The 72,089-nt window shown below is 25.6% G+C and overlaps 1 protein-coding gene, 1 non-coding gene and 1 pseudogene across 3 annotated transcripts; all 3 read right to left on the bottom strand.

Annotated features, from left to right (window-relative positions):
• Positions 1–15,103: 15,103 nt before the first annotated feature.
• Positions 15,104–57,573, bottom strand: LOC145837936 (sperm flagellar protein 2-like). Of its 2 annotated transcripts, XM_082945430.1 has the most exons (40): positions 57,518–57,573; positions 56,298–56,393; positions 55,682–55,845; positions 53,852–53,926; positions 53,289–53,405; positions 51,934–52,040; positions 50,835–50,979; positions 49,728–49,855; positions 49,136–49,289; positions 48,736–48,819; positions 48,342–48,446; positions 47,650–47,837; positions 46,047–46,200; positions 45,431–45,532; positions 41,500–41,677; positions 32,420–32,499; positions 31,699–31,907; positions 31,214–31,341; positions 30,644–30,784; positions 29,826–29,962; positions 29,347–29,489; positions 28,848–28,925; positions 28,322–28,564; positions 27,852–28,008; positions 27,381–27,518; positions 26,907–27,102; positions 25,215–25,401; positions 22,626–22,717; positions 22,178–22,379; positions 21,652–21,838; positions 20,622–20,754; positions 20,312–20,430; positions 19,550–19,735; positions 19,085–19,213; positions 18,712–18,788; positions 18,323–18,446; positions 17,685–17,738; positions 17,091–17,291; positions 16,403–16,528; positions 15,104–15,304 (listed from the first exon to the last, which is right to left on the bottom strand). In XM_082945430.1, the coding sequence occupies exons 2-40, from the start codon at positions 56,353–56,355 to the stop codon at positions 15,230–15,232; spliced, it is 5,301 nt and encodes a 1,766-aa protein (XP_082801556.1). In that variant the 5' UTR covers positions 56,356–56,393; positions 57,518–57,573; the 3' UTR covers positions 15,104–15,229. The 2 variants fall into 2 exon arrangements, with proteins under 2 accessions (XP_082801556.1, XP_082801557.1); XM_082945431.1 differs by lacking the exons at positions 53,852–53,926; positions 55,682–55,845; positions 56,298–56,393; positions 57,518–57,573 and having other exon boundaries at positions 51,934–52,038; positions 53,289–53,316.
• Trnat-ugu (transfer RNA threonine (anticodon UGU)) lies at positions 33,354–33,425 on the bottom strand. The gene has a single exon. It is a non-coding gene; the product is annotated as a tRNA-Thr (tRNA).
• A 314-nt stretch (positions 57,574–57,887) lies between the features above and the next one.
• Positions 57,888–58,549, bottom strand: LOC145838233 (ubiquitin-ribosomal protein eL40 fusion protein pseudogene; annotated as a pseudogene).
• Positions 58,550–72,089: the final 13,540 nt, after the last annotated feature.

Below are 72,089 nucleotides of genomic sequence, written 5' to 3'. Positions count from 1 at the left end.
TGAAATTTTTTTTACTACTTTTGGTAAACAGAACTGTTACAACAAATAGCACATATGTATAATTGATTCAGTTTAGTATTTTTAACCGTGTTTTAAACAAAATTTAATTTGCTAATTAAGTATTTTTAAGATGAATATAAAGTTTTTATTTGCTTTATATATATATTTTTGTTTCAAGTACTATGTAAAAAGTGTTACAAAGTATTTGCAAAATGAACTTTTAAATAGTTTTAAACTTATATTAAACTTTTATTTATAAGTATAACTATATACTATAAATGATGTGTTTGAAAGCTCAAATATTCTTCTACCTACTTACTTTTATTTTCATTTACAACAGCTATAACTATTTATCAGATCTATTTCTTATAAGCGATGTTTTTAGGTATAAACTAACATTCCATAAAAAAACATATTTCGATAGTCACTTAAAATATTTTACAGTTGAAACGATGAAGACAATAAAGAGATTATACTTAGCCAAGTAATAATTTGAAAATGCAAATTAAAAAAAAAAGTTACTGCTCTTTTACTTTTAGTTAAACATTTAGTTGAAACTAAAGCTTTAGCTAACACTGTTAAGAAACTCAAATTATGTGGAAATTTAAAAGTAATTTATTTATACCGTATACCTGTTAATTTGAGTAGTTTTTTTCAGATTATAAAAATTAGCTGTTTGTTGAATAGTTATTTACGTTTGATTTTTAAAATATTACATATGATCTTACTAAAAGCTATTTAGTGAAAGAGTATCTATGAAGTCATTGAAATTATATACAGATTGAAGAAAACTGTTCAAATATACTTATGTAAATATTAAATACACCTCATCTGGTTTGTATTAGTAGAGTTAAAACATAACTAAGTATTTAATTTTGTTCAATAGCTTAAGTAAAAAGTAATCGGCAAATAGTTAAAAACTAAGTAGATCAGATATTATAGTTTTGGCTAAATGTTAGAATAACTAGTTAAGTTGTTAATTAAAAATTAAAACATATCAAAAAAGTTGTTAAAAAACTACAACTACCTGATAGTAAAAGAAGATAGTTTTCGAGAAAAGTAAAAAAAAGGTGTTTTAACAAAACAAAATAAGGCATAACATACAGCAACGCGTACTATAAGCTTTCACAGTGTGTAAGCTTTGATTTAGGTATTTTTAGCTTGAAGTATTTTCGACAAACTATACAAAATTTTGTACAAAGAAAAAAAATCATTAATTAACAAATCTTTATGAGTTTTGACTTTGTCTTTTAACTAAATACTTTTTAACTAATTTTTTTGTAACAACTTTTGTGTTGTTAATATACAAAATTGTTAAAGGCAATTACTACCTACTTTTACATTTATATATCTTTGATGAATAGTACAGCAATATTATGTTTAAACTTATATAATAAGATATTAAAATTTGTGAAATATTGAGTTGTTGTTTTAGAATGGTACTTTTTGTGTTATAAAATTTCTTTTATTTTTTGATAAAACTGTTTTGATTATATAGTATAAATTTTGAAATTTTACAAAAAAAAAAACTTTTCTAAAGTTATGGAATAAAAAGTTGGTTTCGTGTTTTTTAAATTGTACAAAAAGATAGGTTCTACAATTCCAAATTGTTGAGACTTGAAAAATTTTCAATGCAAACAAGATTTATAGTGTTAAAGAAAATATTTTTAAAATTAAAAAACAAAAACTATATTGTGCAAAACCCTTTAAAGTATCAAACTTTATGTTTACTTTAAGTTTTTTTTTATGTACAAGGTTTTAAAACAATCAACATAGTTAACTAGTAGTTTTATAAAAACTTACTATAGTTTTTTTTTGTTTGCTTAATCTATTTTGTTGTTGCATAACGAATAATATTATATTTATGCAAACGAAGTGGTAAATAGAAATATATTGAAAATCACAAACATAACAGCAAAAAGTTTATATTTCTGTAAATTACAGCGATTACCATTTTATGTTAGTAAAAAGTGAGCAATTTCTTTTTTTTGTTCTCAATTTGAATTGTAAATAGTAGAAGAAGCATAGCAAGCATTAGTAATTTGTTTTGAGTTTATTTTAACTAGAGTTTATTTAGTTTGTTGTTTACTGTAATTATTAGTAACATAAACTTTAAATCTGCTTAAGGCACACTCGAAAATTATAATACAAATGTCAACAACTTTTTTTTAAACTATTTCTAAGTTAACATACATTTTTTTCACATAAGAATTTAAGTTCAAAAGGATATTAATGCTGTGTTTTGTAACACTTTATAATATGTGATAATGTAAATGCAACAAAGTTTTAAAGTTTTTGATTTTAAGTATTTGTTACTGTAAATATAGAAAAAAAAAACTTAAATGTATCGGATTAAAACGTAAATGTGTTTCTACAAATAGCATATAAAATACAAATTTAAAATAAAATGTCTTAAATACTTTATGGAAAGGTGCTTTAAAGTATCATAATAAAAATATAAAGGCTATTTATGTAAAAAGAACGATTTAAAACAGACTAATAAAAGTTTTAGCGATATGGAGCCATATTTTAAACAAAACAAAATTAGTCAATTTGAAAATTCAGGTAACTATTTGTTAAACATTGCATATGCTAAAAATGTTAAAGAAAGCTTTTATTTAAATAAGTAATTTAATAAATTCTTTGTAACAATTTATTCATAAACTTTCTCGTTTGGTAACAAGCAACACAAATTATTTGGAATAAAATTTTTAGCTAATTTTTTCAACTTTAAAAAACTCTAAAAAAGAAATTTAAAATCGTTTAAATGAAATCAAGAAAACAAAACTTAATATATTAGATCTAAAGAAGTTTGCATGTATATACTTGGGTAGTTTTTATGTATCAAACAATTATACTTACTATCTTATACACACTTCACATAAATTGTTTAACTTACTTCCATTTTGTTTGCACAATCTCATCTAAAATGTTTGATACGTTTGGTCAAAATCAATTTTTTTAAGCATTTTGTTGGACATTTCTTTTCATTAAATTGGATGTTTAAGCATCTTTAAATACTTTCAGATAAACTTATTTACGTAAACCTTATACCTTAAAAATATAAACCATTTGTTGTTGTATTTTTTTGGTAAACAATTTAAGTTCGATAAAATAAGCAATATTATGTTTATGTAGTTGGAAGAATCTGTTAGTTGTATGTTGTTTTATAATAATCCTTTATTGAATAAAATATATTATTTAAGTAATTTATTTAGTTAATTTAAAATATACCAATTACAAATCTTTAATCATCGTATGTACGCATTTTTTAAGGTAGTAAAAAGGTCTGCGTATTCAAAACAACTTATATATAATGTTTTAAAAGTCTTAACTGTTTAAAAGTTTAGTATAATTAAAATATATACGACAGTGTATACTTGTTATGAGTTAATATAAAGCTTAACATCGATATGTAAACTTTTTTTGCTTTACTTTATCAATTAATCAAATAAATAACTATAAAAAACCGAACTAAATTAGAACTGGTTTAAACATCTAAATTTTTTTTTATAGTTTTAAATAATAGGAGCTGTTAAATGAATTAAATTGTTTATTGAATTATAGTCAATTTAAAGTAAATTGTGATTGAGTTTTTAAATACATTTAAATGCTTATTCCTAAGCAGATACGTCATACGCATGGTACGAATTTCTGAAAAGATTCAAAAGAATTAACAATGCAGCATTTACCAACATGACTTCGTACAAAACTTCGTACAATTCAAATAATTTTGTTTTACCAAATACAATTCATACAAGTAGGTTATTTTTTCTACTAATTGTTTTAGTCCATATAACAACAACTTTTCTAGTTTATAAAAGCTTTGAAAAAAATTACCTACTTTATATTTTATTCAAACAAACAGGTGTAACAAAGAATGAAAACTCGATTAATTTACCAACTTCAAGTGTTAATCAAAGTATTGATATTGAAACAGATGGTAACTATCTTATAGGTAATTTGTATATATGTTTAAAATGTTATAAATTATTTTAGCTATTTTATTAAAAAATCAAGATTATCTCAAATTTAAGTTGATTTTAGTTGATGGAATTTCGAAAGTAAAAACAAATGTTGAAGAAAAAACAAGTTCAACTGTTTGTAAGTCTTCTGCTGACACGCAAATAAGTGGTTCGTTGTTTAATCGTACAAATTAAAATATTAATATATACCATACCAAAGCGTTAAGGCAATAAAAACTTTTTTATACTTTTATTAGAAAAAAAAAACTTAGCTTAGGTTAATTTTCAGTTTTTGTGTCATTTTTTTGTTTTAAACTACAGCTTTAAACGGTTACAGTTTACTTACAGCTAAAAGTAAACTCTGATTTTTGGTTAGTGAAGCTAAAACAAGCAATAAAAAGTTCTAACAATTTTTAGTTTAAACATTTATGATTTAATTACTCGCTTAAACATTTATAACAGACTGATAGCTTTTACGTTGACAAATAGTTATAAAAAAAGATCAAGCAAAAGTAATTCTTTTTAAGGCTAAACATAATTTATTCAGAATAACTAACATTGAAATTAAAATATTTTAAATATAAGTACAATATTTAAATCGTTTTTTTCTTGTTTTCTTAACAACTTTAAATTTTCAACTAGTTTTACTAAAAGATCTAAAAAAAACAAATAAGAGCTCATTTTTTCTACATTGACTAAAAAGATTTTTGTAGTTAAAACACAAATTAAATTTAGAATAAACCATCTTAAGTCCTTGAGTAACTAATAGTTAGGAAAAGTAAATGAGAATAGAATTGACTGATTTTATAAATATGCTTAACCAAAGTACTTTACTAAAACCATTAAGTGATCACTTGGAAAACCTCTACTTGTTACATGTAAGCTTTTAAGCTACTTTAGTACATTTAGTTTTAACCTTTGCAAATTTACTGTTGAAATCTGAATTTTTTGAAAAAAAAGAACTAAACCTTAAATACTCCAATAAACTTTTATTTTTTAACAACAACTTAATAACAGAAAAAATATGCCCTATATGTGGAGTTGAATTACAAGAAAGTGATGTTGAAAAACATTTTAAAATAGAACTGGAAAAACTTAATAAAGCTGGGTTATTATCTTTCTGTTTTAAATTAGTTTAGACAAAAAATAATATTGTAATACATTTATATAATTTGTATAATAAATTCAAACCACGGATATCTTTTAACGTCTTGTCAAGGACAAATCATTTGTTTAATACATTCAACTATTTAGAATTTAAGCTAATAGTTTGTGATCCTAGCGAAGCAAGTTCGCTGTAATATTTAATAAAAATAACTTGTACAGTACTTTTTCTTTATTGAATGAATACATTCTTCTCTGTTTTAAACAAGTTAATACAGTTCCATGGTGTTCTGCATATTTTTTTATCAATTAGTATATATTTTTCAAACTAAATTAATTTATAAAATAAATAATTACATTTCAAAAAACTTTTGCATAGTTTATCATAAAATTTTCTTTATTACTGCAAAGTCGCATGATAATTGTTCGCTAAATTTTAGTAACTGTTTAAGTTTTTAATAAATACATTTCAATATAATTTTATAAAAAAAAGCACAAAAATGAAAGTAAACTGCTTTTAAACAGTTTACGAAATACTATGAATTTAATTTTGTTTAAGTAGACGAATTTTGTTTTCAAAAACTTTCATATGAAATGTTATTTAATAAACAATTAAAGCAAAAATTTCATTATATGCAGAGTAACAGAAAATTATTTAACTAATAACTTCGAAGAAGAAAAATGCAACTACGAACAATTATCAAAAGTTAGTTTTTTGTTTCTACATAACAAACTACAAAACTTCACATCGTATAAAAACATTAAGTATTGTTACAGGACTTAATTAGTTTAATAGTTTTAAACTTTAACAAATTTTAACTTAACTTTGATTTATATATAAATAATTAATGACAAAACTTATCAAACGTTATAAAAATGTTACTTAAGTTTTAAAGCTGCTTTTGCAAACAATACTACGATAACTGTATTATAAGAAAAAAATAAAATTTTACTTTTAAAATACTTATTATTTAAAAACACTAAGTATTAATTAAATGTTTGAAATCAAGCAAATATAGAAACTATGAGTTTAATAATAACATCTTGACGTCCTGAACAAGACGTTAAAAGGTATCTGTGGTGTACGACTCGATAACCGAAAGGTTCTTCGTGCACCAGGTCCTAGGACCAAATGTATTTAGCTTTTTTTGTTTTTCGTTCTTAAGGAGCAATAACTAGTTTGTTTATAAATAAGTTAAGATTTATTTTTAGGTTGTTTTGGTATTAAATCAATGTTAAAAACTAAACTAAGTAACAAAAAAAAAACAGGAAAAGGGTTTAAAAATAAATTATGATCGAAAAGAACTAATATCAAACTCACTTATCAGAAACAAGGTTAATAGAATTAAAACATTGGCAAGCTATAACAAAACATAAGTATACTATAGTGGACTTAGAATGAAGTTATCAATTGTAATGTTGTCATATTTTTTTTTGTAATATTGAATTAAGCTTGTTTTAATGATCAATTAGTTTTTTAAATTTAATGCAAATAAGTGCTTAGAATTTATATCAGTTTACTTACGCTAAGTTAAACTAGATTAAGAAAGTTTTGAATTGCTAACCAGTAAAGGAGGCTACATTCAGTTAATTTGCCGTCACAATTTTCATGTTTTATCTTCATTTTGTGTTTACTTTCCATCAACATGCTACCTGACTTTTACGATTTCCTTCTTATCAGCTCATGTCTGTTGAAATATTGTAAATGTGTCTTGAGTACATAAAACTACTCAATATTCACACACTATTAGTACTTCGGTTGGTAATTACAAAACTGCTATTAAAACTAGTTTGAAGAATGTTATTTACGAAGATTTTCAATAACAATTTTAAAGTTTTATTGAGGTGTTTCAAATAAATTGTTAAACTGACTTTAGAGGTATATTATAAAACTTTTTTTTTATAAATAATAATAAACTTTTAAACTTTGAAAGATGATAAAAAATTTTTGCTTTTAAACTTTTTGTTTTGTTAAGTAACATATTTTATTAATCGAAACTAGTTATTGATTACGAAAATTGTATATTTGCAATTAAATAAAATTGGAAAACATATGACAAGATGTAAATTAGCCGGGTAACAAGTAATTCACGCAGAGCTTTAAATATTTTATTCGCGTGTTTAAATTACAAATATTTTTGTCTATTTATAGATTTTTCTTGAAAATTTATAAATTAGTGATAACAGTTTGATTTGCGGACACGACTAATTTAATTTCTTGAAAAGTATAGTTACTATAAAGTTAAAAATAAGTTATTGTAAAAACTTACAAACTGTTCGTAAAAAAAAGAAGTTTTTAAATTTTTTTGTTTTTATATTTAAATCAGTTTTTACTTTTATGTGAACTTATAGCAAAACTGGAATGTAACATATGTAAATAGTATTTTTAAATTGTGATAAATGAAAGATCGTCTTAATAAGCTGTAGCGCTTGACCTTTTATTTGTATTCAAACTAGTTTGAATTACACATATGCTTTTGATGTTATGTGAATCTTTTTTTAATAAACTAAAAGTGTTAATACTGTTATGTGCATCTGCTTTAACAAACAAACTAAACATTTTAAAGTTTAAAACCGTGACGAGTCACAAAACTTTATATTTTGTTTTCAAATATGATATTTCCAAACACAGTTATTATTATATAACATAAAATGAATACGTATTTCACTATCATAATGTACTAAAAAGTTAAGAAAGATGTCAACAAACCTATAAAATAAAATATTTTATGATACATAATTGTTATTATTTATACAACTATTAAAAAAAATAATAAATGTATAAGTTATTTTAAATTACTACTTATAGAACATAAAGTTGCTGTTAATTGTTTTTGTAATAGATTGGAGTAAAATTAAATAAGTAAAACTTAACTACTTGTTATCATATGTATTATGCTGTTTATGAATATATGTGTTGATAACTAACATAACCAAATATATTTTTGACGATTTTTTTTCAAATGTTCAGATTATTTCTAAGCTAAACAACGTTTTAACCCAAACAACTCAGTACTTTTATAGTTGATACACTCTTTTAATTAATTATAACGATCAAAATATCAAATCTTAATTTCTACTTAAATAATGTTGTTTGCTGTGTAATACGTTTTTTGATTGTTTTAAACTACAGTAAACTTTAGTTTATAAACTGTAGAAAACGTCCTAAAAATATTTGTTTTTGCAAAAGTTCATAACCCTAAGACAAGGCTATAAAGATTTAAACAAAATTTTTGTAACATCAATTTTATATATTTTAAACAAAGTAGGATTATGTTTATTCAAAGTCGTAGTACTGTCACTTTTAGCATTTAAATTTTATATTATTTTTTAACTTAGATTAGTTACCTGAACTTAAACTTTTTTAAATTATCTTACATAATTCAAAACTATCGTAAAATATATGGTTAAAAATATAAATTATATATTTCTAAGATTTGACTATGAAAATATCTCAATTCTTTGAATAGATAAAAACTTTAGAAGAATAACTTTGAGTAATGGTTTTGTTTTTTAATGAAAATAAAAATATTTTACATATTTTAAACATCTGCTTATAATTTTTTTTAAGTTGAATGTTATTAATAAATATACATGGTTTAAATTTTTATGCAAGTAAAAAATATCAATATAAGTACTTACAATATGACGTACTTCAAATTGAATTATTTGTTTGTGTTACGTTCGGTAAAGTACAACTGTTAGTGCATTTAAGGTAATTTATCATTTTCGTAAAATCAAATAAATCTGTTAAACCGTGTCAGTTCAAAAATATTTGATAAAAATAACAAAACGGTTTGAAGAAAGTATTGTTTCAGTTTTGAATTAAGTAATCGATTGTTTTATTTTTTTCAACTCATCTCAAATTGCCGTTAAAACTTTTCATAAGTTGTTTATCGATTTAATGAAATAGTGAAAAGTTGTCACTTACGTAAGAGATCAGTTTAATAATAAAATTTCAGCAAAAGTTTTAGTTCTTAAGTGGTTTGTAGCTCCTTTTAAACCTATCTACGTAGAAGTTAATAGTTTGTTAAACCTAATATAAGTAAACTATTCAAAAAGTTTAAAAATATAACTCTAATAATGCTAAAGTTATTTGTTAGTTTTTTAAAAACAGTATTGGTATCTAATTATTATAATTTTATAATCTAAAACTAAATTCAATTTAATTTCGTTATTAGCCGAGTTAATAATTAAATATTCATAAACTTGTTAATTTTTTTTATGAATATATGAGGACAGTAAGACATCATTGCAAAAACTACATTTAATTGACCTTAAAAATGAGAAAAAACATTATACTGTCTGTTTTGTACTTTAAAGTTCAGGAACAAAAAATAAAAAAGTTAATTTTGCTAATTTAAATTTCTGCGAGTATATTTAAAACAAAAAACTTAATTGCGCTTATAATCAATTAAGTTTCTGAATTAAGTTAAATTATATTATAGTTATAGTTTGATTTGATTGAATATTCAGTATTCTTAGGCTAGAGTTTTCGTGTCTTTTAAAACAGTACTTTTGACTAAAATTATATTAATCGTTTGTTGTTTTTCAGGTTGCATATGGGCTTACTTATTTAGTTTTTGTGAAATATACTTCCAATGATCTTTATCAAAAAAACTCTTGCTTAACAGTGTATACTCAAAAAGTGTTTAAAATAATTATTTAAAAACACCATGTAATAAAGTTTGTTTGTATTTGACTTAAATAAAGTTAAATTTAAAAAATAACGTTGAGGCAAGTATAAGAAAGTAAATTTTAAAATACTACATTTTATAAGAAAAAATTGAAAACTTTCCACATTCGTTTTTTTAACATACAATAGTTTTTTTTTTTAAAGTCCCTATAACAGATAACAAAGTATCAAACAGTTTTAATAAAGTAAACGTTAATAAATTTTACTTGCTTAATAAATTTTATTTTGTGAAATCTAGAATAAAGTATACTTTTTGAAAGGCTAGGAGTCTAATATGCACAAAGGGATTTTTTTGCACGAAGGGTCAAATATGCACGAAGACATTTTTGCACGGCGTCAATTTTGCACAATGTGTCACTTTTGCTCGAAAACACTTTTGCCGGGGTTAGAAAATGTTTAATTTCTTTTTTTTTAATTTTATACTGTTTATTTTTTTATTTATTAATTTTTATTATTTTTAATTTATTTTTTCATTATCACTGTTACCCCTAACCCTCGGTCGGTAAGTTTTTTTTTTTTGGTTTATGATTTTATTTTTCTAAATTTTAATAAATTTTTTTTTTTACTTTCACTGTTACCCCTAACCCTTACCCTCAGTCAGTAACTTTTTTTTAGTATACCAAATTTTTTTTATATTACATTTATTATTTTTATTTTTTTACCATCACTTTTACCCCTAACCCTTACCCTTGGTCGGTAATTTTTTTCTTTTTTTTTTATTTACAACTTAATTTTTATTGTTTTTTTATATTTTATGGTTTTTATTTTTTGATTAATAATTTTTATTAGGTATATTTATAATTTTTCACATTTTTTGTTTTTATATAAATTTTGTTCTACCCTTCGTAAAAAGTGTCTTCTTGTAAAAAAGTCTTTGTGCAAAAGTGTCCCTTCGTACATATTTGTCCCTTCGTGCAAAAAGTTCTTCGTTGATTTTTGACTTGTTCCCCTTTAAAAAAAATCTTGACAAAGATGTTTAATAATGCAATTGTTGCTTTATAAAAACGCACATATAAAAAAACATTTGTCGAAAAGAAATATCTTAGAAAACAATTATAATTTTTGCAGTTTTATACTTCGTTAACGACTTTTTTGTTGGGTTGAATATTTTCAAAATTAAAAGAAATTTTTATGATTAAATAAGAATTTTAAGAATCTTGTTTACTGATTAGACTCTAAATAAATTAGCCAATAACAAAAAAAAAAAAAACAGGTAAAACAAATTTAATAACAACCTCATTAAAATATTTCTTCTTTTGTTTGTTTTAAACCAAAAGTGTACAAAAAACTTTTAAGTATTTTTCAAACTCTTAAGGTACTGAACAAAGTGAGAAAAAACCGCCAAGAACGTTTGAATGCAAAAGTAGGAAGTTATTTGAGATTTGGAGCAGCGAAATTTAACGATGTTAGTCTAGAAGTGAACAAAAACGCGTTAGCGGGAAAAAGTTTTGTCAATTTAGATGTTGAAGACCAATTTAGACTTAATGAAAATTTTTCTTCATTTATTTACCCAAAAAGTGCTTATCATTTGGTAAGATAATTTTCATATTAGTATAATGAATACTTTATTATTTGAATTATAAATTCTTCGTAGAATACTAACTTAAAAATATTTTCTACAATAAGGTTGCGGAATTTTAGAATTATTGAACTAAACATTACTAGAGAACTTGGTATTTTATAAAATCAAAGTTTTTTGTAAAACAAAGAATGATGAGTTTTTCTAAAAATTAAAGTCTAAATTTAAAGAACATTATTTAGAAGTTTGATTTTAACTTGTTAATAATGTTTTTTACTACATTCAGATTTGAATACAATTATCTCCTTCACATTAACAACTTTTTAATAACTTTTATTTTAAATTTATATTAGTAAATTCACTAGTTTATTTAAAATTATCCTTTTAAGATATAAAACTTGAATTTTTCAAGTAAATTATTTAGAATATTGCAAATTTTAAATTTTTATAAAGTAAAAAGTTATACTTTGCTTAGTTTCAGCAATACATTTTGGATTTTGTTATGTCTATTTTACTAAAAACAAATTTAATTGGACTTAAATTAAAAATACTGATTTTTATGAAAATGATTAATTTAAGATTTTAGTAAATCTTAAATTAAATTGAAACCAAAAACTGTGTTTCATGCTTTCATTTTAGAGCGTAATTGGTATAAAAATGTTTTTAGCGCGTTTAAAATTTGCAAATACTTCTCTTCAGAGATTAAATTTTTAAAAGCTTTTTAATCAGTTTTGCGTTAGTGACATATTATAAGATGTACATTGGAAAATTTAATTAATTTTTGAATTTCCACTCTAAGATTTTTTTTAAATTTTTTTACTTACTAGGATTATTTTTCAGCCCAGCAAGTTTAGTGGAAATCTGTTATAAGTTACAACAACAATTAAAATAGAAGCAAAACCATATTTTTGTTAAAACGTGATTTTTTTATATCAAACATTTTTCAAATGATTTAATTAAGAAATTAAAACACATAACTACAAAAAAAAAAACAGTACAAATGTTGCTTTTAATATTTGCCTTTATTTGTTTTTAGACTGATTAACTTTACAATAATAAATGTTTTAGCTCTTTAGCAATTACTGCTTAAAAATGTTTTAGTTATATATTAATAATTCATTTGTTTGTGTAAAAATAAACTTTGCATATAAAACATTTTTGATGAATATGTAAACAACTATTATTCAAACAACCAAATAGTAAATCAGATTTTTTGTAAGAATCTAAGTGCTTTAAAATCAAGTTTAAATAAAAACTGTCAAAGTACTACTCATGTTAGTCTTTATATAAATAACACAATTCATACTAAAACAACTATTGGGTGACTGCTTAATATCGTATTAAGTAGACTTGAAATGTAATTAACAACTAAATCTTTAAAACATGTTAACCATAGTTAAACAGAAATTTTGTAACTACAATAAGTGTTATTATAAATAGTTGTAAACATAATTTGTTTAGAAGTACTAAAAGTTAATATAAAAATAGACTAGTTTAATTTTTTTTATATAAATATAACTTTAAGTAAAACCAATTTTTTATTTTGTATGTGATGTGTATTTTCGTTAATAAAGGTCTTATACTAAATAACATTTACTTTTATTGTGTGGTGAACTTAAAAGAAAACATTAAAAAAAACTATTTTAAAGGTTAAATTAAGATAATAAAAATAGTTTAAACAAAATAGTTTACAACTGATCTGACTTCGACAGCCAAAAACTATTCAGTATGAACTGATATTAAGTATGTACAATATAACAAAATTTTATTGTCTAATTTATAACCAAACAGACAGGTTTTCAAAATTAAATTAGCGAGATATTTATTTTGCGTAAACTAACGTTGAAAAAATAATCATGTATAAATGGGTAGGTGTCAGAAAAGCACAGCGTCACTTTAGTACGGGGTGACACTTTAGCACGGGGTGACACTTTAGCACGGAGTGTCACTTTACCACGGGGCGACACTTTAGCACGGGTTGACACTTTAGCAAGGAGTGTCACTTTAGCACGGGGTGACACTTTAACACGGAGCGTAACTTTATCACTGATTGATTCTTTTGCACAAAATGATTTTTAAGCACGGAGTGACACTTAAGCGCCATCGATAGTTTTAAGTAATACAATTAAATACGTGTAAAACTTGTATTTGATAAAACGTTTAAAATTAAATTTATATAACCAGCATGCTGTTGATTATGCAATTTAGGCACTTTAAAGTGTGATTTCAAGAAAGATTGTGTCTTCAAAAACTATTTTAATAAAAATATTATCTAAGTAAGGAGTAAATTGTAAGACAAAGTTTGGCAGTCTTTTCGAATTTTATATGTTGCATAGTTTATTTTTATATTTTTCAACATAACATATAAGCATAAACATTTGTGTCATTCCATGCTAAAATGACGCCGTGCGAAAGTGTCACTCCGTGCTAAAGTGTCACCCCGTGCTAAAGTGACTTCGTGCTAAATTGTCACTCCGTGCTAAAGTGTCACCCCGTGCTAAAGTGACTCCGTGCTATATTGTCACTCCGTGCTAAAGTGTCACCCCGTGCTAAAGTGTCATCCGTGCTAAAATGTTACCCGTGCTAAAGTGTCACCCCGTGCTAAAGTGTCACACCGTGCTAAAGTGTCACCCGTGCTTTTCTGACCCGTTCCCATATAAATATGCTGAAACATTATAATACTATATAAACATTATAAAAGTTATACAAGCTTAAAACTTTGAATAACTTATTTGAGATTATCTTATTGTATTGTTAGAATAAAAACTTTAATTTTTTTAGGCTTAAATACCTTTCTTATTTAGGACTGTGTACAAAAACAGTTAACACTAATAAAAAAATCAACTTATAATGTTTATAAGCTTAATATATTATAAAATTTATGACTTTTGTAATTTTTTTACACTTTAAAGGTATTCTAGATATCAATTTAACAATCTTATTTATTATAAATTATTTTCAATTAAGTACTAAATTTTAAACTTTATCACAAAAAAATACAACTAACATATGCATTTTATCAAAACAAAAATATAGATTTTGTTACCTAAACCATTCCTAAAACTAAAGCCTTCAACTTATCCAATAAAGTTAATTTATCACAAGCTTTTATAGTTTTCAAATAGTTTAAACTGTTTTTATAAAAAAAGACGACAGTTAACGTTTGCACAGTTTTTTTTTATTAAACAAACACACAGTGCTTTATACAGAGATTTAAAAATAATAAATTTATAAATATTTTTGTCAACATTTCTGCGTGGAGTATCGTCACAGTCGACCAGTAAGTTGAAAATTATACAAAAAAAAGTTATCTTTAAACAAATAATAAACATTTTCATAAAAACAAACACGAAACAACAATAACTTTTAACGGACTAAAATATTGCGTAAAACATTTAAAATTGTATATTTAATAGACCTTACTATACTGTTTTCGTACAATTTTGATAAAAAAATATATCAAGTTTTATTTAAATTAAAGTTTTTGAAGAGTTTTTACAAGTATTGCTAATATATTGATTAGAATAATAAAGATAGCTTTTATAGAGCGTTAGGAGTTAAACTAAAAAATATATAACAGTTGATTTTTGGTAAACTAAATAAAATTAGTTATGTTTTCAACAGCATGTTAAACACTTTAAAGTAAGTTAAAAAAGATATTTAAATTAAGTTTTTATACAAAAATAATGTTTACCTTCGATTTTGAAGTAGCAAGCATATTTTATAAACGTTTTTAAACTTTGAATTTTAAACAAAAACTTTATTTGGTGAGTTATTTTAATCTTTTTAGACTAATTAAGATTTAAAATACTTATTTTCGTATATTTTTACTGATTAATTAAATTGCAAACATGTGAATGTAACACACTTAAATTAAAAACAAAAGCTAACATGAATAAGTTCATATAACAATAACAATACAAATTATTATTTAAAAATAAAGATTTAACCCTGCAAGTTGGTCGAAGGACTCGGACTTCCACAAGAATAGCTTCTATCCTGAAGCAATTCTTTCAGGTCCTAAAAAAGTTATTTTTGTTAAAACAATAACTTTTAAAACAGGTTTTATGAGAAATTTTATAAAAATAACAATTTTTGATTCGAAAACAAAATTGTCTATCACAAATACAATTGGAAAAAGTTCTAAAAGCTGTTTTGTAAATGTAAATAATTTTTATTCGTATGTTTTACGTAAATCTGTATAAATCAGGGTCTCCAAACTTTTTTTCAAAAGACCCCCTTTAAAGAAATTGAAAAATCCATATCCCACTTCGACATATTTATTCAAAAAACTTCCATTAAAAACTTTTAAGACCTTTTTTTGCTTTTCATCATCAACTCCAGAATATCTACTGTAAGTTTCAAATTATGGCCTTGTGGCCCCCTCTTTTAAAGCTTATAGCCCCTCTAAATTTCCTGAAACTTTTCCAAAACATCTAGTATAAGTTTCAAAACTACCATTAAGAACGCCTAAGACCTTTTTTTTGCTTTTCATCACTAACTCCAGAATATCTAGTGCAAGTTTAAAATTATGGCCTTGTGGCCCCCTCTTTTACAGCTTATAGCCACCTAAATTTTCTGAAACTTTTCCAAAATATCAAGTATAAGTTTCAAAACTACCATTAAGAACGCCTAAGACCTTTTTTTTGCTCTTCACCATCAAATCCAGAATATCTAGTGCAAGTTTAAAATTATGGCCTTGTGGCTCCCCCTTTTACGGCTTTTGGCCCCCTAAATTTTTAAAATTTTTCTATGATACCTAGTATAAGTTTCAAAACTACAATTTGAAAAGCCTAAGACCTTTAACTTTGCTCTTCATTATCAACTCCAGAATATCTAGTGTAAGTTTCAAATTATGACCTCATGGCTCCCCAGTGGTCCCTTTACTGCTCATGGCCCCAAGGGGGGCCACTTGGCCGACTTTGGGAAACCCTAGTTGTATTAGCACTAGAAAACAAAACTGAAGTTTATATATAAATAAGCTTCAATAACACATATTTTATTTATTAAAATGACTTATACAAACATACTTTCAACAAATTAAAAACATGTGAAAGTAAAGTTATTATAATAAAATTCCGATTCAAACAGTTCTACAGTAGAGATTATTTTAAATACCTTATACATGAATCTAGTTGATTTGAGAAGAGCGTCTTGCATAACAACGTGTTTCAGTATTGTCTGAAGTTGAAGTTTTTCTCCATACATGCTTCCCAGTTCGTTGTATATCACCATTATTTTATCCTGAACATTAATTTAAGTTTACAGTTTAAAGCCTATGCTTTTATTTTACGATGCACCTAAAAAATTTTTTTATTAAATATCAATCTTACTTTATTTCTACATCTTTTAAGATGAATTCAATAGAAACAAACTACACTTAAAATTATGATATTAAGATATTTTAGAACCAAGGTAGACAAAAACTGCAGAAATATCTTTATATTAATGAAATGTAATAAAAGCAAGTATGTGCAGGGATGATTTGTATGCAGGTAGTCTGCGTTTTTTAAGTAAAATTTAGACAGTTTGTGATAATTTGAAAAACAAAACATAGTAACTTTCTAGACCATTATTTAGTTCAAAATAACATTTTACTTGTATGACACTAAAGGTCAATACTTTTTAAAATTATATCATTAAGTTTATTGTAGCTTTATATTTATCTTTAATACAATACAAATAATTAGCAACTTATAATACATTGAAAGAATAAACGAAAATACTTTTGTATTAAAGTAAACAAAAACTGCAAAATACAGTTTAAATTTTATAGTTAACACAAAAAGTACAAACAACAAATAACCATGGAATAGGGATCGAGTGAAGTCTGATGTTTGGCGAACCGATTCAACTTGTCCTCACAATCGGCCGGCGATTTTGTCAACTGGTGCTCCGTGGAGTGGAGAACTGTCCACAGTTGAAATGTCGACACGAGGTTGTGAGGCGTCACTTCAACTTTCAGCTTGTCGAATTTCATTCCCACTTTTGACAATTCTTCTATTTCCTACAAGTTTATATGATATCATTAAGTTGGAAAATTGTAGCGTTGTATGTTTGCTTTGACTAATACTTTATTTTAGCTTAAATTAAAATAAATTAAAAACATTTTTTTTAGCATTTAGAATTAATCCTAAAATTTGAACACTTAAAAAATGTTTAGTAGTCTTGTTGGAAGATGAAACAACTTTTAACTTAATTAATACATCATTTGAATAAAATCGAATAAAACAAAACACTATTTATAATTACAATCCTACAAATTTCGAACATTTCTTTAAATAAAATGTTAACACAAACAAAGGTTGAGAAACCCCAGATGTTCTTTATATGAAACAACTTATCATAACTTACCTACCTTTGTTTTTTCAAGAAAATAATTTTTACAACAAAAACTAACCAGTTCATTAGAAACAGATTCTTGGTCAACATTTTTTTCGTTTTCAACCACCGTCTTAAAGAAACAATTTTGTTAATATTTTGTAATAATAAAAGAAATAGGTTAGATGACAATATTCTACAATATATATATATATATATACCACAGATGTTCTTGTGCTAAAACTTTATTTCAACTAACGGCGTTTCACTGCTCTCAAATAAATATAAGAACAGATCTACGGAGTCTCAAAAAGCTCGAAGAATAAGAACATCTGTGGTATATATTACGATAAGCTTAGCTTATCAGGATCTCTAGGATTTAACGCCTTTTAACGTTACATCTTATATATATATATATATATATATATAAATCATATAAGTTGTATTTTGCGTAAAAAATAGAAAAGCAGTTTATTTACGAAAGGTGTTATTCATTAAGTAAATTTTTTCATTAACAAATAACACATAAAAATGTAGTAAAATAGATAATATATTTAAAACAAATGCTATTAGCAAAAACATTAAAATAAACAGTTTTTTGACTGATTAGTTAAATCTAACGTATTAAACTTAACTAAATAAACCGTAGAAACTAATTAAAACATCAATTTTTAAATTGTAGGTGAATGTAGTAATGTATACATTTTTTATACATACTTGAGAATTCTCATTAGTTAATTTGACTTGTGATTTGTTTTTCTTGGAATTAGTGTTTTCATCCAAATTGTTTTGAATCACAGTGACTTTAGGCATTAACTGACCAGTAACTATTGACAATGCACTAAAAAATTAAAGTATAATTTTTAAAAAGTTAAATAACATTACAAAAAAGAAATGTCAATAACATAAGGACAAAACGTAAATTATGAGAAAATTTATTTGAAAAAAATGCTGGTTAGACTAGTCAAGTTTATATACATCTCTAAATTAAAAAATCTAAATATCTCGGTTTAAAAGAAGTTAAGATAAATAAGCCTAAACAACTGAGACTACTATGTAAAATACCAAATATTTCATACTTTCTACTTGCACCAGCAATAACTAACTTTAAGAAACCAGTGATAGGATTGCAGTCCATAGCGAAATACAAAAGCATGTTTGTATAGTTAAGTCGTGGAGGTGTCTGTAAATTAGTATTAATATAGACCATACACTACAACTACTAGTTTGTACTAACTATAAGTATTTGTTTTATTAAAAAAAAAAGTTTACATAACGAAGTAAAATATTTTTTTTATATTTTAACTTTCAGAAATAAAATATTGCTTCAATCAAATAGAGTAAAGTTTAAAATAGTAACTATGAAAACATAAAAAAAGTGTAAAGTTTAAAACCAGGATATATATTTTTTTTATTTTAGCAAATAATTTTTTACAACAGTATACTATCACGGAAGAAAATACAAAAACCAAAACAGACTTGATCGTGGTCTGCGAACAACTTAAATATGAATTTCTTCAAATTGAAATTTCTCTTGTAAGGAAACGATAAAGTTGTGTCAGAAGGAGAAGGAGGTCTGTTCGTGTCGCAAGCGAACCACCAGTTAATCTGTAAACATGTTTGTGTGAATTTAATTCTAGTACAATCTAGCTCAAAAAATATTGTTTTATCAAAACAGCTGGTTCTTATTTTATTCTTGACTAGTTGTCGCCATCAATTATAACTGAAATTGTTGCATTGATAAAAATGTTCGAAAAATAGTTTATCTTTTAATTTTCAAATTTTTATATTATGATAACATTTTAGCTGTCAAATTTAGTTAAAAAAATAGGTTTTAAAATATCAATATATCAAATAAAACATTAGGTAAGTTAGTTTATTTAGTTGTAAAATAATTAACATCATAAGCAACCATGTCCTAAAAACTAAAAAAGAAATATTCACTTTTTCGAACTGTTCTTCCAGAATCCAGCTTTTTCCCGCCACGTCAATCTGCTGCAATGATTGCCGCAATTCGAGCAAATCCTGCAAGTTCGCCTTGGGCCAATCAGAGCAGGCGAGGAGAAATTTGCGCCAATCGACGTCCACCGTTTGCTCGTCGCGCGCCATGCATCTGCATATTTCGTCCAACTGAAAATACATTCAAATAAATAATGTTACTTCAACTTTTTGATAAAACAGTGTAAACCAATAAACAAACAAAAAAATTAAACAAGCAATAATCTTTGTAGCAGGGTTGCCAAAGGTTTTTGAGAAATTTATTCTAGGTTTTTTTAGATAAAAGTTTTTGGGTCTATTTTTAGTGTAAAATTAAATGTAAAGCAAAAACTGTCTTTATTAGTATAACAGCATTTAAAAGATACTGTTAAGCTACTTTAAATGTAATTAAAAAAAAATAGTGATACTAAAACTTTTTGTTCTTATGATAACTTTTTTGTGTCAAATGGAAATTTTGTTTATTACATGTAAAAACTGTTCAAAATTCCAGGTTTTTCAAGTTTTTTCCCAAAATTTCTTTAATTCCAGGTTATTCAGGGTTCCAGGTTTTTTGGCAACCTTGTTGTTGATACCTAAAAGTTAAAGTTAAACTTAACTGATTTAAAAAATTATTTGAATGATTTTTTAGTTATTATTACTTTTTGTAAATTTCAAACAACATAAACAAAAGTAAGTTAGCATTATTTAGAAAAGCAGTTTATAACGTACAATATTTGTGTTAATGTCCTGCAAACAATCAGGGAGTAGTTGATTTTCGTAAGAAGCCTGTGAAGATTGAAACAACTGCCTGAAACTTGACACCGAAATAATCCCGCATGGTGAAACTTCTACACATTTATTACTTTAATTATTTTTCAATATACTCTTTACTAGCTTATAGCTTATTTAAACCGTTTACTTTTGAAATTTTAGTAAATTCATACAATAAAATATTTAAAAAGTTTGTACAGTTATGTTTATTGAACAATATAGCATAAAGTTTTTGTGAACTTTTATTAAAAAGAAAAAATAACTTTACCGTAAAACCAGTGGAAGAGTTGATTGAGTTGCTCGATTGTAAGTTGATTATTTTCCACAATTTCCACCGGCGGGGGTCGCACTATATCATCTAATTTCGGTAAAACTTTCACATCACTATTTGTAAAGTAGCTCTAAATAATAAAAACATATGCTTCAGCCTCGTAACTATTTCAAACTTAAATTGTGTTTTTAAAATCAGTGCTTTTGAACTAAACTAGGTTATTAAAATAGCTTGTATGTTTTACCTTCTTTCGAATATATTATTACTATTATATTGTTTTTTGTGCAATGTTGGACTCAGACATCGAAACCTGAGCCACTAAAACAGGACACACAAGAAGAAATAGTGAAAAATAAAGTAAAAAAAATCATTTTTAATAATTTAAAATAAAAAAATTAACATAAACAAAATTAAATTAAATTTTTAGAGAACTTAATAAAAAATCTTAAACTTATTTGATAAAAATTAGAAGCAATAACTTAGTACATACAAAAAAAAGTTCATAGTAAAAATATAATTATAAAAACTTATAACTGAATGGACGACTTTCTAGCAGCATTGCTTATAATACATAACACATTCGTACAAAACTAATAAAAGTAAATTAAAAAAACAAATTTTTATGTAACATTTAACTGGTTAATATCTCGGTTTATGTTAAGTATACATCTATAATACAAAATATTTAATACAAGCGTTAAATTTAATTTTTAAGTAACTATTTGAAAACTTAGTTTGAACGTTACATAGAAAACAACTAATAATTTATATGTACAACATACACATTTAACTTATTAAGATTTCATATTTTAATTTAAAAAACAATGTTTTTCCCTGTACTGCTTTTCAGTTTCAACTCAGACCTTTATTGAAATAACAACAACACAACCAATATCAAACTACTGACATCAAATTTGGGTGATGTGAAAATACAAAATGCTAAACATAACTTAGTTATTATAATTAAGTTAATCTACTTACTTGAAAACTTAATAAACAACAACAAGTTTACATATAAAAATCTAACATCAACTTCCAATCTGAGCTCATGGTCAACGGGCTGCGCGTTTTCAATGTAGTTTCTGATCTGATCGCTCATCTGCTCGATGGCCGACATCTCGGCGTTGAAGTACTCTCCGATCCACGCCTGCATCAGTTCGAACGTCTGTTCCCCCTGACCCTTCAGATACGCCAGCATGCCCCTGCCCTTTTCACTGTAAAAAAAAAACTTAATTATGGAATTTAATTGAATCTTATTACTGCTACATGCATAAAACTGCTTTTTAATATGTTCTGTTTCACAACTTTAAAAATCTACCATTTTAACTATTAAATTACATTATGTATTTATAGCAACAACAAATAATCATACAAAGTATTTATTTTCGGTGAACTTTTAAACTAACTTGTTTAACCCTTTTGCTTTTGTTTTTAATTTTAGTTTTTTCTGGAAAATTTAGAATTATAAAGAAGCTCAGTACAAATTTCAATAGCTAGCACTACAACGCTTATTGATTACATAATAAAAATCAAAACTATTACTGAATTCCCACCTGATCAGCTGGATTCGGTGCTTCACCCTGTTCTCCTCCATCTTCAACCCGAAGTAATATTCCTCCTTCATTTTCAGCTTCCTCATCTTCTTAGCTTCCTCTATCGGATCCATCTCAACCGGCTGGCTGTCCTCAATCTCAGACTTCTTCCTCTTCTTGTCTTTCTTCGACAACTTTGCCGAGTTTTTTCCACCTTTTTTGCCTAAAAAATAAATTTGTTAGTTAAATTTAAATGCTAAAAAAATTAGATTACTAAAATAACTGAAAAATAAAAAGAATGAAACAAACTCGTTAAAAATATACAATAACAACAGTTTGCTAAGTGTTTGCTTTATTCAACTAATGTACGTTTCTATGTGCTAAACTAATAACACAGTTCAACATTTTTTAAGAAGCTTTCTTAGTACATTAATTTAGTGTGAATTTTTTTAAATACGAATTTTAATACCTTTTTCCACTCCAGCAAAGTTCAATTCATTTTCTTTGTTTTCAAAAGATTCTTTTTCATTTCGGAAAGTTTGCACTAGTTGAGAAGTTAAACTGAAAAATAAATAAAAACGATTGAAAACTGATATTACAGTGTTAAAAAGTATGTTTAAAAGTAAAGCTTTGTAATAATATAAGCACATTTTTATACTGCTTTTAAGTTATAACATTATAAAAAGTTAAAAAAAACTTATTAGTTTCTGCACACTTTATTCAGAAGTTAAAAAAATGATTTTCTTTTAAACCTACTTATTTTTGAACTAGTAATCACACTATATTGCCAACTTTTGAACAAAAACGTTTTTTGTTTGAAATAATTGAAAGTTAAAATAAAACTTTACACGCTAAGTTCAACTAAAAAGTTTAAAACGATATAAGAAAAATTTCAAACTATGCAAATTATATATGTTAACTAAATAACAATACTTAAAAAAATTACTTCACTATAACAAATAATATACTGTTTAAAGTAAAATCTAACATCATTTGATATATAACAAAATAGAAATTGGAAACATATAACAACCCTTATTATATTTAAAGAGCACTTATAAAATGTTTGGACCAAAACAACTCTGAAAGTTTTGGCACAAACACTAAAACAGTTTTTATTTATATGCAAGCAAAAATCAAAAGTTTAAATTAACTGTTATTGTAATTTAAATATTGTTACTTTAAACTACTATTAAACTTTAACACAACTTACTTCTCGCGAGCAGACAAGTCTCAGAGATCATTTTAAAAGTTATTATAATATATAAATAACAAACACTGTATCATACATTATCTTATTCAAACTATATAAATAATAAAATAATTCAATTAACTTGCAAGCGAAGAGGCAAGTCTCACTAATCACTTTGTCTTATATAATTTTAAGTTTAGTGTAATGTTTTGATAAATTAACGACTACACTATTAAGAAATTATCACCAACTTGCAAGCTAGCAGGCAAGTCTCACTGATCATCTTATCTTCCACGTCTTATTATATTAAAACATTAAAAACTTAAAATAAATATTTATCACCAACTTGCAAGCTAGCAGGCAAGTCTCACTGATCATCTTATCTTCCAAGTCTTATTATATTAAAACATTAAAAACTTAAAATAAATATTTATCACCAACTTGCAAGCTAGCAGGCAAGTCTCACTGATCATCTTATCTTCCACGTCTTATTATATTAAAAAATTAACAACTTAAAATAAATATTTATCACCAACTTGCAAGCTAGCAGGCAAGTCTCACTGATCATCTTGTCTTCCACGTCTTATTATATTAAAACATTAAAAACTTAAAATTAATATTTATCACCAACTTGCAAGCTAGCAGGCAAGTCTCACTGACCATCTTATCTTCCACGTCTTATTATATTAAAACATTAAAAACTTAAAATTAATATTTATCACCAACTTGCAAGCTAGCAGGCAAGTCTCACTGACCATCTTATCTTCCACGTCTTATTATATTAAAACATTAAAAACTTAAAATAAATATTTATCACCAACTTGCAAGCTAGCAGGCAAGTCTCACTGACCATCTTATCTTCCACGTCTTATTATATTAAAACATTAAAAACTTAAAATTAATATTTATCACCAACTTGCAAGCTAGCAGGCAAGTCTCACTGACCATCTTATCTTCCACGTCTTATTATATTAAAACATTAAAAACTTAAAATTAATATTTATCACCAACTTGCAAGCTAGCAGGCAAGTCTCACTGATCATCTTATCTTCAACGTCTTATTATATCAAAACATTAAAAACTTAAAATAAATATTTATCACCAACTTGCAAGCTAGCAGGCAAGTCTCACTGACCATCTTATCTTCCACGTCTTATTATATTAAAACATTAAAAACTTAAAATTAATATTTATCACCAACTTGCAAGCTAGCAGGCAAGTCTCACTGATCATCTTATCTTCCACGTCTTATTATATTAAAACATTAAAAACTTAAAATAAATATTTATCACCAACTTGCAAGCTAGCAGGCAAGTCTCACTGATCATCTTATCTTCAACGTCTTATTATATTAAAACATTAAAAACTTAAAAAAAATATTTATCACCAACTTGCAAGCTAGCAGGCAAGTCTCACTGATCATCTTATCTTCCACGTCTTATTATATTAAAATATTAAAAACTTAAAATAAATATTTATCACCAACTTGCAAGCTAGCAGGCAAGTCTCACTGATCATATTATCTTTCACGTCTTATTATATTAAAACATTAAAAACTTAAAATAAATATTTATAACCAACTTGCAAGCTAGCAGGCAAGTCTCACTGATCATCTTGTCTTCCACGTCTTATTATATTAAAACATTAAAAACTTGAAATAAATATTTATCACCAACTTGCAAGCAAGCAGGCAAGTCTCACTGATCATATTATCTTCCACGTCTTATTATATTAAAATATTAAAAACTTAAAATAAATGTTTATCACCAACTTGCAAGCTAGCAGGCAAGTCTCACTGATCATATTATCTTTCACGTCTTATTATATTAAAACATTAAAAACTTAAAATAAATGTTTATCACCAACTTGCAAGCTAGCAGGCAAGTCTCACTGATCATCTTGTCTTCCACGTCCTTCTCCGCCTTGCTCACCACGCTCACCGTCTTCTGCTTCTGATCGTACATCTGGTGGTTGATCACCTGACCGGGCTCGACCAGGGGAATTTTCGTGCGGCTGTTCGACTCCACGCACGCTTCGAACGTGTCCATCTCGCCTTTTTCAATTGAAACTAGTTTTGATAGTTTGTATATTAGAGATTTTATCTAAGCAATACAAAACACGTGCTACAAGAGAACAGTGATTGAAAAAAAAAGTTGTGTTGTGAAAGATCATCAATTAAAATGTCATCTGTAACGAAAAATACCGTCTAATACTAACTTTTCAATTGGACTATGTTGTGTTTTTGTTTCTCTACGGCCATCAAAAACTTCAACCCATTTGAAATATTTAAATTTATACCTGAACAATGATGATTGATACATACAACACCAGACTCAGCCAAAAACTTTGCGTATTTTAGATTATCAAATCTTATTTTAATTAATTTTTTTAGCCTAACAATACAGCAATCAAACACACAAAACACATTACAGTAGACTACCGCTTAAGTACGCACTTTTTTTGGTACGCACCCCGCCTTAAGTACGCACTTATCTAGAAAGACAAAATCGAGAATCCATTCTCATTTCAGCATTGAAAATCCTAAATAGTTCCCTCATATTATCACGGGAGACATATGTTGGCTTTGGTGGTGCAACTAAACCTTTATCCTTAGACTTGTTCCATAGAGTCATTTTCTGACGCTTTCCATCCATTATTCTAAATTTCTCTAAATTTTTCTTAAATTTCTGAATTTTGTTTTATTAAAAAACTTTCAGAATATCTGCAAAAGAAAGTCTAATTTTAATGTGACATAATATAAAACTAGTTAACCACAAAAACTAGTTACAAATTTTATAAAGTCAAAATAAATAAGAAACAATAACAACAAAAAACTAAAGTTAAAAAAATTAATGAGCATATTCACTATCAACTATAAACAATAAATGTTTCTACTGATATAAACTTTCTTACAAAAACAGTCCTGAAAATTTTTATTTCAAAAAAAAAATCGAACACTTTTTAGCTAATGGAAAACTATAATAAATGTATTACTTTCTAAATTAAATGTTTAATAAAAATCTCAGCTATAAAAAACAAAACTAGGTTTATTCTAAACCGAAACAATTTAGCAAATAACAGAAAAATATATCATTGACTGACATTTTATATCATTGATTGACATTGACTTTCTATATTATATGTATGTATTGATTACGTAGAAACTTTTTATAGAAAAAATAAATCATTTTAAAATCTATTAAAAAATTTTGCAGATTATAATTATGAATTAAATGTATTTAAAATAAAAAGACTTGTTTATTTGGCTTAATTATTTGGTGGTTAGTTGTAAGAAAGAAAACAAACAACTAAATTTCATATTATACTATGTCATTAAAAAGTACGCACTACTCGTGCTAAGTACGCACTTTTTGGTCAGGTTCAAATTGCGTACTTAAGCGGTAGTCTACTGTATATAAACAGTCTTTGCGTAAAACGTTATGAATTAATGAACAAGTAGTTTCTCCTAAAAACAATGTCAATTCTACCCGCTAAATTAAACTTCAGAAACTAAAACTATTTTTTAATTTTATCTTTTATGTTACCACAACAGCTAACCATTTTTCAGGTCGGGGTTGGACATGGAGTTGATGTTGTTGAAATCGTCGGAAGTGAAGTTATCAGGAGACAAGTTGTACAGTGGAAGTCGGATGAAGTTTCCGGCTGCTCCGATCTCAAAAGGCACGTTTCCGTTCATCGCTTCGTAATAATCGCGTAATATGTTCACGCTGTTCTGAAACCTGTCTATTTCCACCTGTTTCACAAAATAACTTAAAATAAACTAGCAGTACAAATAAATATAATGCATACAGACGTATTTTTATATATTCACCAATAAAAAAAAGTTTGAAACTATCAAACTGTTTCTAGAATTTTCTAACCAATGACTTTCTTATTAGTTTAAATAATTATATAACTAGAAATTTAAGCTTTTTTATCAAATTTAAGACCGTATAATACGATATACTAAGATAATCTTAAACACATACATACACATTAATTAAATAGTTCCAACAAAAACAAATATCAAACCTGCATCAGCATAACAAACAAGTTGGTTAATATGCAGAGATGATCTTCGATCCAACCGATCCCCATCAAACTTGTTCTTTCTTCCTCATTTTCGTCCTTCTTCGCATCACAAATATCCCACAAACGCTCCACCAAGTCCTTGAAGTTTATTAATACTTTAGAGCAATCGATAGGTAAATTATTTTAAGCATAATTCAAAAAAAAAAAGCGCAATTTTGTTTGTAGCGCAGTTTTTGATTGTTTATTAGAAAATAAAACACATTAAATTTTTACTAGTAAAGCTAAAATAAAATGAATTGACGACTTGTATACAAGTTTTTTAGAAACTTATTTGTTTAAGTCCTTATGTATTAGTAAATTTTGCATTTAAAAAAACTCCTTTTTACCATGAAGTGTGCTCCAAATCATAACAAATAAAAATGAAAATTTGCATTTTTTTGTTCAAACTATATAAGAAATAAAAATAGATACCTCTACGCGATGGTGCATTTCATCTTTGGTTTGCAAATCCCCTCTGACATCGATGTCGAAAGCGTTGTAATCAGTCGTCCACGAGTTTATGAACGGCTGCTTTCTGTCGGATCGCTTCAAATACGTGGTGTACTGCGTTCGCGTGTTGTACAAATACCTGTGTTGTATAGTAAAAAAAATTGATAAGGGTATAAAGCTTATACCATAAGCCTAACAAAAAACAAAAAAAAACAAAATGAGAACTAGTTGATTTTCGTCAAAAAAATAACTTTCAAAATAAGCACAACGAAAAGACCTTCCAGCAATACAGGCCTTAATTGCTATAAAAAACAAATAAGGAAAATCGCTTAAAAATATTAAAACCTTTTACCTCAATACTACAAAATATTATGTCTTAAAAAATTAAACAAGCTTTAAATAAAAAGTTCATCTCAACCACACTACAGCTTGAATTTTATACATTTTCTCACATCAGTATTTCCTCGCGTTCGGTCCTGATCTTCCTGAATATTTCCTTCAGCGTCGCAATGTACTTCTTCTCCGTGGCGTCCCATATCTTCACCAGCGGCTTGTACAGGTCCTGCTGGACGGCTTCGAACACGAACGTGTAATCCGCGTCGGTGGGAATCAGCTTGGTGGGGGGGTTCACCGCTTTCACCGCTGCTGATTCGTTGGCGTCCGGCAGCTGCGGCGAGGAAGTCTTTTTGCCTTTGCTGCGATCGAAATGAGGTTTTTGTTTTCAAGTTGTTGTCAAAATAAAACTGATAATTAGTTTTTTTACGAGTGGGAGGTTGAAGACTGTCAAAAAACTTGATTTTATGGAAATTAAAACGTGTGGAATTTTATCAACAGTTAAGCAAAGAAAAAACTTAAAGTGTGAAAAAATTATTCATTCTACTTATAAGAATGCTATAAAACGTTCTTGCAAACTAAGTTTTCAGCAAAGATGTAAATACAATGTTGTAAGAAATCTTCATGTTATATAAAAAGAAAAACCTGTTTCTTTTTCCGCTTCCTTTTGCATTAGCTCCTTTGCCTCCTTTCTTTTGAGGCTTGTCGTTTTTCTGATCTTGTCTGTTTAATAAAAATATTGCTGTTTAAATTAGATTAGGAATCCGATAAAAATATATTATCATTTTAAAAGTATTTTATCATTTTTACTATAACAAAAACAGTGTTGAGAACATAGAAAAACCTATCTTATTGCAATTGTTTTCAAAATTTATTATGTTGATAAACGTTACACAACGTTCGATAAATGTTGACAAACTTCTTGTTTACAAACCTAAGGTGTTTGCATTTGTTTGGTAACACCTCATTAACAAGTCACTATTCAAAATGTTCAAAAACACACGTGAATTTTTTTTTACAAAAAAAATTTTTGCACGTTTAATCAGAAAAAAAAAACTTTTTAAATAAACAAAAAAAAAACTGAAATAAGTAAAAAAAAAAACAAGTATTTCACTTTACAAAAACTCGCACACAAAAAACTCACTGGTTAACATCCTGATTGGACTGCAGCGACATGTTGGAAGCTTGAGCCTGCTCCTCCTCAATTTTCCTCCTTATCTTGATTTCCTCCGCTTCCTTCGCCTCCTCCAACGCTTTTATCGCCACGTGGTGGGCCTTCTCCTGGATCTGATAAAAATTCACTTGAGATATCATTAATAAATTTATTTATTAGATTTAAATATTATTATCATTCTCCTGGAATTAAAAATATAATTTGGAAAACTATTATTAAGTTTATTTATTACATTTAGTCACTATTCTTCTCCTGGATCTTTTTAATTGGTTGGAAAATTAACCAAAATTTGTTTCAAGGAGGTTCATACATGAGTGAACATACTTATCAATAAAAAGATTACTGACACTTAAAGGCAATCTTGATAAGAAATTTTCTGCAATTTTAATTTTAATATGCTTAATATATTTGTAAAACTTTTGTTTATTGAAAAGTATAAAAATAATAACCGTTTCTAGCGTTTCAAACAGAGCAAGTTCGACATCTTTGTAAATTTGTTCAAAATCATCGTGATTGGCATTTACTTCGCACACTATTGATGCTGCGTTGTAGAATGTTTTCAGGTAGGAACTATTGTCATTGAATTCTGAAAAACAATATAGAGTTATATCTATGGAAACATAGCTAAAGTTTCATTCAGAACATTAATACTTTTATTATTTTAGTAAGAACTTAATAGTTTAGTGTAGGGTTTCCAAAACTTTTTTTCAAAAGGCCTCCTTTAAAGAAATAAAAAATGCTATGGGCCTCTCCAACAAAAATTATCAAAAAACTACCATTAAAACCGCCTAAGACCTTTTTTTTGCATTTCATCATCAACTCCAGAATATCTAGTGTAAGTTTCAGATTATGGCCCTGTGGCTCCCCTTTTTACGGCTTTTGGCCCCCTAAATTTTTTAAATTTTTCTATGATACCTAGTATAAGTTTCAAAACTACAATTAAAAAAGCCTAAGACCTTTATTTTTGCTCTTCATTATCAATTCCAGAATATCTAGTGTAAGTTTCAAATTATGACTTTAGGGCTCCCTGTGACCCTTATATTGCTCATGGCCCCCTAAATTTATGTAATGGCCACCAAGGGGGCCACTAGGCTTAGTTTGGGGACCCTGGTTTAAAAGAAAGAGGGGAGTCTCCAACAAAGGGGTTTAATAACAAAGTCTCTAATTTAATACGAAACTTGATATACTACAAAAAATAATAAAGAACTGAAATCAGTTTTAAACAATACTTAGTTTAAGATATTTCAGCAAAATCAACAAAACAAACTTTGAATTCTTTCCTGGACTTGCTGGAGGTCGAAGGAAGTTTTGCTCAAACTGAAAACTTTTTCGGTGTTTACTCCGGTGAAACTGCCGAATGGAGGAGTTTTGTACTCCATGTGGTAATCAGTTGAACTCTCTTCTCCCACTTAAAATTAACATGTGTTTTTATGTATATTTCTTAAAAATTAAAATACATTGAAAACAACAGTATGTATGTTTTGATTTGTTTTTGTTTAATAGTAAAACATTTAAAGTTGTAAAATTATTTAGTGCAACTATTTTACTTACTAAACAGTTTATTAATCTGTTAATTACATTAGATAAAACATATATTAAATTAATCACTTTCCTCTCCCACTTAAAACTTGAATTTTTAATTTGATGTACTTCTTTTTTAGACAAAATATATTAATAAAAAAAGAAATGTTTTTAAAATTATAAAATACTACTATTCACTTATAATGTAAAAAAAAAACAAATTATTTTATTTCTTATGGTAACTTTACGTCTTAAACAATTTAAAATTAAGCTATATTTTATTTACCTAATAAAACAAACAGTATGAATATCTTACTCATTTTACCAGTGGCTCTCCTAATGACCAACTTATCGCTTACATCGAGCAAAATAACCACGTGAATCGCCGGATCCAACTGCGCTATCTGATGCTCGTTTCCCGGGTTTTCCACTAAAGCTGATTTCCTGAAAAATTTCACTTCAACTTAGATATATTTTATTTTTTCACAGATAAAAACCATATAGAACTTTTAAGTGCTTCAAAACTTTTAAAATGGTGTTATAAGTAGAAAGTTTCCTGACCTGTGTGCAAAAACAAAGTTCATTTTAAATTCATTATTTTTTAACAATTCAAAGCATTAAACTCCGTAAAACTATACGGACTAGAGTAATAAAAATATGCATAAATAGTTATTAGAACTTAGATTTAATCTAAATATAACTATTCATACTTTACTGACTTAACAACGCTGTTATTGACCAGCTTGCCACTGTCGCACTCCAAATAATGTAATAAGTAATAATATAAGCATTTATACCCACTTAACAACGATGTTATTCACGGGCTTGCCACTGTCGCACTCCAGGTGCCTCCCGCTCACAGCCAGCTCCAGCATCTGGGCCTGCCTCTTGTTCATCGGGAACCCGTCCAGCACCCACCCCGTGTTCCCGTCCACGATCCTGCTGATCCTCTCCACCACCAGCCCCACCATCACCTCGTCCGCCACCACCTCCCCGCGCTCCAAACATTCCTGCGAAAATACGCTAAAAATATGCACATTGAACGTTTTTTGAATAAATAGTTAGAAACGCGTAAAAAACTTGTTATTACGGTTTCATTTCTTAAGGTTTAAAACAAAAAAAATTGCAAATTGTTTTTTTTTTAACCAGCACTGTAAGGCTATCAAATTGAGCGATATTTTTCTGAAGTACAAGTTAATTCAGTAAGACTAATAACTAGTATCCACATAACACATAGCTAAAAATTTTTGATTTAAGTTGTGATGATTAAATTTTTAAGTTTTTATTAAGTTTTTGATTTTTATACATTATAAAGTAACAACTATTTTGTTATACTTGTCATTAGTCAAACTTTATAGTGTTTAAACACCGCAACCAGTAACAAGTGCTGAAAACTATCTGACGTGAGTATTTTTATTAACTAAATGTTTATTCGTATAAAAATAGACTAGTAGTAGAAAGAGTAATAAAAGTATTTACATGTAAAAGTTTTTAATTACAACAACTGTTTCAATCAACTAACTGAAGCCATCTTTCCAAGTTCTATTATTTTTTGTAAACTTTCATTTTCCGGTTCATCTTCGCTTACTGGCTCATTATTTTCTGCATTTTTATTGTTGTAAACTATAAATTTTTTTTTCAATCATTTAAATATATTTAACAGCTATTTAAAAACATATAATTTAGTGCGCAACTATGTTAAATTACAAATCGTTGCGTGATAGTTGCTCGTTATTTATCAATATAGTGAATTAAAATAACAGATCTATTTGTTTAGGGACAAAGTTTAGTACTTTTACAAAGTTGAACTTAAAGTTTTCATATTATTAAAACAGAATACATAACTTGTTTTTTAATGTTAAATTAACTTTTGAAAAATTTAAAATTTTTACTACTTGCTATTTTTCAAAACAAAATAAGTACTTTTAAAATATTTTAACAAAGAGGGCAATAACTGAGAAAAATCTAAAATAGTGTGTTAAAAGCTTGGCTTTCTTTCAAGTTATTTTAAAAATTTATTGTATAAAACTGATGAGGTTTGTTATACAAAATTTTCGACCAAGGCCTTCAGTATAATATTTAACGAGATTAAATCAAATTTTAAACGAAGCGTTTTTAACTAATTACCTAGAGCTTATAAAACTAAAAGCTAGATTTAGGTTGAAAATTGCTTTTTAATCTGTGCAAACTAGATCATTATCAAAATTTTTGTTTTAAGTTGATTTTGATGAGTAGTTTTTGGTTTTGAGTACCATCATTAGTATTTAAAAAAATATTTGAGTTTCAAAAAAATAAATAGTTGAAATTAAAACAAGCTAGGTATATTTAGAAAAAAAAAGTTACTTGGCAGATATAGAGAGTAAAGTAAACGTTAATCAAGCACATTACCATGTTTATCAGCATACTTAAAAATACTATTGACAAATTAAACGCTTTTTAGGCATAAAACTAAAATATGCCGCCAGAGAGGATTGAGCTCTCGACCGCTGGTTTACAAGACCAGCGCTCTGCCACTGAGCTATGGCGGCTTGCACGAGATAAGATGTTTAAAAGCATATAAAGCAAATCAAGTTGTTACGTCACAATGTAAACGATTTGTCTTTCATTACAAACAAATGGGACACGTTCAAAATCCACCCGCAATCAAAATCCACCCGCGATCAAAATCCACCCGATCAAAATCCACCCGATCAAAATCCACCCGATCAAAATCCACCCGAGTCAAAATCCACCCGATCAAAATCCACCCGGGTCAAAATCCACCCGATCAAAATCTACCCGGTTCAAAATCCACCCGATCAAAATCCACCCGGGTCAAAATCCACCCGATCAAAATCCATCCGAGTCAAAATCCATCCGAGTCAAAATCCACCCGTTCAAAATCAACCCGGTTCAAAATCCACCCGATCAAAATCAACCCGGTTCAAAATCCACCCGATTAAAATCAACCCGATCAAAATCAAACCGAGTCAAAATCCACCCGAGTCAAAATCCACCCGTTCAAAATCAACCCGGTTCAAAATCCACCCGATTAAAATCAACCCGATCAAAATCAACCCGAGTCAAAATCCATCCGATCAAATTCCACCCGGTTCAAAATCCACCCGGTTCAAAATACACCCGATCAAAATCAACCCGAGTTCATTTTTTTTCGAAATAAGAATTAATTTCTAATAGAATTTTGTAATATTGAATAAAGTTATATGTTTAAACAACTATTGGTATAAAAAAGAGTAAGTATTTATAAAGAAAGAAATTTTAATTTATTTAATAAAATAATTAAAAAAATAAGTTGAACAATATAATTAAACAGCATTAAAAAAAAAATTCATAGTAGCTTTACAAGTATTTAAAATGTTTATAATTTATTAATGTTAGTAGTGTTGGTGTTACTTTTAAAAAATGAAGTTAAAAAAAATGAAAAAAGAATTACGCTCAGTTTCAATCCATTTAAACTTCCTTCTAATTTAATTTCCCAAAGTCAATCATAATTAAATAAAAATATTTACTAATGATAACTCATAGTAAATTAAAATATCAAAACTATAGAAGTTTATAAATTAGAAGAATCTTTAATAACATTTATTAAGCTAAAGAAAATTACAAAAATCAAATACCAAATAATGTAAATTTATGGAAAATGTTAATTAAATGTTACAAAAAAAAAATTAAAATATTAATCTAAAATTTTTGAGCTTTTTTTTTGATGTAAAAAGTTTTGTGTTTTGTTCTTTTCTTAAATTTTAAAATAGTATTACATACAATATTTTATTATATAAAAAATTTCAACTAACAGTGTTTATAAAAAATAAAATATAGATAAAGAATAATATAAAACTGCTACGTGATAATAAAATAAAAATCCTTTGTTAAATTTGGAAAAACTATCACCTATTAATTATATTTTAAACATTATTGTTTTCGACGTGGAAAAGACGTTAAAAGATATTTTTGGTGTGCGACTCGATAACTTTAAGGTATGTTCGTGCAAGAGGACTTAGGACCAAATATTTTGAGAGCTTTTATTTGTCGTTTAGTAAACAATTTATTGACGTTTCTTTTATTAGTAATTTTTAAAAACAGAACATAAATTTTAATATAAAAATACGAAAACTAATTTACTAAAATTATAAATGAGGAATATGTAAGAAATCAATAACTGTTTTAAAACAATTTTATTGTTTTCTATCTAATTTTTGTTACAAATATTTTTTAGTTATTTTTTTTAATTTATACAATAATTTTAGCTGCTATTATCGTTTTTTCAAAGTGTTTAAGTTAATTGAATTTTATTTTATTAAATGTTTTTTTTATAAACCATCTATTTTTGAAAAAACTAAAAATTGTTCCGTCTAAAGTAACTAAAGTTATAAGTTATTTTTAATTAGATAACAACTTAATTTGCTACTTTTTAACTAATAGTACAAATTAAAAAGTTAAACATGTTTCTATGAATTCTAAAGTCCTTTACATAAAACAAATATCGACTATACAATTCATTGAGTTTGCTCAAATAGCTTGTAAATTGCAACTAAAAAAGTTAGTAGTTAGACTTGAGCTAGGGAAATTATATACTTTAGAATTGTAGTAGTAAACAAATAAGTTGAGTTTTTTAGAAATGACACTATATTTATAACAAATATTACGAAACAAAAACTTATAAAGTTTTTAATTTATTATTAAAATGTTCTATCTTTACATAGGTTCATTAAAAAAAGTATGTATTTCAGACAAGAGAGTTTAAATTCAAGTATAAGTTATTTTTATGAATTTTTGTACCAAACTGTATCAACTTAAACAATCGTATTATTAATTTTATTAATAGGTTAAGGCCAGTTTTGAAAGTGATTAATTGAGTGGTTTTATAAAATTTAATCTATTTTGGTTAACGTTTAAATTTTAAATTTAAAATTTTCTAATCTAAAACTTTTAATTTACATGCGATAAATTTTCTTGAATTAATTTCCGACAATTTAAGTTAAAAGCTATAACTGCATGTTTTTAATTAATTAGTTGTAAACATTTTATGTTTTTTTATAAATATAAAGTTGCATAGAAATTGTAATTAAGTAAGATAAATTATTATTTACTGTTCAATATTATATTGTTAATTGATATTTTTTAATTCATAGAAATGGAAATGTTATTATTTACCACTATTTTTTTAAATATAATCTTCATATAAAAAAAGTCCATTTGTTAAAACTTAAGAAAATTTAAGTAATTTAATTAAAAATGAAACAATATTAAAATTAAACAAAATTTTATATTGGTTATAACGAATTTAAACGGTAAAGACAACTATTGTTATAACAAATTGTTTAGTAGACAAATTAACTTTAAAAGCGTGAAAATTTTGTCTAACAAATAAAACCGAAAATTAATAAATATTTAATTTAAAGTTAATATTGAAAAATCTTTAAATGGCAATACAGTAAAGGTAACTATCTAAAGTAAATTAGTGACCTTTTCTTAACAAAGAGAACTTTTATAGATAAATATCTTGTTAAGACCTTTCACATAAAAAAATTATTTAAAAAAAAACACAAACTAAATGAATTTTAAACGTTTGCCTTTTACTTTTTTGTAATTAAAAGTAACGAAGATGCAGTTGGATTTAATCAGAGTCGGCAGACAATTGTTAACTCGGGCCAAATTTCATGTTTCAATTTGTTCCGCGAGCCGTTGTTTTATTCAATTTTTGTTTTTAATCTGTTTTAGTCACGTTTATCTACTTAAAGGGATCAGGCCTGGCATATTTAAAATGTATATTTTTTTCTAAAGTCGAAAACTATTTTTTTTAAAAACTTGTGTCATATTATTATTTCTATCATTATTTACAAGGTGTAGATCATTAAAAACAGGTGTAGATCATTATGTACACTTTTTATAATCAATTTCTATTATTTTATTTGTATTTTCTTTTTAGTTATTTAATGCACAGCATATCACGTATTTAAAATTTTAGTGATTTTGTTAAACTAGTTAAAATATAAACAAATATTAATACTTTTATTTTAAACAGTGTAAGTTTTTCTTTTAAAACCTTTAAATACCTTAATAATCTATCTAAAGTTTTTCGGGTTGCAACTTTTTGAAACAAAAAAAGTACAACAGTTACTTCAACCCAGTCACCGTGTTTTTAAAAGTTAAAAACATGTAAAATTGCCAATTAAAAAAACTTTGCAATATTATATAAGTAATTTATCCAAGTACGTAAGCTTTTGTTGTTTAAAAGGAAAAGTAAAGTCTAAACTTTAAAGAAAAACTTCTAGATTTACTATCTGTCTTTTTTCACATCTAAGGCTTAAGCATAATCAATGATTTTTAAATGATATTCAGAAACTTAAAAACAAACTATTATAATTTCTTTATCTTTTTTGAAAATTTCAATTTAAATTTTGTTTTGTTTAGTTGACCAAATTTACATGCTCGAGGGCCACATATTTACACTTCAAGGGCCGCAGTTTGCTGACCCCTAAATTAAATGGATTAATTTGTAGTATACATGGTAGCTTTCACTTGTAATACTCAGTTTTTATAAAAATTATATCGTGTGACGTATTTGTTTAAAAATTACTTAAAAGTTCTAAATTATTAAACTTTATACCTAGAAACAGTAAATTATAATTGATTGTCGTGTAATTGTGATTGAGATAATACAAGATTATTTTTTCTGGCACATCCTTTAGTTTTCTAAAAGTTTTAACATAGTCATATTTGTATAGTAAAACTTTAATTTATTTATCCTGACGTTGTTAAACTTTTATTAGCTCTTATAGTTATACTTATATCAAAAACAAAAGTACCTTTAAAAGCTGCTTGCCGGCTGTAGCTATTCAAAATTATATTCAGTAATCAAAAAAACAAAAATATTTTTGTCAAAAATTCCTTATAATAAGCAAAAATACCAAATAACAACTCAAAAAACCTCACAAAATAAGTTCAATCTGTAGTACAGTTTTTATATTCTTAAGTCAATTTATAAGGGACAAAAATACAAGATTTTATAAGTGTTTTTTAAATAAAACTTGTTTAAGATTGGTACTTTAGAGTGGTGAGATTTGTTTAAATGATACTTGATTTAAAAAGAAATAAATAAACAAGGTGCTTGTTTCGATTCGGTTGGATTTTGACTTTGGTTGATTTTGTGTCGGTGGGATTTTGACTTGGGTTGATTTTAACTCGGATGAATTTTGATCGGGTGGATTTTGACTCGGGTGGATTTTGATCGGGTGGATTTTGACTCAGGTGGATTTTGATCGGGTGGATTTTGAAACGGGTGGATTTAGAGTTGGGTTGATTTTGATCGGGTGGATTTTGAACCGGGTGGATTTTGATCGGGTGGATTTTGATCGGGTGGATTTTGAAACGGGTGGATTTAGAGTCGGGTTGATTTTGATCGGGTGGATTTTGAACCGGGTGGATTTTAATCGGGTGGATTTTAACTCGGGTGGATTTTGATCGGGTGGATTTTGATCGGATGGATTTTGAACCGGGTTGATTTTGATCGGGTGGATTTTGACTCGGGTTGATTTTGATCGGGTAGATTTTGACTCGGGTGGATTTTGATCGGGTGGATTTTGACTCGGGTGGATTTTGATCGGGTGGATTTTGAACCGGGTGGATTTTGATCGGGTGGATTTTGAATGCGGGTGGATTTTGATCGGGTGGATTTTGAACGCGGGTGGATTTTGATAGTATACCCAAACAAATGCCATAAGTGCTGCAAATATTAGCATGCTTCTTTGTTTCTATATTGTATGTGAATGTAACAAAACTTAATGTAGTCATTTTGCTTAAACATTTTATTAAAATTGTACAAAATAGTTGAGTTTCGTTAGTTACACGTTTAACAGAATAATAATGATGTTTAACTTAGTTACAAACTAATATCTCCTAAATTTTGAGTAGATTTAATGTTAAAGGTTTTTCTAAAGTTTACAAACGAAAGCAAGTAATATATAGCTATATATATATATACTAGTATAGTTTTCGGAAGATATTTGATGGTTGAAAATTTAATTTCTAACAACGTAAACCAATGTATATTGTATATATTTATTTTTTTAATTTAAAATATACACTTTTACAAAATTGTTTATAAAAATTAACTCACAAACTTTAAATAATAAAAGTGTTTTTTTTAATTTACAAACGTAAGTAAATTGTATTAGTTTTATTTTAAAACGTGCGTGAAACAATGCTTGTTTCATTTTAAAAAGGTGAATTAAGTCATATATGTTGTAAATTAAAACAGCATTCTTTAATATTGCTGACAGTATTTTGCCTTTCTTTTCAAAACATAAAAAAATTATTTATATATATATATATATTAATCTAGTTATTTAATTATATAATAAACAACAGCTTTATACAGCTGTTACGTATAAAGATATTTCTATCTCGAATATCCTCAGTAAAGCTTTAGTTTATCAAACATGTTTTGCAGAAACTTATCTAAAATTTAATAAATTCTATGACGTTGTAATAATTAAGGTTTTTGTGTAGTAAGTTAAGTTTGAAAAATATAGTTTGGCTGTAGACTTTGTAACTTAGAAAAAATCGACAATTATAAATCAGAAAAGACTATAACACTAAACAAGAAAACCAAAAGACGAAATATATGCATTCATTACCAAAAATACTTTATTAGCAAAACTAAACCTAATTATTTTTTAAATCAAAGTAAAATTGAGCCGCGCACACGAGCATTTAAAACATTTTTCTAATAGAACATTTCTTTTCCAATCTTTGCAAAATTTTAAATAGCATGTACTAAAACTTTTTTTAAATGCACAAATGCTTAAACCAATAACAAAACTAAAATCAGCGTATTTTTCAAACTTAGCTAACTGCACAAAAGCCGTCATAATATTTATTAAATTTTTCAATTTTTAATTTCTGCAAAACATATAAAAGTTTACAAAACAATTTACAAAAACTTTATTGAGGATATACGAAATAGAAATATCTTTTATACGAAAGAGCCGTATAAAATTGTTGTTTATTATATATTGGAACATAAGTGATCAGTAAATTACAATAAGTTACACAAGACACACACTTTCAAAAACACTAAACATATTTCGAGCAATTCTCTTCGGTAGAGTACAATCCTAACAAATAATAAGATTTTACACACTTATATAATAACCAAGTAATCAAGTAATCATAAAGTAATCAAGAGATTAATAAAAGACAAAAGCAATTAGTAAAAGTTAAAAACTTCATTAAATGGACTTATTTGGTTTTAACTTTTACTAATTGCTTTTGTCTTTTATTAATCTCTCGATTACTTTATGATTACTTGGTTATTGTATAAGTGTGTAAAATCTTATTATTTGTTTGGATTGTACTCTACTGAAGAGAATTGCTCAAATAGTGTTTTTGAAAGTGTGTCTTGTGTAACTTATTGTAGTTTATTATATAATTAAATAAATATTTAGCTCCAATTTAACTTGTCAAGCACTATTGAACTAAACTTTTTTTTAAACTATAAATATTTATTTATATATAGTCGAAATAAAAACAAACATTGTTTTTCGATCATTTTTTTATTTAGTTTTTAACAATCAAATAATTTTTAGAAACAGTGAAAAATTTTATGCAAGACAAGAATAGATTACTGTATACTAAATTTGACAATTAATTATAAGCATCATACATATTTATATTATTTTATATTTAGTATTTTAGGATATTAAAACAGTGTTGATATACGTAAAAAATATAACTAAGCTAAGAAAATTAAATTAAAATAGCAATTTAAGTATATTTATTTATGTTAAGCTATTATCAATATAAAAAACCACTTCAAAATATCAAACTTGTTTACATATAAAAGTAAGAAGAATGTGCCTCGAGTGAGGTTTATGAGACTCACGCGCTGCCTACTGCTACGAGGCTAAGTCGAAATCTTCTTATATAGATGTTTGCATACGATGATGACGTAACAATGCTAATTAATCAAACAACATTAAAAAACAAAGACACCACCGAGATTCGAACTTGTGATCTCCTTTTTAAAAGACAGGCGCTTTAACCAACTAAGCCAGGCGCAGCTTGATGAAAAGAACATTGATGCGTTCATTAACCTATTTTGAAGTGTTACGCAATAGCTTCGTTTAAATCAGGGTTTCTCAAACCCATTTCTATAATCGCTCTTTGAAAAAAAAATAAATGCTTGCCCATCTAATCCGGGATCGGCAGGAAAACTTCAGAATATGTCTCGTCAATGTTCCCCAATTTACCTTAGACTTTTTTCTCTTGATCACAAACTTCAAAATTTCTAGTACAACTTTTATTGCCCCCGAATTACTCAATTGCCGAAAAAGCGGCGATGTCGAAGGCTTAAGGAAAGCCTGGCTTTTACTCTAAAGTAAAACGACTACTAGACGATTTTTTTACATTTTAAAATAAAAATTTTGTTATTAAATTTAAAGTCTTATTTTATTAAAAGTCAAACCGTAAACCTGAAGAAAAAAAAACATTAAAAACTAGTTAAGCAGTAATTGTAGATTTTTTAACTTATTGTTTACTATACTTAGAATAAAAAAGGTTTATCAACAACTTAACTATTTAAAAAACAACAATTTTTACCTGAATCACTGCTTTTAAAAGCTTGCAGGGCTTCTTGCAAGAGTTGCTCAACACAAATGGGCACAACTTTGTGATTTTCAGATAACTTCTGGATGATTGAAGACTTTCCGCTGAACATTTTACCAATGACTGTAGCTTTCACTGGATAGTGCGGCAACAATGGTTTGAACTCGCGATGCTTTAATTTATTATTTTTATTCAATTTAAAACTTCTTAAGTACTTAAAAATATTTCCAAAAAAGTATATAATACTAAAGTTTGTAGCTTAGAAACCTGATGTTTTTAAAAGTTTAGGATTTAGTTCATTTTATGCCTACTACGGTTTTAATTACCTTTATATGAACTTTTCTAGAATTTATGAACATATTGTATCTGTAAAAATTCTCAATCACCTTTTTGATAACAAATTATTAACTAACAAACAGTTTGGTTTTGTCCCAAACTGCTCATCAACCATTCAACTGTTAACATAATTACATTCTTGGTTAGTTCCTTATCTCAAAAATGAATTTACTAAAGTAGTTTATACGAATATTCAAAAGGCCTTTGATTCAGTATCACAAAAGAGACTATTAAAAATTTTAAATCAGTTTGGGCTATATGAAAACTTAATTAATTGGTTTGATAACTTTTTAAATAACAGATCACAAAGAGTACTCATTAATAATACGCTTTCTGACTCTTTAACAATTTACAGTGGAATACCACAAGGTGGTGTAGTTGGTCCCATTCTTTTTTTAATTTATATTAATGATATTTGTTCAAACATTGATATTAAAAGTGAGTTAAGCTTATTTGCAGATGATGCCAAAATCTTTAGTCAATCAAAAACTTTACAACTATCTTTAGATAATATTTACATATGGTTAAAAACAAGAAAGCTTCACTTAAATCCTAGCAAATGTAAAATTCTAACCATTAACAAAAAAAAATTCTCCAACTGACCTCTTAATCAATAACACCAAGTTACCAGAAGTTACAGTTTTTAAAGATTTAGGAATTTATATTTCTGAAAATTTAAAATGGAATGAACATATCAACGATTTATATAAGGTTGCACAAACTACATGTTATCGAATATTAGAAATTTTTAAAACTAATTCTGCTTCAATTCTGACAAAACTATTTAAAACATACGTTCGCCCTAAACTTGAGTTTAATACCTAAATTTGGTCCCCCTATTTAAAAAAGGACATTAATAAAATTGAATCTGTGCAAAGAAGTTTTACCCGTCTTATTTGTAATCGTTGCAACATATCTTACACATCATATAATGATAGAATGATTAAATTTGGATTGGAATCACTGGAATATAAAAGATAGGAATTTGATCTATTGACTCTTTACAAAATTATCAATGGCAAACATAAAAGTTTTTTTAACCAGTTTTTTAGTTTTTCAAAAAATAAATATCAACTAAGAGGAAATAATTTAAAATTAAAATGTAAACATGATATTAAAAACAGTCAGTGGCAAGGCGCATTTTTTCACAGAGCAAAAGCTATGTGTAACAGACTATCTCAGGATATAGTATCTTGTGAGGGGGTTAAACACTTTCGTTTAAAGCTAAAAAGATTTGATTTAAATACAATAAATACCAGTAAATTTCACTAATTTTCCACTATAAACAAAAGAAAAAAAAAAAAATTTTTCCCTACGCCTCCCCCCTACAGACTATTAGTTTAATTTCATTTATTTTGTAATTATGAATTTTGTTTTATAAGCGATGATTTTAGACAAACTTCTTTATTGTGTGTACTAAGTAATATATAAGTTTGAATTTTTTGAATTGAATCTTTTAATTTAGTTCATTTGTATATCATATTGTGTTTAACTTGTGTTTTCATTTAAATTATGTTTTTGTATATATATATAATTTATCTTAAAGTGTTGAATATAAATTTATTTCCTTTTTCTTTTTGTGTGTCCTGTTTAAGTGGCTCAGGTTTTGATGCCTGAGTCCAACATTGCACAATAAACAATATAATAATAATAATAATAATAATAATAATAATAATAATAATAATAATAATAATATACATCTTTAGCAGAATCAACTATTTAGTTGATTTAAAAGTAAATGAGATAATTAAAAAGAACTTTTCAAGAATAAACAAATAAGAAATACCACCATATCAGTGAAAACATTAAAATAGTTATAACAAAAATGCATAAAATTTTTAATTTTAATAAAATTAGTAGGTAAAAAAACTAGCCGTCGGGGAATCGAACCCTGGTCACCCGCGTGACAGGCGGGAATACTCACCATTATACTAACGAGGAAAAACGTGGCCAGTACGGGGGACGAACCCGCGACATTCGCGTTATTAGCACCACGCTCTAACCAGCTGAGCTAATCGGCAACACATATAGAGCCCATTTGTAAGACTTATTATACCGACTAGCATATTATGATGTAGTGACATAGAAAAATATTAGTTAGAAAAACACTGTTTATGGTAAGTATTATATAATTTTGAGTCCTTAAATTTCACTTAAGTTTTACAATATGAATTTAATTTAATTGATATTATAGTTAGTATAGAAATTTAGCTTTAAAACACCTGTAATTAATATTAGTATTCATGCTAGAGTTAATATAATAATTTCGTTTTAATACCTCAAATTTAATAGTTATTTAACTAGAATAAGCATTACTTTACATATTAAAAAAAAAATTATTAACATTTGCACTTATGCTCAAATTTATTTTAATCAAATAAAAAAAACTACAACAAGTTGCAATGGGCTTATCAATTTTTGCTAAAATATTTTAAGAAATGCTCACATAGTAACTTTAAAATACTTGAGTTTAAAAAAGCTATATAAATGTTTTTTAAAAATAAAAGAACATAAGCTTTTGATATAAGTTTTTATTTTATTTCTAAAAGAATTTTATCTTTTACAAAAACTTATATGGACAATATTAAAACTTATTCAAGCTTTTAAGTAGCCTTATAAAATTATATTAACAGTCTTAAACTTTATTGTCATAAGTATTTTATTTTCTATTAATTGTTTGATAACATTTAACCAGGGTTTCTCAAACTTTTTTTTTAAGTGGCCCCCTTTACGAAATTAAAAAAATATTTGGTCCTCTTCAACAAAATTACTCAAAAAACCACCATTAAAAACACATAATACTTTTTTTTTTGCTCTTCATCAACAACTCAAGATTATCTAGGGTAAGTTTCAAATTATGAACTCATAGCCCCCCTTGGCTGCTTTGGCTCTTTTGCTGCTCGTGGCCCCTGAATATCTGTCATGGCCCATAAGAGGGCCACTAGTATGGTACTATCAATATCAACCCTAATATGCTTTAAACTTTTAAATGTTATAGTTTACTTTTAGTTGAAAGAGGTTTTTTTATAATTTACGTTTTCAAAAAAAAAGTTACCTTTTAAAATTCAAATACTTGTATAACAATTATATTTAAAACTTCTGAAATTTCAAAATTTATAAGCAAGTTATACCAATCAAAATAAATTTAGCAAAATGACGCACTTATACATTTGAACTCCATTAATAACTAATCTTTATATATTAAATAGGTATATATATTTTTAAATATTCAAACTCAAAGTTATTGGTTTTAGGTCTGACATTTTTTTTCTAATGAAGAAAAACATTTGTTTTTATATCATTAACAGTGTAAACTTGTTTTAGAACCTTTACTTTAAAAAAATATTGACTTAATTATTTTCCCACAGTAATTTCACGTCTAATAATATCACGCCTAAGATGTTTTAAAAATGAAGAATTATTTATAAAATTACTTACAAAACATATATTCACTAAAATAATTTACCTACTGAAGGTAAAAAGTATTTCGAAAGTTTGATATCATACTGGTAAAATTACATTTCTAGAAATATCTTTATTTTTTTACCAAATAACTACATAGTAAATATTTAAAACCAAATAAACTAACAACAATGGGTTGGTACTCATTGAAAAGTCTGTACAGCATTTTTCCGAACACTATACTGTCATAAGTAACTTGAGCATCATTTTTCCACTCTCCTATTTCGTTCTAAATTGTTTTGTTTATTTATACTTCTTAAATAAAAGCAGATTTAAAATTTTTACCACAAAAACTTCTTTTTTGGTTAATGTATAAAAGCATTTTTAGTATGCGAAAAAAAAAAGATAGTACTGATATTGTTTAAGAACATAATTGAAGCTACTATGCTATACATGAAATATATTACTTTGGCAAAAATAACATTTTTCAAAAACACACTATATTCAAGAATATATAATTAAATATATTCAATTGCAAACGTTTCAATACCAATAACTTTTATTAAGCAAAGTTAATAATACAATGTCAACAAATATTTTTGTTAAATCTCAATTTTAGCAAACTAATAAATATTTATTTAATAATAGTAAAACTAATTAATTTAAGTTAACTAAAAAAAGTAAATTTTATCGAGATTAATCAAAAGAAAAATACAGGCTAATACAATTATATATTTTCAACATTTAAAGATCAAACTTTGACTAACACAATACTAAGTTGAATTATAAAAGCAAACACTAACAATATATTCGCTGAAATCGAGTTGATTGAGAATCTCAATTCTTTCTTTTTCTTCTTCGTCTTCTTGATCTGAACTTTCTTTATTTTCACTTTCAAGCGGAATATTTTCCACAGTCAGTTTTCTCCACTCCCTTATTAGCTTTTCGGGAACATTTCTGTTTAGTATTAAATTAAAATTTAAAAAAGAAGAGGTTAACAAAATGATGTTTTTGATATATTATTGAAATATAAAAAGTATTAAACAAATAATTAGTCTAATGAGTTTAGGTTTATGTAAAACAACCAAGAATGACCAGTTAAAGTTGAACAACTTGGTCTTAACTATTTTACATAAAGTTATGATTAACATGCCTTTTTTGTTGTTTTGAATAAACAATTAGAAATTTTGAATTCTAAATGGAGAACAAGTATTTATTTTTCTAAAGTTTATTCTGCAAACAATGTTTCGCACCTGCATCCTCGAGAAGCTTGCGATTGCCGAAGCTGGTAGAAGAGGCAGTTTAAAGTGGCGATGCGAACTTTTCTGTTCTTGTCCACACTTCAAAAAACTACATTTCAAAACTTAAATCTTGTCTGTAATACTAGCACACTGCATGTTTTATTTTTTTTAATGTAGCTACTTCTTTAAAAGTAAACTAAAACTAAGTTTTGTGAAACTAAACTAGAACTAAAAAAATTTGAAAATTTCTTTAAACCAGACTCAAAGTTCTCATAAATAAAGCTTACATACGTTTAAATTCTGAAAGCTACGTCACCATTCAAAAATCAAATTTTACACCTTAGCAGCTGAATATTGTACTATTTCCTTATAAAACTTAAAACAATCTGCAAAAAAAAACGACAACTAGACTTTTATTTTATTTAAATACTTTAAGCTATTAATTACTAAACTAAAAACCAATTTAAATTTTAATTTGAAAAACAACACATAAACATTAAATTTGTAACAGACTTTTAAGATTTTTACTTTTTTTCACTTGGTAGTTCTTAATATTAAAACAAACAATTCAAATTGTAAATGAATGTTTATCAAGAATTAATTAATTTTAGAGCCTTATGCACCTAACTTATATTCATATTTTTTATAAAAACTACAATTATATCATTCATTATTAAATTTTTAACTTAACGACCTTAAGATAATAATTTAATTTGTATTGTATAGTTTGGTTTTTATTAACTTTTCTCTTTGTTTATAAACCAATATTTTAACTCTTAGTAACAACCATTTTTCATGACTTTTATATAAACTTTTCAAAATTTTACTTTTATAAGCACTGACAAACTTTTTAAGAGAAACATTGTTTGCAGAATAATCATTTAAAAAGTAATAGTATAAAGTTCTAATTCTAAGTTAAATAATATATTTATAAGTAAATTATCAATCATTAATATTAATTTTTTACATTAATTTAATATTGCAACATTCTTTATTTAGTTAGATAGTGATAAATTTCTACAAATCAATTATTTACTAAACTGTTATTTTTAAAGTTTTTTAAAGTATGCAACAAGTAAACAATATCGTAATAAAAAATTATAGAAACTTAAAACTATACATCTTTAAGATAAAACTTTCTTTTATTAAAAAAAATCAAACAAACTTATTAGTTATACTTCTGTATTCGGCTATTTTAAATGCTAGTTCCAGATAGGAATGAACAATACTTTGGCAATATTTGTAGTTCTTTTCGTATTTTTCTTTTCTTTTTCTTTCTAATATACTTTCATGAACTTTTATTTCTCTTCTTAATTCTTCGTAATATTCTTGTTTGAGCAGTCTAGCTGTTTCCTGAAAAAAAAATTATTATACTTTATTGTATTACATTTGTCAATTTAAATTTCGTATGTATATGCAAAAGTTTGACTGTAAAGTATTAAACGTGCTAATTTGTATTTTAAAAGCAATGTTTTTCATTAAATCTATTAAAAAATAGAAACTTTTTAATTAAAGCTAAAAATATTTACACAAAATTGCTATTAGTAACTTCAGGTAACTTTAAAAGCTATACATAAACTACTAATTAAGCATATAATACATGTTTACTTGGTAAAAAATATTACAGCAAAAACTTAACAGTAAAACAACTTATGTAATATTTTCAACAAAAGTACATTTTAAAAGCAAACTTTTGTTCGTTAACTATTTTTAAGAGTTTTGAAAAAACGAATTTTTACAACTGCTTGATAATAACTATTAATGGTATTTACGATAAACTTAGTACAATTGCAAATCCGATAAAATCATTAAATATAAAATAAAGTTATCTTTTAATTTAACAATATAGTTTATTACCGCTTCTTTTTCCAAACTCTTGTGGTATTCCTTCAGACGTCTTTCTTCGTATTGCTGCTCCAAAATAATTCGGTTTTTCTTAATAACTTCCTTTTCACGTCTAGCCTAAAATTATACCATATATAATTATTTTTTTTTATTTATTCAAAAGGGTAGGTATCACAAATTTCATGTCAGTCTCCTCTTAAAATAACCACAACTAACACCGCTACTATGAAACCTAAATTGAACTTGTGAGTTTTTAGTTAGTTTGGTAGTTTAATGTTACAAACTATTATGTTAACATTTAAAGATTTAAATGATAAAAAAGCATTGAAGTGTTAATACAAGATTAAAAGTACTAACAAAAGCAGAAAATAACAAACATGTTTTTGAATAAAGAAGTTTAAAAAACCTGCATCAGTTGAGTTGTGATTCGTTTCTCGTGTTGTGATTGCCTCAGTAGACGCTGCACTACTTGGTCTTGGCGAATCGCTTCCTGTTAATAATCAAATATATAACTATTTGCACTGATATATTTTCTTCAGTTTTAAAGTTAACATATTCCCAAAAAACAAGCAATATTTTTTCAATTCAGAAAAAAATAATTTAAAGGTTTAAAAACATTCTTAAACTTTAACAGTTTAAAGATATAATAACTAAAGTTTTTAATTAATTCAATTAGAATAATTTTTTTAGCAGTAGTTTAAGTTTACCACAAAGAACCATTGTAAGTCAAATCAACATATTTAAATATGCTAATTAATTCAATAAACATAAAATCCAAATAATACAGTATCAAACATTTTTAAAACCTCCTGCGCGAGATGCGCCTTCATCTGATCAACGAGGATCTTCCTCCTCCGCTTGGCCCTCTCCTCCCTCGCGAGATTGTCCTCCTCCAGCCTGTTCTTGATCCGCATCATGTACACGTCGCTGTTCTCCATGTTGTACAGGTACGCCTCCTCGCTGCGTGAAAATAAAATTGTTTACAAGCAAGTATTTTTTTGTTTTTAATATCAATTTATAGTTTGCACAAGCTTTCATATTGAGTAAATGTATCTTTTCAGAGTTTTTATTCTGTTTTATTGGTTTACAATGGAAATTCGGCTAATATTAAAGTATGTGCAAGAAATTTCAAAAGAAATGTTGTTTAAATGTTTCGTGAAAGTTTTTAAAAACTAGTAAAGTGTCTTGCAGTTTGTACTTTTACCTTTTATTCCAGAATCGTCTTATTTTTTTTGAAAAAAAAAAAAACATTTTGTTTTTACTTCAAACTGCATTTTAATTTAACATACAAAAAAAAACAAAGACTTTCAGGATTAGCCGGAGAAGTTATAATTTAAGCAAGTAAAACATAATGAATTGCAAACTATAATACTCTATTTTATTATAACTTAAAATTACTTGGATACTTTTTCATCTGTTGATGGAGTCAACAACAACTTTTTCAAATTATTTTCAAAATCTTCAATTTCCTGTTTAGTTTTCATTGCAGCTACATTTCTCTTTGAAGTTTTTCTTTTTAGTTCATTCTAAAAAATATTTTCATAACGTTATAAATAAACTTACATATTTTTTTATTTATGAACATATCAGTATATAAGCTTAAAATTTTTAACTTATCAAAGGTAAACAATGTATCATACATTCGAAATTGCATTAAAACTTAATCGATATTTTTTGTGAAATATAATTTTTTTTAAACATACTTATTTATTAAAAACATTTCATACAAATAATTTAGAATACAGACAACAACATTTTATTAAGATATAGAATAACTGATTTTTTAAACATATGTAAAGCAACATTGTTTTTAAAGATTAGTCTAAAGAATTAATTTAAGTCAAGATACAAAAACCTTAAAGAAAATATACTACGGTCTTTTTCTAATTTTACCTAAATTACTATTTGAAAAAAACTACTACAAACTGTTGTAAGAGCATATGAAGAAAAAAATTATTAAAAGTAACATAAAATCAAAAGACTATAAAACATTACCTAATATTATTAAGTATAAAAAAGAACCTTAGTATTATGTTTGAATCTATTTAGTTTATAAATATCAACAAAAAAGAAGTAAAAATGATCAGATTTATAACTTTTTCTATGAATTCACAAAATAAACTTGTACATATAAAAATATATTTTTTAACACTTTTTATAATAAATAGATAGCTAGGGTCAAATTTATAGTACAATACCAATTACGTGAAACATCACGTTTTATTCTGAACTAGTACTATACAGGTAATATGCATTTTAAAACAATTAATTAAATAGTTTTCACAGTTTTGTCTACATTTAAACTTTTTTGAAAAAATCAAAAAAAATAAAACTTACTACTTTTTATTAGTATACAAAACACGCTGAAATCATTCGCTTAAATAAGTATACCAAACTTCAAAATTTAAGATTCAATAGTTTTTTAAATAAGTGTTATCAGCTTAATTTATATTTAATACAAAGTTTAATGAACATTTCTAAAAAAATAATTATTTATTTTTGAACCTGTTTGGCCTGAGAAGATTTTCTCTTGACATCAACGGTGCTCGCCAACAACTTACTCCTCAATAGTTCCAACTCTGCTTTTCTCTCTTCAGTTTTCTTTCTTAATTCATCTTGTCTTTCCCTTTTCTCTATGGCTTCTAGAAGTCTGTTGAATTTTTATACTTAAGTTTTAGTGTTTAGACTTTAAATAAAATAATAGTTTAATTAAGTTTATTACAGCACCACAACAGTAAGTAATAAGTAATTTTGTTTTGTTTTATAATAAATATACCTTTTGAAGTATCGAGTCTTTTCAGATTTTCTTTGGTACAAATACATAAAGTTACTGATTACAATACTCTTGCATTTATAAGAAACAGCTACAAACTTTATAAGCATATAAGTTAGTTAAAACAATTTTAAATGTAAAAAGTTATACACTTAATCGAAAAAGCTTGTCCTGTATATAACTAAAAAAATTATAACTTGGATACTTAAACAGCTATTTTATATACTTTAGAAACTTTTGCTTGGAAATAACTGAACTGTATAAAATAATTATTAAAACTAAACAAAGTTAGAAATAAGAAGTAAAGCATATTTTCCGTATATTTTTAAAGTCATGAAAAACTCAGCATCCACTAAAGAAAAAAGCTTTTTGGATCAAGTTAAACCGACTTTGATATATATATATATATAAATGTTAAAGCTTGGCCAAATAAACTTTTATTAGAAATTTGGGAGCTAAATGCTATGAAACTAGATGATAAAAATAAATTTATATGTTTTAAAACTATCTTAGGCGTCGGTTGCAGTTCTAAGGTCGCTTCTAATTGTCTAATACTTTACTTATTTTTATTTTAAGTTTTAAGTAATAAAAAAGATTTGGTTTACTTTTTAATATAAATGGGCAAGGTAGGTTAGGGATAAAGGTATTGATGTTCTTAATATTCTGCTCTAATACCAATCTACCTCATTTGCACAGTGTTATGAATGAAAAAGTTTCCAAAATCTTACAACTGCAGTCGACCCCTAACTTAGGGTACAAAAATTATTGCTTCCTTTAAACTGAATTATATATTTCTACTTCTTACATAAAACAAGAAGTGCAACAACTAACTTTGCCTCTTTTTCTTTTCGTTCGGCTTCCCTTGTTTTTTGTTGGAACCTCGAAGATATTTCTTCCAATTTTAAATCAGTTTCTCTCGGAACCATGTTTCTTAACCTCTAAAAATTTCAAAATAAATACAAACATGTTTTAATAACCAAATAAATGAGTTTGTTTTAAACATTTATTTGAGACTTAAAATAGTAAATTTACAGTACAACTTGAATACGTCATAGTAAAGAAATGTAGTAAGTCTGACTCAAAAAAAAATTCAGCTATTTTTTTTGATTAACCAAGTTAATTTTTTGTAAAACAATGATCAAATGTATATTTTAAAAACTATGAATTAATAATTAAATAACTATAAAAACATATAGTATCACATACTTCTAGCTAAATAATTGTGATTGAAAACATTTTATAAATGTGATATGTATTATAAAGCTAATTGAAAAATGATTTTCTATTATTGTGCAAACAATTAATTACCAGTAGATTTTTAATTATACCAGTAAGGCCTTTTTTATATTAAAGACAAAAAAATCTAAAATTAATTAAAATATTAAGGCCATATAGGTAAGGCTCTTTTCTACAAGTTTATCTCAACTTAAATATCTATAATTTAACTTGTGATGCTTTTTACCTTTCTAAAAATTTTAATTAGTACTTAAATTATAAGGGTACACAACTTTGTACTTATTAAACTCGGATACTTTAAATAAGTTTCTTATAAAAGGATCTAACTAAAAAATACTGATAATCTTATAATCCAATCTCCTTTTTTAAAGATTTTTTTTCCAAAATGTTCAAGTCAAATCTTAATTTAATAATAAAGAATCACACTGTGGAAACTTTTAAAATTTGAGTAAAATTTATGTTTTGGTTTAATTTTTTTTTTCATTCAGCTTAATATTATTATTATTCTTTTAATATTTTACAATACAGTTTTTTGTATAGTACAAGGTTTAGAAGAAGATAGATTTTAGTAGTCCTATTTTAAACTCTGAGGTTCTATTTTAAATTACAAGGCAATGAAAAATACTTCTCTGTACTTGTATTTTGGAAGCATTTTACCAAAACTCTATATCTCAATGGCAAATATTAAGTTTTATGCTGTTTAAAAAGTAAAATAAATGCAAAATTCTAGTTTCTAAATAAGAGCCAGTATTAATTTTTATGAAAAAAAAAATTGAAATCCCCTTCTGCCATCAAACCATAAATAATCAAATAAATAAATACCAGTAAAACTAGTTCTAGTTTTCATAACAAAATCTTCAAAGACAAGTTTGATTTTTTTGTAATTATAATCTGATTTTTATACATTATTTTATACACAACAACTCTTCTATATATTTAGTGCTTTTTACCTTAGTGAACATGACAGACTGATGCTTTTGGAGCTGCATTGGCGCCTTGGCACGCATTGCTTGTATTGCCGTTCCCGTCAGTTTGTTCTTATCCAACCGATTCAATGCAACAAAAACCTGCAAAATAATACTTTATTTGAATACTTCCAGCTGATCATAAGTTGTAAAAACTAATACAATGTTGAATAAGGTTATTTTTGTAATTAACTGACAAGGTGACAAAAGTATACTTTTTGTAAAACTTTTTAAACAAATTAAAATTTAGTTTGAAATAAAAACAGTGTATGAACTTTATTAAGACCATAACAATCACTATTTTTACTTATAATTTAATAAAGATATATATAAAAAACCTACACAAAAGCCAGAATATAAAAATTGCAACGCTTTGATGCACTTAAAAGTTATAAGAAAGCTTCATTAAAGTAAGAACTTTTTTTTGCTTGAAAAATTAAAGTTTGTAAGTTGATTACTAATTACTAACATTAAAAAATAGAATATCTGCACCAAAAAATAGTCCAAATTGACAACTTATTTGTAAATCTACCTAAAGCTTTTCTTACCTGGTACAGAAGTCTTGTGACAACACCTTTTTCTTCTGACATTATACTGTAGGCCATGTTAGTATTGAAAGGAATCTGTAAAATGTTTTTTTCTTTTATAATTTCATTTAATAACAAAAAATTGCATGTACAGTAACTCTCTGTTGCAAAAAATTACTAACAACATCATAATTATGAACATGAGTAGAAAATTACAGTCATATTATTTCACTAAAAACATATATTCTATTTATTTTTTAGACATTTACAGTTGATCTATTACCAATACTTAATTAATTTACAATAAAAAAAGTATTACTAAAAAAACTATTAAAGCATCACTTTTTTTAATTTCTTAAAGTGTTATTTTTTAAATCATTTATTTTAAACTGTATAAGGATTTATATTTCTGAAAACTGAGAGTCTTTATTTTTCAAAATACCCATAGTTTTTATTAAGTTTTTGAATTTTCTAGAAAACTTGCAATGAAATAATGCTTTTCATAAGTTTGTATTAAAGTTTTTTTATACAAACTGTTATATATCTAAAACTTATTGCATATTTTTATATCACAAAAAATTACTAGTAGTTTGTAATTAAAATTTTCACACAAGACAAATTATTCTTAATTTTAAATACCTTTACCCCTATGGCCTCGATAAAATTTAAACAGTAATGTTAACTACTATTATACTGAAACTATAAGAGCTAAACATCTGTTGTAGACTAAATAATAACATTGTTAAGAAGTATTACATTAAAAAATCAAGACTTTTATGTATAACAATCTATTTATATACAAAAACCCTTTCGAAATAAGTATCAAAAGAAATATTTTTTTTCTAATATCTGGCTAAAATTTTTTTACAATCTATCTAAACTAATCAAATCTTTTATAAGTATTTTAAGAAATTGTAACTTTTTATACAAGAAAACACAGCTCAGTTTAAATATAGATTTTAATATGTTTAAAAACATTTTTAAGTTATAAAAACTGATAAGTAAAAAAAACTAAAACTTTGTATGTGTTATAAAAACAAACTTCAAAACTTTAAAATCTATATCATTAAATAATACTGAACAAACAGATAATTTCAAATACATAAATTTATGCATTTTACAAATAAATTAAATTTAAGGGCATAGGGGGAGAACTTTTTTTTCACAGTTTGATCTTATTTTATATAGTTTTTACTAAGCTTCAAGATGCTTTTTACGGATTAAAAAAATTCAAAATAGTTTTTGAGATATCGCTGGTCAAAGTTCGAAGCAACAATAGGTTCCTTATGGGAGGCGCAAACTAAAATGGTGAATAACTAGAAATCACTAAAAATCTATCTCCTCCTACGTTTTTGAGATAACTACCTCAAACTTTTAGGAAATGTTCCTTGCAATTTTTAGAAAATTATGTCAGAACAAAATTTTTAAAAATAGAAAATAAAAAGTTTATACAAAAAAAAACTGTTTTTTTTTTTTATTTTTTTATAAAACTTTTTTTCTAATTTTTTAAAAATTCTTTCCGACAGATTTTTTTAAACATATCAAGGAACATTTCCTGAAAGTTTGAGGTAGTTATCTCAAAAAACTTAGGAGAAGATAGATCTTTAGTGAAGTAGTCTATTTTTGCGTTTGCGCCTCCTATAAGGAACCTATTGTTGCCTCTGACTTTGACCAGCTATATCTCAGAGTTATTTTGAATTTTTTAAATCTGTAAAAAGCATCTTGTAGCTTAGTAAACATTATATAAAATAAGATTAAATTGTGAGAAAATTATTTTACCCTCCCCCCCTATGCCCTTAAGTACAAACTTTTGTAAAAATATATAACTAATAGAAAAAACAAAGTGCTCACTTGTAATAAAGCTAAGGTTGGTTCAAGCCTTGTGAAGTTGTTTAACTTCGCTGTAGCACTGTTGGATTGCGAAAAAGAGTCAAAGTCATTTTGCAAATTGTATTTGTGAAAAATTTCTCCCAAAACGTATCCAGATGCGAACACTTCAGAGAAACTGTTTTTTTCTGCAATAAATATTTTCATAAAAATTGTTTTTGAAATTTATTTGCATTTCAAAGTCGATTATATACAGTTCAAGTCTGTTTTTACTGTAATAATTGGTTAACAACTTTTATAAAAAGTATATGCATTTTAAAGTCAAATTTTAAATAAACCAGGCATAAACTATTTACTTTTTTCTTAAATGTAAAAATATAGTAATTAAAAAGTTTAAATGAAAAGCTGGTAAAAATTGCTATTAATAACATCTGTTAAATTCATACAAAATTCATTTTCTAACCTTTTCAAACTACTTCTAACCTTTGTGGGAAATAATAAATTGTTTAAAATTTATCAAAGTCCTCAAAAATATAAAATATATTTTAAAAAATAAAAAATTTCTAAAGTAAAAGTAAAAAAATAAATGGGTTATTTTTAACTATAAGGTAAACAGACTATAATTTATAATTTTACTGACCTATAACCCTTGATAGATGAAGGTCATTGTTTATCCATTTGCAAAGGATGTCAGTCATCTTTAGACTTTAATTGAAGCAAAAATTCAAAGCATTAACTGAAAAAAATATATTTTAACTATAAATATGAAAAACTAAACAGTTATAATTGTTAATAAAAAATGATTTATTTTTACCTTAACTCTCATCAACTTCATTCAATTTTGATAAAACAAAAAAAAAAAACTAAAGTTATTGTATAATATGTGTATGTATAGGTAGGTCATTTTGTACATAATTCAAACGCTAACTGTTCGATTTATAGTCATAAGGGTTATAATTTTTTTTTAATAATATCTGCTCTTTTATTAAGGCATGAAAAACTTTCTATAGAAAATAAAACATTCAATTAAGGGCACAAGAAGGGACTTTTTGTAAAACTAGTCTTTTCTTATCATTTTTAAGTACAGTAGTTTACAATGTAACTTTGCATAATGAGCCCAGATCAAAAGTTCAAAGATATGACAGGTTGAAAGCTACTTGGCTTCAAAACACAGTCTATACACAGTTATACCAGTCAAAAATTATAAAAGTTACTGCAGTTCAAAACTCTAATAATTTTTCTAACATAATTAACAAAATCAAATTAACATAGTTACATTGTTAAGGAACAATTTATTTATTAAAAAAAGATCTTTTAAACTGATAAATGCTTAAATACAAAACAATAAATATTTGTTTAAACTAACTTAATAAAATCTAGACTTAAAATATGAAAAAAAATGTACAAAAATACTGGTGAAGATACACTTTAATACAACTTGTTTTTATTTTCAAACTTAGTTTGCTCCTACAAAAAACTGTGTCTTATTATTCCCCCTTGTATCTAAAAAATTTTTCTAAATATAAAATTATGTAAAAGCAACATGTAGCTAAGGCAGAAGTTTGCTAATATTCTTTTTTTAAATGGTTGATTTCAATATGGTCTTTTATTTGTAGACATTTAAAAACTGAAGTTATAGCACCCAAATAGTATATGGAAAAAGCAAACTAAATATTTTCAAACATTTAAATCTACTCATATTCAATAAAATTTATGTATTTTCATTAGTTTTTCTACCTAAGTAAATTAAAAAAGGCAAAGTAATTTATCTCAAAAAAATGATTATCAAAAAAAAATTATAATGCTAAAATCTTATATTTTAATTCAAACTATTTAAACACTAGTATTCACAAAACTAACCTATAGAAATTGTTTACTTTTCAAACTAATTTTGTAAAATTATTAATTTATTGTCTGAAAAATATGTAACAATGAATGTAATAATTAAAAGCAAAAATAATATATTAAAAACTATTAAGTAAGAAAATTAATTTGATTTAACTTAAAATAAAAGTAAGTTAAAACAGATAGAACTTCAAATATTTAATAATAATAAATCTATCTTAAACAGCTTTTTTTGTCATAGCTATGATTTATTAACTTCATTGCATACTTGATAAATTTATATTTTAAGGAAGTATTTTGGTTTATATTTTGAAGTAACTTCAAAACTAATTTATAAACTTAATAACAAAAAACAACTTATCAAGAGTTAGTTTTAAGTGCACATTTAACAGATTGAAAGGAAAATTTTATTGTAAAACATGATTTTATTGAAAAAAAAACATAATTTTTAACAAATGATGATAGAGTTTACTTTAAAAAATACTTGATATAAAATTATATTAAATTAATTTATAAAAATCACCAAAAATTTTACAACAAAACAATATATTAACTTTAGAAATGCTAAGAAAAACATTAAACATAAAAAGCATGATGGTGTAAAAATATTTCATTTATTGTGAAAATTATGGAAAAGCTTCTTTTTTGGGCGGAGATGGTTAGTTCTGCCGCATTTTTTCTTTCTGCAGTTTGTAGCTTTAGGGTGGAGCCTGGCGTAACATTTTCGACAGATCATCTTGTTGCAGTTATATTTTTGTGCCAAAACTCTCAAAGATGGTTCAATGACACCTCCCTTCAGTCTAAGCACCAAATGAATGGTGGACTCATTTTGTATGTTGTAGTTGGACAAGGTCCTGTCATCTTCAAGCTGCTTGCCAGCAAAAATGAGACGTTGTTGGTCTGTAGGAATTCTTTCTTTGTCCTGAATTTTTTGCTTGATAACATCAATGGAGATTGAGAATTCAATCTCCAAAGTAATGGTCTTCCCAGTCAGTGTTTTAATGAAAACCTGCATTCTTGTTGTCTTAAATACAAAAACACAGTTTAAAAGAGTTAAAATAAGTAAAGTTAAGCTGAAAGCTTGTTATAAAGAAATATTGAAATAAAGATACACATTTATTTATCCAGCTTTCGTTTATGTTATTTATCTTTTACATGATTAGTACAACTACATAGAGTTTTAAAAAAAACTTAAGTTTAACATCTGAATTTTTTTCAGAATTTTTAAATAAAACAATGTGTTTTAGTACACATTAACACTTAATTTTCAATCAAAGTATTTTATTTCAATTATAATATTTGATTAGAAAGAAGAAAATATTCAAAAAATAATAAAGTGGATCAACAATAACATCACTTTCAGTTTATTATAAGTGTTAATAAAAACTATCATTAAGTTTAATCAATCTGTTTGAATTAAAAAGTAGCCTAAAGAGTAGCTACTAACAACATTGAAAAAGAACCTAATTGAGAAAAGCTAAAGATAACTTTTTATAGTGGCGTTCATTTTAGTTAATTTGAAGTAAGAAAATTTTAGACTTACAAAAACAAAAAATATAAACTATGGAAAATAAGCTAAATTATAAACAAAAGTTTGGTAAAGTATGGTTTACTAGATAGATTATTTTAATTGTTAAAAAGATACAGTAAATATTTTGTAATAAACAGTATTTCTTAAGATGTTAGTTCATATGGAAAATTTTATTTTTTAAAAACAAAAAGTTTGAATGTTGCTCATAAAACTACTTATCATTCATTTTAACTAGTACTTTGGTTGTTTTGTAGGACACTTATGCCAAATTTTACCGTTTTCGCTAAAACATTTAAAGATCGATAAGTTGCGTTAAAAATTTCAGCATTTTCAAAATAAACTTTCTTCTCAGAAAATTTGCTTTAAAAAAAACAATAACTTACTAATATTCATTTCTAAGCTGTGCTTCTGACTTTTAGATTAAAATCGAGCAGGGCTTTCCAAAATAGGCTGTTTCATAAATTTAGAGGGGTACTAGCTGTATTAAGGAACTCTAAATAGTAAAGGGGCCATAGGGAGGTCATTATTTGAAACATACACTAGAAATTCTTGAGTTGGTGATAAAAACAAAAAAAAAAAGTTTGAGGCTTATTTGTTTTTTTTTTAAAGAAATCTTGTCGGATGGGTAAAATCTTTTTTTAATTCATCAAAGACAGCCTTATGAAAAAAAGTTAAGATACCTTTAACTAGATTTACTCTTATGTCTTATATTGAACTAATATAAATAATATGTAACATTCGTTTTAAAGATTTTAATTTACACGTCAATCGAGCAAATAACAAGCGCCCAGCAACAACATATATGGAATTAAAAAGGTTATCTAATACACGTTAATCACGTTAAAGCAACTACGTAAGCGCTTAATCAGATCGTGAAGCATACAATACCTGCGAGCAGCATTTTGTCGAACTAGGATTTGAGAGACACAATTTGGCCGTAAATTTCACAGACTAAAAGAAAACCGACAGCAAACTTCTTTACTTTGTTAATTTGGATATTAACACTTCTGAACAAGTAGCATAAAATTAAGCTGACCCCAAGCAAAAACTTCTTGTTTGAGTCAATTTGAACATTGACCTCTGCTAAAGACCCACGCATACCATGGCATATTAACTTTATCACATCAATAACTTGTATTCAGTATCCAAATAACTGTCAGATTACTCTTATCGTTTATTTTGTGTAGTGTATATGTAAATTTCATATCTCGCCGCGATCTACACCTTGTATCACCGAGGAAGCATAAGTTCCAATGTCCTAAACCAGTATATTATATGAGCAAAGCAACCATCTTTTAAAGCGGGTCAGAAAACTTAAGCACGGAGTGACATTTTAGTATGCAGCTTCTATTAAGTACAGTCTATACATCTTAGTGAATAGATTAAATAACAACTAAGATTGTATTAAACAAAATGTTCAAAACTAATTCTAATACAGTCAGAATCATGATAACTACGCATTTTAGCACTTTAAAGTGTGAATTCAAGGGTAAAAGTACTTAACGAAGTTATTTTCATCTAAAATTGAAACTAAGTATTTAAGAAATTGTAAGACAAAGCTCGGCAACCTTTTTAAGTAATCTTCTATTTATACTAAAAGAAATCATTCGCAGGTAGCCAATGTTAGAAAATACCCTTTGTAGGTTCTACTTTTAGAGAAGAACTATACTTATATATTAAAATAGTTTTGAAGAGACCAAGAGCTCGTGTGTATTGCTAGGTTTGTATAAATAGTAGTATATTTAAATTATAAAAATAAAACTGTCAAAATATGTTTGCAGTTTTTTTACTAAAATAAGTTATAAAGTTTGTAAATTTACTTTTACCTTATTAGTAAAAAGTTAATGTTTCTTTTAAAACAACTATAAGTACAATTCAAACACAAACATTTAATTGATACTTAAATTGTAACACATTTAACGCTCGCTTATTTTTAGTTTACGATTTGCACAGTTCGTTTTTAGGTTTTTAAACATAATAGCATAAATGTTATAAAAGCATAAAAAAGAGTTGTTCAAAATAATTTCCTTGTTAAAGTAACTCTCTTAGCTAAAGTGAAGTCGTGCTAAAGTGCCACTTCGTACTAAGGTGACAAAGTGCTTAAGTGTCACTGCGTGCTAAAGTATTGATCTGTGCTAAATTGTCATTTTGTGCAAAAGTGACACCGTATTTTTTACCCGTTCCCAGTCTTTTGGTTGCTAAAGTAAAATCAATAAAACACAATTATGTTTAAATTGATATGCAAAATAGTTTAGGATATGTTTTAACGTTTTGATCTCTTAAGTTCTCATCATAATAAATGCAAATGTTATTTTAATACAACAATTATTAAATTTCATTATTAAACAATTAACAATCAATAAATAACACCTTTTTTTTAATAATTAGCATCAAAATAAAATTGAATAATATCACATACAATATAAAAAGTCACTTTACTTGAATTAAAATTAAGACTTAATTTGATAGTACAAAAACGAGCAATAATTTCTATTAAACTTTTTTTTTTCAACATTTAGTTACTTATAGAAGACCTGATGTATTGCATATTTATTTAGTTGTAGCATCTAGAAGTTGCTTAAATAGTTATACTATTTATAAAACAAGTACGAAAAGTTTAACATGCAAATTTTATTTTTCTGAAAAAATAAATTAGTTAACAGCATTATTAAAATAGATTTAAATGTCTTGTTTAAAATTATTAAATAGTTTTTCAAACAATTAGTTGATAAAGAGTTATAACAATTGATTTTTTATGTAACTCAGACTAAAAAAAAACAAACAATAAAAAAAATAAAGTTTTTGTAAACATTGAAAGTTATATAAAGTTAGTGATCGATACTTATTGTTTTCGATTTCAGCTTAATATTCAATTTTTTGTTAAAATCAAAACAAATAATAAAAGTACATTTTTAAAATAAATAGTTTTGCTTCTATTTGAATTCGATTTCAATTGTTTTTTTAAGCTATATGAGATTTCCACTGAACTTGTTGTGCTGAAAAATAGTCCAAAGTAATTAAAAAATAAAAAATAAAAACTGAAAAACCCGAAAGTGCAAATTCTAAATTTAATTAAATTTTCCAATAATTTTTGTAATATGTCACTAACGCAAAACTGATTAAAAAGCTTTTAAAACTTTAATCTCTGAAGAGAAGTATTTGCAAATTTTAAACGCACTTAAAACATTTTTATACCAATTACGCTCTAAAATGAAAGCATGAAATACAGATTTTGGTTTCAATTTAATTTAAGATTTACTAAAATCTTAAACTAATTTGTTTTATAAAAATCAGTATTTTTATCTATATTCCATTAAATTTGTTTTTAGTAAAATAGATATAAAAAAAAATTAATTTGTTGCTAAAACTAAGAAAAGTATAACTTTTTACTTCATGAAATACTTTAATATTTGCTATATCTTGAATTAAGTTATTTTAAAGAACAAATAACAAGTTTTATATCTTAAAAAGATTATACTACATAAAGTAGTATATATTTCTGATTTAAAATTGAAAATAAGCTAGTTAGAAATTGATAATGTCAATTTTATTTAAATCTGAGTTTAGTTATGAACATTATTAATAAGTTAAAATGGAATTTTTATTTTAAAGGTCGTTAATTTTACCTTTAAATATAAGAAAAAATTAATCAGTCTTTGTTTTAAAAAAAGCTTTAGTTTTATATTTTACCAAAGTCTTCAGTAAAAGTTTTCTTCTAAAATTCCGCAACTATATAGTTCAAAACATTTTTTAAGTTTAATGGTTTACAAAGAGCTTATAGTTTAACTAATAAGGTATTTATTATTTTAGTATTACACTAACTTACCAAATGATAAGCACTTTTTGGGTAATTAAATGAAGAAAACTTTTCATTTAGACTAAATTGATCTTCAACATCTAAATTGACAAAACTTTTTCCCGTTAACGCGTTTTTGTTTACTTCTAGACTAACATCGTTAAATTTGGCTGCTCCAAATCTCAAATAACTTCCTACTTTTGCATTCAAACGTTCTTGGCGGTTTTTTCTCACTTTATTCAGTACCTTTAGAGTTTGAAAAATACTTCAATAAGTTTTTCACGCTTTTTTTTAAACAAACAAAGAAAGAGTTATTTTAATAAAAGTTTTAATCAAATTTACTTTAGAAATACCTGTTATATTTTTTCATATTTGACTAAATTATTTAGAGTCTAACTGTAACTAAATTTCTTAAATTTTTTATTTGATCAAAAAATGATTTTAAATTTAAAAAAAATGTATCTAACCCAACAATAAAAACAGTCGCTAATTTTAATTAACATTAATAGTCGTTAACTGCAAAAAGTATGTTTTCTAAGATATTTACTAATGATAATTAATTTTTTATATGTACTTTTCTTTAAAGCAGCAACTGAATTTCTTTAACCAACTTTGTCAAAATCTTTCAAAAAAGTATGTACTTTATTTTTAGATTTTAAAAGTCTAGACGAAATAAAGCTTATTAAGCAAATAAAATGTCTAAACATTTACTTCTTTCAAACTGTTTGATAGTTTATTACGTATTATATGAACTGTTTGAAAACCACAGTAGAAGTCTTTGAAGTTTTTAATTTATTAAAAAAATAACTTGGTGTTTTAAAGTTGAGTTCCTTATACTTGCTTTAACGTTGTACTTAAAAACTTAACTTTACTAAGTTAGTAAAGTCAAGTACCAACAAACCTTACTACTTTGTAATTTTTTAACAGAAATAAATTTAAAACTTTTTAAGTGTACACTGTTAATCAGGAGTTTTTTTGATAAAGATCATCGAAAGTATATTGCACAAAAAATATGAACTAAACTAAACAAGTAAGCGAACGTAGAAGTAAAAAAAACAAACAACGGTTAATATACTTTTAGGCAAACATAATTTCTTTAAAGATATGAAAGCATTAGCCTAACAATACTTAACTTTCAAGTAAAAAATGTTACTAAAAATGTTATATTTACTTTTAAAAATTAATCGGATAGATACGCATTAAAAGAGTTACTTTAATACAAACAAAAACTTCAACTGTTAAAGATGACGCTTTTGTTTCATTATCCTGTACTTTATTGTATAAAATAGACGGTTTGAAAGTTTTTGTCGTTTTTAGGGTCATTTAAATGTAACTGTTGCAATTTAGTTTTTACTTTCCTTATACATTCATAAAAATAACTTACAAGTGTTTCGATAAATGTTTATAAGCTACAGTTTAACACAATTGTAAAATGAATTATGATAGATATAATCGATTCAAAATTTTAGAATACTAATATTATCTTCAAATAATTAAAAAACATTAATTAAAATAGCACTATCACAATAAAAATTGTAAGTTTGGAATATAACTTACTTACATAACGTTACAAAATTATATTAATTTATGTGTAGATAAGCTTGAAAAAGCTTCAAACCACTAAATTGCTAAAAATCTTTACTAAAAACTTTGATTTAAACTGATCTCTCATGCAACTGACGACTTTTCACCGATTCATTAAATCAATACACAACTTGTGAAACGTTTTAACGGTAAGACATTTGAGATGAGACGAATTAAAAAAAATAAAAACTAAAACAATCGATTATTTTGCTCAAAACTAAAGCAATATATTCTTTAAATTGTTTTTCAAATACTTTTGAACTGTCACGGTTTAACAGATTTATTTGATTTTATGAAAATGATAAATTACCTCAAATGCACTAACAGTTGTACTTTACCGAACGAAACACAAACACATAATTTAATTTGAAGTATAGTCATATTTTAAGTAATTTTTGATATATTTTTTTACTATTTTAGAATTTTGTAACACGTTTAGTTATTTACATTTTCAGCTAAAAACGAATTACTAACAGATGTTTAAATATGTAAAGCATTTTTTTATGAAAAACAATCTCATTACGCAATGAAGCAATGTTTTTCCAAAATTGTTTATCTCTTAAAAGAGCTTAGACATTTTTATAGTCAAAACTGAAAAAATAATTATGTATAATTACTTTTTATTATGTTTTTAAAGATAAATGACTTATGGAGATAACTTAATTAAGTTAAATTTTGAGTAACTAAACTAAACTATAATTTTTTATAAAATTAATCTAAATTATAAAATTTAAATGCTATGAGTGACATAGCTATAACTTTAAATAAAAGTAATCCTACTTTGTTTAAAATATATAAAACTTATATTGCAAAACTTTTGTTCAAATTCGTATAATTTTTTCTTAGGGTTATGAGTTTTCGCAGGAACAAACATTTTTAGGAGGTTTTCTACATATTCGAAAATAAAGTTTACTGTAGTTTTTCTAAAAGGCCAAAAATATACTATACAACAAATAACATTATTTTAGTATAAATTAATATTTATATTTTAGTCGATATAATTTACTAAAAAACTATACCAACTATAATTGTACTTATTTGTTTGAGTTTAAACGGTGTATAGATAAAAAATAACCTATAAATAATTAAAAACGTTTTTGTCAAACATTTTTTTGAACATACAAATTATTAACACAAATACTTATGAACTGATTAACACATGCGATAACAAAGGTTTGAATCAAGTCTAATAAGAAACAAATTACATTAAGTTTATGTTTTACATTTAGTTAATTGAAATAATTTAGTACTTATTTGATAATTAGTAAATTTTATTAGTAGTATTTGTTGATCAATACTATTCCACACATCTCTAGAAATACATAACACTAACATATGCATAGAGTCTATGTTCAGTACTAATAACTTGGTTTTGCGAATTTTAATGTTTTAAAACAAGTTATAAAATTTTTTTAGCTAGTTTTAGTGTTAAACTTTAAGAGTTTAAGTTTTTTTGTTGAAAAACAGATTCACATAGCATCAAAAGCATATGTGCAGTTCAAACTACTTTGTATACAAATAAAAGGTCAAGCGCTACAACTTATTAAGACGACCTTTCATTTATCACAATTTAAAAAATAATATTTGCATATGTTACATTGCATTTTTACTATAAGTTCACATCAAATAAACTTTCAGAATGATTAAAAAAATAGTAATAAAAAGTTTAAAAGCTTCGGATTTTTTTACGAACAGATTTTAATAACTTATTTTTAATTTTATACTAACTATATTTTATAAAAAAAAACTTTTTTTAGTCATATCCTCAAATCAAGCTGTTATCAATAATTCGTTTTTATTTAATTTTGAAGATCTATTTTTAATTCAACATAACCAGCTATAAACAGACAAAAGTATCGGTAGTTTAAACAAGCGAACAAGATATTCAAATCCCTGCGTGAATTACTTTTTGCCCGGCTAATTTACATCTTGTCATTTGCTTTCCAATTTAACTTTTCCCCAAATATATGATACTTGTAATTATTTTTTTTTCGATTAATGCTTAATTACATAGCGGAACAAAATGTTTAAAAGCGAACTATACAACGGTACAACGGTGCATAAGGTGACAACGTGCTTAAATGTCACTTCGTGCTAAATATTGATATGCGCTAAAATGTTCAAACATTTGATATTGCATGTGTTTTTCTGTTCATGAGTATTTGTGTTAATTGTAAAAATTCACATAACATCAAAAGCATAAAACAATTCAAACTAGTTTGTGTACAAATAAAAGGTCAAGCACTACTGCTTATTAAGACGATCTTTCATTTATCAAAATTTAAAAAATTATTTTTTGCATATCTTATAAAGCAGTTTTAATATAAGTTCACATAAAACTTTCAGATTAATCTAAAAAAGAAACAAAAAAATAAAAACTTTGTTTTTTTTAAGAATCATTTTTATAATAACTTACTCTAAATTCAACATTTATAAAAAATTTTAAAACAGTTTAGTCCTCATATCGAGCTGTTACCACTAATTTTTAAAGTTTCAACATAACCAGTTATATATAGACAAAAGTATCGGTAATATAAACGCGCAAATAAAATATTCAAATCTCTGCGTGAATTACTTTTTGCCCGGCTAATTTACATCTTGTCATATGTTTTCTAATTTAACTTTTTACAAATATATATTACTTGTAATCAATTATTTTTTTCGATTAATGCTCAATTACTTAACGGAACGAAAGGTTTTAACGCGACATAAAGAAAAAGTTTTGTTAAATATTTTAAAAAATAGTTTAACAATTTATATGAATCAAATTAACACAACTTTAAAGTTTTAGATTGACAAGATTTATATATAATTCTCAAATCGGTCCAGGACACAGTCAATTGTTTTTACTTGTGATTTTTTTTCCCTTATCAATCGTTACAAAAAATCAAACAATGGTTTACAAAGTCTACAAGTTTATTGAATACTTTAGTTCAAATCGATTTCGGACAACAGTCCTTCAGTCACTAACAGTCAAACAGTCCTAAGTTTAAAGTTCACTGAAGAAGGACTGTTGTTCGAAATCGATTTGAACTAAAGTATATATGCAATAAACTTGTAAATTTTTTAAACCATCGTTTGATTTTTTGAGGTTTTGAATAGAAAGATTACGTAATTAAATGCTCAAAACTAGTTTTAACAGCAGCTTTGTAATTACCAACCGAAGTACTAATAGTGTGTGAGTATTGAGTAGTTTTGTGTAATCAAGACACATTTACAATATTTTAACAGACATGAGCTGATAAGAAGGAAATCGTAAAAGTCAGGTAGCATGTTGACGGAAAGTAAACACAACATGAAGATAAAACATGAAAATTGTGACGGCAAAAATAACTTAAATTAGCCGTTATGACTGCTTAGACAAACAATGTAAAACTTTATAATGTATTTTTATTAAGCAGTCTGATTGAGTTTGTAAAAACTTATTTACTATTAAATTTTCCAAACTAATAAATCACTAATACATGTTTACTTAAACGTTTAATGACTACACTATTACTCTTCTTCTTTTTTTTTGTTAAAAAACATTTTAAATTTTTTAGATAATGTAAAATCTGTTTACATTAATTTCCATATACTTCTACCTGTATATGTAGTTAATAAAATTAATTTATATTTAGTTATTGAAAGCGTTACTGTTTTTCTGTAATAATATGAAAACTTATTTTATACAGGAAAGTTAGTTAGTTTATGTAACAAGTTAATACAGTTAAGAATTAAGTTTTTTTTTTTCTACCTACTTCAAAATAATTTTAAAAGTTGTCATATGCAATTTTATCTTGCTGATAAAAAACAGTTTTTTACCTTGTTTCTGATAAGTGAGTTTGAGATTAATTCTTTTCTATCGTAGTTTCTTTTTACACCGTTTATGTAGAATCCTTTGTTCTGTTTCTTTGTAAATTAATTAATTGTTTAATAACACAAAACTTGCTTTATGATGAAACGTTTTTATTGAGTCAACTAGTTTTATATTATTTTTTTTTACTGGTCTTATAATTTCTATATTTGCTTGATTTTCAAAATTTTGTTACAAATGTTTTAAACTTTAAATAGTTAAATCTTTTAAAATTCAGTTTAAAGTTTTATTTATTTTTTGCTGTATTGTTGCTCAAGCAAGTTCTTAACTTTATTTCTGTTTTTGTAGGCTTTGTAAGAAAAAAGCTGGTAATTTTTTTCAGTAATAATGTTCTTATAAATCGAAGTCTAATAATAAACTTTTAAAATTTTTAAATATTCTAACAAAAGTAAACTGTTTTTAGGGTAGCTGTCAAATTTGCACGAGCTGACGAAATTGCACGAGGTGAATAAATTGCAAGAATGGTAAACTTTTGCACGAGAGGAACTTTTTGCACGGAGACTCTTTTGCACGAAGGTTCATTTTTGGACGAGTGACAATTTTACACGGGTTGAATTGTTTTTTAATTTATTACATTGGTTTTTAATTTTAATTTTTTTTATTTTTATTTTAACATTTATTTAAAATTTTAATTCTTAAAATAATATTTTTTTTTCTTTCACTATTACCCCTAACCCTTACCCTCGGTCGGTAACTTTTTTTTTTCTTCTTTTTGATTTTTTTAATAAAATTAATTTTTTAATAGTAATTTTTTTTCGTTAATTTTTTTTACTTTTTTACTATTACTGTTACCCCTAAACCTTACCCTCGGTCGATAACTTTTTCTTTCTTTTTATTCTGTTAATTTTTTTTTCAACAATAATTTTCGTTAGTTATTTTTGTTATATCATATTACTATCACTTTAACCTCAAATTTACCCTTGGTAAATGAATTTTTCCTATTTTTTTTCTCGTTATTTTTTTTAAAGTTATTTATTTATTTTTTAAATCTCGTGCAAAAATAACCATTCGTGCAAAACTGTCACTCGTTAAAAAAATTAACCCTTCCTGCAAATTTGTCGCAGTTCAATTTAGTCCCCTCGTGCATTTGTGTCTTCGTGTATTTTTGACCCGTTCCCGTTTCCTAATATGACGCAGATTTGTTTTCCAAGATTTATAAAATCAAAATACTTACTTCCGACAATTGTTCGTAATTACATTTTTCATCTTCGTAATGATTAGTTGAAGAGTTTTCTGTTACTCTGCATTAAATTATTGTAATGCTTTAATTGGTTAGTAAATAAATTGACTTATGAAAGTTTTTGAACTGTAATTTGGTTACTTAAAATAAAGTAAATTATTTACGTCTAGAGTTTATTGTATAGATTAATTTTATAGTAACAAAATTAAGACTGATATAATTGCTTGTTATATTATACTTGTATATTAGCTTTACTATATTATGTAACTTAGACTTTTAACATATTCCTGAAATAATAATGAAATAACAGTTTTTAGATAAAAAGACAAATGTTTAAATAAGTATGCTCTTATCTGAATATAACTACTATCTTGCAAACTTTATTTTATAAATGTTAGACCAATAACTACTAACATTGATATGTTCTAACAACTGTACTAAACTTAAAGTATATTTATAATAAAATTCTCTTTGTCTGATATGTTTAAACTTGGTTATAATTTTTAAATATATCTTAAAAAAGTGTACGTGAAACAAAATATATTTTTTAAGTTTATAACCTTGTTTACTTTTATTTTAGGATACTTTAAAGGTGGTTTGTTTAAAGTAATACTTCTACTATTTAAAACAGATCTGATAATATTAAAATTATTACTGTGCTCTACTTTTATTTTCATAAGAAACTTTTTTAACAGTCCAGCCTTATAGTAGCATAGTTCATAGACGTTTTTGAAGTGTATAATAAGTTACATCTTTATTTGTAATCCAAATTAATTTAAGACTGAAAAGTAATAACCCAGCTTTATTAAGTTTTTCCAATTCAATTTCAAAATGTTTTTCAACATCAATTTCTTGTAAATCAATTCCACAAAGAGGACAATTTTTTTCTGTTATTAAGTTATTGTTTAAAAATGTAAGTTTACTACAATAATTAAATCTTAGTTTACAATTTCGTGAAAATTTATGACTTTTACAGTAAATTTGCAAAGGTTAAAACTGAAACAACTAAAGTAGCTTTACAGCTCGAACATAACAGATAGAGATTTTGTAAGTGTTTACTTAATGGTTTTAAGTCAAGTACTTTAGTTAAGCATGTTTATAAAATCAATCAATTTTTATCTCATTTACTTTTTCTAACTATTACTTACTCTTTGACTTGAAACGGTTTACTTAAAATTTAATTTTACTTTTTGTCAAAGATCATTTGTGAACAATTTAGAAAACCAATGTAAAACAAAACAAGTTCTCTGTCGGGAGTTCTTGTTATCTTTTAGTAAGTTATTTTAAATTGTGTTTTGTAATAATGTAAAAAAAAAGATATAATAGTCTTAAGATTCATCTTAGTAATAAAATTAGAATACTTGTTCAGTTTTTTTAATAGCATTATATTTTAAATAAAGTTATATACGCTAGCTCATTTATTTTGAAAACTATGTGCCGACATAAATGACATAAATTTTTTAGTTTTAAAATTTCAAATAAGACAATAAAATTTAAAAAATTAGTAAAAAATTAGAAAATTATTATTTGCGCTTCTGAAACAAAAAAAAAACGTTCAATCATATTTATACCTTAAGGCTTATAGACTAAAGCTACAATTTAAAAAAATGAAAGTTTGAACTAGTTTAAGGTAAACTTGTGGTTTTCTAAAATTAAATTTAAAAACAAAACTATTGCTTGGAGCTTTAGAACATAGTTCAAAACTATTTAGAGATGAAATAATTAAACAACGAACCATTTATTTGCGTGTCAGCAGAAGACTTACAAACATTTGAACTTGTTTTTTCTTCAACATTTGTTTTTACTTTCGAAATTCCATCAACTATAATTAATTTTGCACTTAAAGAATGTTTGTTCTTAACATTACTAGCTATACTTGTTTAAAACAAAAAAAAAAGTAAAGTTTTACATTAAGATAGTTAACAAATATGTTTAAACTACATAGAATTTTGAGTTTTAAATAAGTTAGTGAAACATTTAAAAAAAATTTAAATATATACAAAATACCTATAAGGTAGTTACCATCTGTTTCTATATCATTACTTTGATTAACACTTGAAGTTGGTAAATTAATTGATTTATCATTTTTTGTTGTATCTGTCAATGAAATGTTGATTAATTATTGAAATACTTTACTAAGTCTGAGAAATGACTGACAGTAAAATACAAAAAAAGTAAAAAACAGTTCTTTTATTTGAATTAAAAGAAAAAAATTTGTGAAAATTGTTTTCTTCTTGTTCCTTTTCGTTTTAAGTTCATAACATTAACGCATTTTTTCAAAGTTAAATTCATTTTATCAATGTTGGATAAAAAAAACGATTATAATATTAAGCAATTAAGCAATTAAGCAATTAAGCAAGTAACAAATTACTTGTATAATAAGTGTCTTTGAAATTCAGCTGTGGTGTGTTTGGAAAAACAAAATTGTTTGAGGTGTACGAAGTTTTGTACGAAGTCATATTGGCGAATGCTGCATTATTAACTCTTTTGAATCTTTTCAGAAATTCGAACCATGCGCTAGACGTATCTGTTTAGAAATCAGATTTAAAATACTTTTTAATAATTTGATCATAGTTAAGCTTAAATTAACTTTGTCATCTAACCGCTTTATTTTCAAACTAAAAAGAAAATTGTAAAACA

The sequence above is a fragment of the Thalia democratica genome, chromosome 6, assembly GCF_965202585.1.
Source record: "Thalia democratica chromosome 6, ktThaDemo2.hap1.1, whole genome shotgun sequence".
Taxonomy (NCBI): domain Eukaryota; kingdom Metazoa; phylum Chordata; class Thaliacea; order Salpida; family Salpidae; genus Thalia; species Thalia democratica.
The sequence above is the reverse complement of the archived record's forward strand: the minus strand, read 5'-3'. Positions and strand labels throughout refer to the sequence as shown.

Coding starts and splice junctions, on each gene's coding strand:
- LOC145837936 (XM_082945430.1), bottom strand. CDS start 56,355: ATGACTGACATCCTTTGCAAATGGATAAACAATGACCTTCATCTATCA. Junction 28,926..29,346: donor TCCAATCAGGATGTTAACCA/GTGAGTTTTTTG, acceptor TTTATTAAACAG/ACAAGATCAGAAAAACGACA. Junction 17,739..18,322: donor TAACTAATGAGAATTCTCAA/GTATGTATAAAA, acceptor TGTTTCTTTAAG/ACGGTGGTTGAAAACGAAAA.